General features: G+C 45.0%; 1 protein-coding gene across 1 annotated transcript; it reads left to right on the top strand.

The window, feature by feature from the left end:
* Positions 1-10,721: 10,721 nt before the first annotated feature.
* On the top strand, positions 10,722-51,420 carry LMCD1 (LIM and cysteine rich domains 1). The gene is made up of 6 exons (XM_066596971.1): positions 10,722-10,827; positions 26,886-26,974; positions 40,080-40,335; positions 41,361-41,660; positions 41,946-42,161; positions 45,608-51,420. Exons 1-6 carry the CDS (start codon positions 10,801-10,803, stop codon positions 45,767-45,769), a joined length of 1,050 nt encoding a protein of 349 aa, XP_066453068.1. The 5' UTR covers positions 10,722-10,800; the 3' UTR covers positions 45,770-51,420.
* Positions 51,421-72,089: the final 20,669 nt, after the last annotated feature.

Raw genomic sequence — 72,089 nt, forward strand, 5'->3', positions numbered from 1 at the left:
TATGGGGGTCAATATTAAAGCTCATTTATATGAGAGTAAGCGCAATTTGGTTGCGCAAATATGCCCCATACTTGCACAACCGAAAATTACTCATGCTTGTTCATAGCGTATTTGCACCGGCCCATTCACTTCAGTGGTCTACTGCAGTGTGTAATACGCACCAAAATAGGTCATGCCACAATTTTTTTCACGATTGCACATCGCGTGAAAAATGTGCTTATGTGAACAGGCCCAGTGAAATCAATGGGTTCTAGTCACTGCGTATTACGTGCGCAAACATTGCATGCTTAATACACTGCACAAATATGCTCTTGGGAATAGCCCTTAGGGCTCCCACCCACTAGCGTTTTTTTACTGCGAAATTCGCAGCGGTTTTTTTTTCTGCAGGGGTCTTTGGGCTATGGGAGTTGTAAAGCTAAAATCGCGATTGCGCAAAATCGCGATTTCGCGCGATCGCGATTTTAGCTTTACAAGTCCCGTAGACCCCCTGTAGAAAAAAAAAACGTGCGAATTTCGCAGTGAAAAAAAACGCTAGTGGGTGGGAGCCCTTACTATACAGTTGTAGGGCTCATTCACATGGACATATTTTCACCGCCTGTTATGCGCGCGCAATACACGGTGAATAGTCAATGAAAGTAAATAGATTTTCATTGATGCGTTCATACTTGGGTATAGTAATTGCGTATGTCACGTGTGTAAGAATAATCGCTGCATGCTCTATGTTATCGCATATTATGCACGTAAGAGTCCTATTTGTTCTCTATGGGTGCGTATGAAACACAAGACATACGCAATGCCAACAAAAGTATTAGCGCTGCAGTTGCGTTTTTCACGCATGTTGCTATGAAACAAAACAAAAAAAAAACACAGAAAGAACGCCATCCTAGGCTTTTATCCCTGCTTGCGGTTTTTTTGCATGTGTAACATACGTAGTACATACACAGGTATACGTGTGCAAAAACACATGCATACGCAATTATAGGCAGGGAAAATTAAAGGACTATGCAATTGTGATGCTTACGCAGCATTTTATGCATACACCATGTGAACGAGCCCTTACAATTACCATCGGGCCTTTGAAGGCAGCCATATGGCTGATGTGCCCTCGGTGGAAAGGAGTTTGACACACCTGACATAGAACAATCACGAATACTACACCATTGGCCTCCTACACTGAATGGCCCCTTTCTTTATTAACCCCTTTCAACTCTTTATTAGAACCCCTGGCCTGTTTATTAGAGCCTGCGGCGCTCCCATGATTGTCCCCTACCTATATGGAAATTATCCCGTGACCCCGGAGTGCGGCATAAAATCATTTGACAAGTTTTCCGTGGATCAGTTTCAGTGTGGATTGACATTAGATGGGAAAATCCAGCGATCTGAGCGACTTCCAATGAGGTCCGGTTATCGGTGCTAAACTAGTTGGGGCCAGGATTTCATTACCAATCACGTGGGGTTTTCTCTTGTAACGGTGTGGAAAGTATACTGAGAATTGTGTGATCGAGGAAAACATCCAGCGAAAGGGGATCCTGTGAACGGAAACAACTTGTCACTGAAAGGGGTCAGAGGAGGATGTCAGGAATCGTTCTGACCAGCAGGTGCTGCATAGTCAGCCATATACAACACTGGGGTTCCAACTAACTGCACAACTCACTGTTCCTTAACACGGATGTGCTATAACAGCAGACGACCAGTTCCAGCACCATTGTGTCCAAGAGAAACAGAAAGATGTGCAGCGGAAAACCATCACCTGGTCAGATGGATCCAGATTTCTGTTGCACCGTGCTGATGGGAGGTCAGAATTTGGCGCAAGCAGCATTAATAGATGACCCCTTCCTATCAGCTGGTCAGAACATGTCAGCACCTCCATCTTATCTGCAGCAGGCTCCTGAAATTTGGTTTTCAGTTGCTCTCCAGCATTATAGTTGATATAGCTACTGGGATACACCTACGAGGGGTTGCTGATAAGTCTTTGACTTTGTGTTCTTTTTTTGTTTCTACGGTAACGAATGTTACATCACATGAAAGCCTTATGGGTCTAATATATGTTTTCACAATTTTGTGTTTGTAGCTTATGGCAACAGTGATCTAGGCACGCGGGAAACAAAATGGTGGAGTCTAAGGCGATATTCACAGCAGATGAGAGCAGAGGAGTGATAAAATGGAAAGGCCGTGAAGGATGTTCATGGTGATATGTCGCAGACATTGGGGGATCAATGCCCTTCATATTCTACAGTTAAGAACTGGGTTGCCAAATTTAAAATGGGCCACTTCAGCACCAATGATGAGGAACGTCCTGGACGACCGAGACAGGTTGTTGTTCCGGAGATCGTCGATGCTGTGCACAACCTCATACTGGAGAATCGGCCAATTTCAGCTAAAGGAATAGCAGACATCATGGGGATTTCTGGTGAACGTGTTTGTGTCATTATCCATGAACATTTGAACATGAAGAAGCGATCTGCAAAGTGGGTCCTCAAATGTTGGACAACAGATCAGAAAAGCATGCGGGTGAAAACTTCACGGTCCATTTGTCAGCGTTTCCGGACTGATAAGAACTTCCTGGATCGACTGGTCACTATGGATGAGACCTGGATTTATTTGTATGACCCTGAAACCAAGGAGCAGTCAAAAGAATTGAGGCTCAGTGGTTCTCCTCGCCCAAAGAAGTTCAGGGTGCAAAAATCAGCCAGTAAGGTGATGGCGTCTGTGTTCTGGGATAAGGAGGGTGTGCTGCTAGTGGACTACCTTCAAAATGGTTCCACCATCAATGCAAGGTATTACATTGAACTTTTGGACCAATTGAAGGCAGCTCTGAAGGCCAAAAGGCGCGGCAAGCTGTCCAAAGGAATCTTGTTCCTGCAAGACAACGCCTCCGCTCATACTGCACAAGCGACCACGGCAAAACTGGTGGAGCTAGGCTTCCAGCTGGTTGACCACCCACCTTATTCACCAGATCTAGCTCCCTCCAACTATCATGTTTCCAAACCTGAAGAAACACCTCAAGGGCACCAAATTTCACACCATTTCTGATGCCATGGCTGCTAAGGATGACTGGTTTGAGGCACAACTGAAATCCTTCTTTTTGCAAGGCTTACAGAACTTGGAATACCGATGTAAGAAGTGTGTTGACATCAGTGGATGACATTATTTTTGTGTCACAGAACAACATTTTGTGACCAATTATATTTTTGTGACGCTGATCACTATTTTGTAACATTTTCTGATCTCATGTATTTTCTCTTCCCAGGAGAGCACGCTTACAATTGTGGGAAATCTGGCTGACCACAAATATCATACTATTGTTACAGCTTCACCCAGCTTTTCCCGACCGCTGAATGGTATGTGTGGCTCATTATATAGATATAGGGTGGATATGGGTCATGACATAACTAGGGTGATTCGCCATTCAGGTTCCGTAGAAAGTAGAGAAGACGATTCTGTATAAAGAGGCACAGATGCACATAGAAACCCGAGAACGCAGATCAGAGGACGTGGTGGAACATTTGGATTTTCCGTCTCTTTAATCAGCTGCAGCTCCGCCGGCTCGTGTAGCATTACCGCAGGACCGGATTACTTTGATTTGCAGAAGTGGCATTACGAGATGACGCGGGGAGATGAAACGCTGCTGTATATAAACATGTGGGAGATGTTGACTCTGTGCGGGCGCACAGGACACACGCGTCGTGTTTACTGCCGTCAGATGTGAAATACTATTGTCCTAAACAGGATTAAACAACACGAGATCCAGAACCGAACACAAAGCCAAAACCGCATTTACTGGAAACGCAGCGCCGCCAACTACAATGTGCCAAAACCGGAGCAAGAGGCAAATGCACAAAGAGCAATTCCCTAAACCTGTCTGGATCAGAGTGCAGGCCGCTGCATATTGCACGTGTCAGGTGGGGTAGGGGGTGAACACTTGTGGGGCCCCGTCCTTAAAGAAGGAAATAGTGTCATATCACTGCACACATAATAGTGCCATACTGTGGCTATGCAGTGCCATACAATACTCAGTGACCACATAATAGCTTCATACAGTACTGACAGTAGTAGTAGCACATAGGACCCACCTGATCGCACCACACAGTGCCCACATAATAGTACTATATGTAAACACATAATAGTGTAATATAACACTACCATACAGTGCCCACACAACACTGCCATACAGTGCTCATACAACACTACCATACAGTGCCCACACAACACTGCCATACAGTGCTCATACAACACTACCATACAGTGCCCACACAACATTACTATACAGTGCTCATACAACGGTAACACACAGTGGCCACATGACACTATCATACTGTGCCCACATAACACTACCATACAGTGGCCACATAACATTACCATACAATGCCAATATAGCACCACCATTCAGTGCCCACATTACACTATAATATAGCTCCTACATGACACTACCATACAGTGCTCCTATAACACTACCATACAGTGCCCACAAAACATTACCATACAATGCCAATAGAATACCACCATTCAGTGGCCACATAACACTCTCATATAGCTCCTACATGACTCTACCATACAGTGCCCACATGACACTATAATACTGTGCCCACATGACACTACCATACAGTGGCCACATAACATTACCACACAATGCCAATATAACACCACCATTCAGTGCCCACATAACACTATCATATAGCTACTACATGACACTACCATACAGTGCCCACATGACTCTACTATACAGTGCTCCTATAACACTACCATACAGTGCCCACAAAACATTACCATACAATGCCAATATAACACCACCATTTAATGGCCACATAACATTATCATGTTATGATACATGACACTACCATACAGTGCCCTTACGACACTACCATACAGTGCCCACATAACACTATCATACAGTGCCCACACAACACTACCATACATACCATACAGTGGCCACATAACATTACCATACAATGCCAATATAACACCACCATTCAGTGCCCACATAGCAGTACCTCACAGTGCTTATACAGATGTCGAACAATAGGAAAGGCTGAGTAAGGGCTCCTTTCCACTGGCGATAGCGATATTGCTGCGAGAAAATCGCAATGTTAAAATCGCATCGCAACGCTGCAAAATCACAAGCTTTTGCGATGCGAGAATCTGTTTTGCCATTGCACTGTATGGGCGACAGAAAATTGCTAAACGCTGAAACAATCCTCCTGCTGCGATTTTTAATCCTCAGATCGCAGCTTGCCCTTAAACATCGCTAGAGGAAAGGCTGTCATAGAACAACATGTGTGGGACTTTCCTGCGAGAAATCGCACTCTCGCATCGCACTGAAAACGTGCGATTATCTCGTCAGTGGAAAGGAGCCCTGAAAGTTTGCTTCGACTTTGTATTGTCAAGTTAAAGGGACTGTCCCCCGAAACATTTACTGGAGCGGTTAATTAGCTGACTGATGGGGGTCCGACTGCTGGGAACCCCACCTATCATGAGAATAGTGGTCTCATGTCCCTGAATGACTGAACACAACATATTTGATATGGCAACCTAGCGAGAAGCGTTGCTACAGGAGTTGCAGGGATAACAGTCGCTCCCGGCCCCCAGAGCCTTACGGGGCCCCAACACCCCTCTATCACATAAGAAGGTGGCTCTAGTATTGTAAATGGTTCACAGTAGATAGGGACCCTGATATGGATTTTGTATTAGGGCCCCCTGAGCTTCTAGGTGCGCCTCTACACCTTGACCTGAGCATCTCTTTGCAGTTTCTGGGCATCAAGCAAAAACAATGGTACCCGACCCGCATCGCCGGAGCGCTCAATACACACTTGTTTTCCATCTTGGACTTTGCTCTGGAGTTTGGCAGGGCCGCGTCTGGCCCATGTGGTTGTAACAGGAGACGAAGGGTGGAAAGCGATGGAGGGGCAGATGGGAGGAAAGATTCTGGGAGCAGACTGGAAAGTTCTGGGCAAAGACTCCAGCGTGTGCATTAACCCTTGGTGGGGGTGCCAGAACCTCGCCACCTTGTAAACCCCTCCTGGTGCACCTGGCACTGGGAGAGCGGGCGATGATAAGCGTAAATGTTGACCTAATTCATCCTGTGTTTGGCTTTAACCCCTTCCTGCCTTAGGACTTAAGTTTACGTCCCGGCTGGGAAGGGAATCCCACGAATGGATATAAACCTATGTCCTATGGAGGCCACGGGCTCAGAAGCTGACTGTGACTGACAGCCGGACTCCCACTGCAACAACTGCGATCAGTGTTCTTATCCCCACACCATTTTAACTCCTTACACACCATGATTAATGTTGATTGCAGCATGTTAAGGGTTCACAGAGGGAGGGAGCTCCATCTGTAACGTCATCGGCCCTCCGCCATGCAATCACGGTGGGCCAATGGGTTGCCATGGCCATTGTCTGGTGTCCGGATCTGCAATAGCCTGCAATTGCTTTGATTAGTAATAATGCACTGCAGAATAGAAATACTGTAATGTATTATCAGAGCGATCATAGCATTGCAGGTTCAAGTCCCTATGGGGACATAAAATATAAATTAATTAATTAATTAAACAATACACATAATTAGTAGGAAAAAAATTTTTTGGCCACTTTCCCCTTTTTGTTTAATAGAAATAAAAAATTTAAAAAAAACACGTTTGGTATTGTCAAAGTTTTCATACATTCATGTCAATGGAAACAAAGGGGTTACGGCTTTTGGAAGATGGAGATGAAAATCTCCCAAAAATCGTTATATCTTAATGTCCAAAATAGGTTGTGTCGTTAAGGGGTTAATCTGGGTGAACCCTGCAGAGACATCTCTGTTGTGCAGGAGCCTGGAACGTGTGAATCTGTGAAGCAGACCTTAAAATGTGGGCACTCTGGAGCCTCTGGTGGGATTGGCGCTGGACGCGGGTCCTTAGAAACCCTTCTATAGTCAGAAAAGTTGATGCAACCTGCCCACAGTCCTAGACTCGCCATGATAGCACCCAGCTTTCCTGGGACCCTGCATGGTGAAGCTGACAGTGGTACACCTTCTGCTATTTTGCTGCACAGGGTGTGAAAAAGCCAAATGGCTGCCCCTATGGTACCTGTGATGGCGGTTACCCAGCTGTCCCACATAGCAGAAGCTGCAGGAGGGAACATTTAAAGGGGTTTTCTGGGACTTAGGCTGGATTCAGACGAATGTATATCGGCTGGGTTTTCACGCCCAGCCGATATACGGTGTCCCTCTCTGCAGGGGGGGGGGGGGCGGGGGAGCCTGGAAGAGCCAGGAGCAGGAACTGAGCTCCTGCCCCCTCTCTACCTCCTTTCCAACCCTCTCCGCCCCTCTGCACTATTTGCAATGAGGAGAGGCGGGGGTGGGGCTAATTCTCGGAACTTATCCCCGCCGCTGTACCGCCTCCTTTTATTGCAAATAGTGCAGAGGGGCGGAGATAATTGGAGAGGGGGCGGGAGCTCAGTTCCTGCTCCTGGCTCTTCCAACCCCCCCCCCCCCCCGCGCCTGCAGATGAGGACACCGTATATCGGCTCGGCGTGAAAATCGAGCCGATATACGGTCGTCTGAATCCACCCTTAAAGAGTTGTCCACTGTTAGGAAAACACGGATGCTTTCTTCCAAACGCAGCACCACCCTTGTCTGTTGGTCGTGTGCGGTATTGCAGCTCATCTCCTATTCACCTCTATGACAGGACAAGGGTGGTGCTGTGTTTGGAAGAAGGCAGCCATGTTTTCTAACCCTGGTTGATGTCTGGACAGAAGGAACTCTGCGATCAGCTTCCTATACAGGGGGCTGCGTGACAGGAGGAAGGATTATCATCTGTAACCCTTCTCTAGTCTCGCTCCTACACATGATTATAGAAAAAAGAGATCTGCACTGTATCTAAGCCTACCTTTTGTGATACTGTCTGCTGAGCTGTGTATCTAATCCTATTGTGTGATATTGTCTGCAAAGCTCCTGTATCAAATAATATGTGTTACTGTCTGCTGAGCTCTGTATCTAATCCTATGATGTGTGATACTGTCTGCTGAGCTCTGTATCTAATCCTATGATGTGTGATACTGTCTGCTGAGCTCTGTATCTAATCCTATCATGTGTGATACTGTCTGCTGAGCTGTGTATCTAATCCTATCATGTGTGATACTGTCTGCTGAGCTCTGTATCTAATCCTATCATGTGTGATACTGTCTGCTGAGCTCTCTATCTAATCCTATCGTGTGATACTGTCTGCTGAGCTCTGTATCTAATCCTATCATGTGTGATACTGTCTGCTGAGCTCTGTATCTAATCCTATCATGTGTGATACTGTCTGCTGAGCTGCTGTATCTAATCCTATCATGAGTGATACTGTCTGCTGAGCTGTGTATCTAATCCTATCATGTGTGATACTGTCTCCTGGGCTGTGCATCTAATCTTATCATGTGTGATACTGTCTGCTGAGTTGTGTATCTAATCCTGTAATGTGTGAAACTGTCTGCTGAGCTCCTGTATCTAATCCTGTAATGTGTGATACTGTCTGCTGAGCTATGTATCTAATCCTGTAATGTGCGACACTGTCTGCTGGGCTGTGTATCTAATCCTATCATGCATGATACTGTCTGCTAAACTCCCGTATCTAATCCTATCATGTGTGATACTGTCTGCTGAGCTGCTGTATCTAATCCTGTAATGTGTGATACAGTCTGCTGAGCTGTGTATCTAATCCCATCATGTTTGATACTGTCTGTTGAGTTGTGTATCTAATCCTGTCATGTGTGATACAGTCTGCTGAGCTGTGTATCTAATCCCATCATGTTTGATACTGTCTGTTGAGTTGTGTATCTAATCCTATTATGTGTGATACTGTCTGCTGAGCTCCTGTATCTAATCCTATCATGTGTTATGCTGTATGCTGAGCTATGTATCTAAGCCTATAATGTGTGATACTATCTGCTGAACTCCTGTATCTAATCCTATCATATGTGATACTGTCTGCTGAGCTGTGTATCTAAGCTTATAATGTGTGATACTGTCTGCTGAACTTCTGTATCTAATTCTACCATGTGTGATACTGTCTGCTGAGCTGTGTATCTAATCCTATCATGTGTGATACAGTCTGCTGAGCTGTGTATCTAATCCTATCATGTAGGATACTGCCTGCTGAGCTGTGTATCTAATCCTATCAGGGAGAATACTGTCTGCTGAGCTGCTGTATCTAACCCTATCATGTGTGATATTGTCTGCTGAGCTGTGTATCTAATCCTATCATGTAGGATACTGCCTGCTGAGCTCATGTATTTAATTTTATCATGTGTGATACTGCCTGCTTAGCTGTGTATCTAATCCTATCATGCATGATACTGTCTGCTAAACTCCCGTATCTAATCCTATCGTGTGTGATACAGTCTGCTGAGCTGCTGTATCTAATCCTATCATATGTGATACAGTCTGCTGAGCCATGTAGCTAATACTATCATGTGTGATATTGTCTGCTAAGCTATGTATCTAAGCCTATAATGTGTAATATTGGCTGCTGAGCTTCTGTATCTAATCATATGTGTGATCCTGTCTGCTGAGCTCCTGTATCTAATCCTATCATATGTGATACTGTCTGCTGAGCTGTGTATCTAATCCCATCATGTGTGATATTATCTGTTGAGCTGTGTATCTAATCCTATCATGTGTGATACTGTCTGTTGAGCTGTGTATCTTTTCCTATTTTGTGATACCGTCTGCTGAGCTGTGTATCTAATCCCATCATGTGTGATACTATCTGTTGAGCTGTGTATCTAATCCTATTATGTGTGATACTGTCTGTTGAGCTGTGTATATTTTCCTATTTTGTGTGATACCGTCTGCTGAGCTGTGTATCTTATCCTATCATGTGTGCTACAGTCTGTTGAGCTGTGTATCTAATCCCATCATGTGTGATACTGTCTGTTGAGCTGTGTATCTAATCCCATCATGTGTGATACTGTCTGTTGAGCTGTGTATCTAATCCCATCATGTGTGCTACAGTCTGTTGAGCTGTGTATCTAATCCTATCATGTGTGATACTGTCTGCTATGTTTAATCCTGTTGTAGGTGTTACTGTCTGATGAGCCGTTGTATCTAATCCCATCAGTGGGGTACAGTATTAGGCCACCTGCACACGGGCGGATTTGCATTGTGGAATCCATGGTGGGCGTCTGCCTCCGCGTTCCACAGCTAATACAGTCCATAGCATGTTATGGATAAGAGATTCCGCATGGACAGCTTCGATTGAAGTCAATGGAAGCCTTCCGATCCATGGCCCTTCCGCAACTGTGCAAAGGTCGCAGATTCCGTGTCATCAGTAGGTGATGGTGCGGGAAAAGCAGGAGTTTAAAAAAAAATCTGTACTGTGCGAGCCATGTGGACCATCCACAGTACGAGAAAAGAAGGCAGGTACGCGCGGACGCCGCTGCTGCCAGGGCCGGATTCCGCATGCGGAATCTGACCGCCCATGTGCAGGTGGCCTTAGAGAACAGTACAGCACTACACCGCTCATCATATAGTGGCGCAGGTAGTAGCCCGGACTGATCGTCACTGACCACACGGCTATAATTCCCTTTAGAGGCTGATGGAGCAGACAGTGTGAATCAGGCATTCCTGGGCCGCCGCTGATCTCACACCGTCTGGATGCTCCCTGGTTAAACAGAGGGGAAAAGTAGCTGCCACCCAGCCTGGAGCCCCATTGGGTGTGAGGCGGATTCCAGGGCCGCCATTGGCTGGCAGAGTTTTACTAGAAGTTTCAGCTCTTGGTTAAAGTTGCATGAAGCAGTCTGAGTGCTGGGAACAGAGGGAGAAGAGCGAGGAACCCGGGAGATGGAGCTTAGCACCGGCAGCCAGAAGGTGAGTGCACCCCCAGCACACAATAGTAACTAACAGCTGTTGTGGGACTACAACTGCCAGCATAATGGCACATAATAATATATCACTGTTATAAGAAATCTTCGAACACGCCAGTGTGCCCTGTGGGACTACAAGCACCAGCAGAGCTTGGCATGGATGTATTTCTAGGTGTATACTGGGGCACTAGTGGTTGTGGAACTACTATTCCCAGCATAACCTGACACCATAATAATGGTATGACACCAATGTGCCCTACTGCTGTTGAACTAAAAGGACCAGCAGAGCATGTCCCTTATGTATTCCAGGGTGATACTGGGGTCCCAACTACTGTGGAACTACAAGTCTCAGCATTATTTCATCAATGATTACAATGATTGATGCAACCTGTGACTCTCCTGACATCAGTAAGTGATGCCCTGCAGCTGTCATAGTAGTACAAGTCCCAGCACTGCAGGCTCTCAGCTGCTGTGGAACTACAAATTCCAGCATAACCACATTATCCACCAGTTTATAAAACTGCAATGCAAATCGAGGTAGTCACAGATTGTGGAGGTTGTCCCCAGCATTCCCTGACCCCTGCATAGCAAATAGGCCCTGATTCAGGAGCCTGGGAAAGCTGAGTGACAAACCATATGGGAGATGAAATTCTGCCTGCATGAGTTGTCAGCAAACTTTCCCAATCGAGGAAAGAAATGATGGGAAGATTATATTTCCTGGGGGAGGGTCTGATTATAATATGGGGGGGGGGGGGGCTCTGTGCCCCCCACCCATCACCTTAGGATAGCAGTGGCAATGAAACTAAGTATGTGGTCCCCCCTCCCTGCAAGGCAGTAGCAATGAAACGATGTGCCCTGCATGATATAGAAGCATTGAAGCTAAGCACGTGCCACCTGCGAGACACCAATGTACCATATACCCCCCACCCCAAAAGATAGGAACAATGAAACCCCCCTTAAGGCCGCAGGAATGAAGTTTTGTAATTGTAACCTGAAGAGAGGAGATGCCATAAACAATGTAACAATCCACAGTCCAATGTAATAATAAGTAACTGATGAACGCCGCAGCGCTGCCACTGCCACTGCCTGTCCTAATGAAATGAATGGCGGCCGCCTGCACTGTGTCAGCGAGCACTTCACCAGTGTGAGAGCCTCTCAGCACAGCATAAATATTAACGCAGCCCTGTGTCCCCGGGAGAATGACTGCAAGCCGCAGAGGTTGTGTGTATGTGATTCCTCCAGCAGAATAGTGAGTGCAGCTCTGGAGTATAAGACAGGATGTAACTCAGGATCAGTACAGGATATGTGATGTATGTACACAGTGACTCCACTAGCAGAATAGTGAGTGCAGCTCTGGAGTATAATACTTGATGTGACTCAGGATCAGTATAGGATAAGTAATGTATGTACACAGTGACTGCACCAGCAGAATAGTGAGTGACGCTCTGGAGTATAATACATGATGTAACCCGGGATCAGTACAGGATAAGTAAGTATGTACACAGTGACTCCACCAGCAGAATAGTGAGTGCAGCTCTGGAGTATAATACATGATGGAACTCAGGATCAGTACAGGATAAGTAATGTATGTACAGAGTGACTCCACGAGCAGAATAGTGAGTGCAGCTCTGGAGTATAATGCAGGATGTAACTCAGGATCAGTACAGGATAAGTAATATAAGTACACAGTGACTCCACCAGCAGAATAGTGAATGCAGCTGTGGAGTGGAGAATAATCCAGCAGATAACTAATCCTGTATGCCTTTCATCAGGAGGGGTTTATGCAGACCACTGATTACTTGTGTCTGGTTACTGCACTTTTGCGCTGTCGGTATGTTGCACACATTAGTTCTCAGCTCCTGGATATGGATTTCCGTAGTTGTCATTGGCCTCAGGCTGGTAAATATGTAGACAAACTTGCTCTGGCAGCGGCTCGGGGTGTGATGGAGCCGCACCCAATCTGTGAATGAACCCTATTGACATAATGCTGCTCTGTGGAGCTGAGTGCAAATACAACCTCAGGCAGGAGGAGAACATGAAAACTCATGTCAGACATGGCGAAGAACAGGCAACATCTCCACAGCGACTGGAGGGCGAAAATGCATGTTGTATTAGGCAAATGTCTAAATACTGAGAGCTCTAGTTCCCTGCTATGAAGAATCACACATGATGGGTTTAGATACAGTATCACACATGATCGGATTAGGGCTCATTCACACAGGCACATGCAGATTTCGGTCAATGAATATATAGTGTATTCCTGGACTGAGACACTTCGTGTTTTTTTGTTTTTTTTTTGCTAGTCGCTCAGCATTGTGTTTGTTCACGTGTGCAAAAAAAAAATCTAATGGGCTCCATTGTCTTCCAGCATAAATACGTAGTGAATATGCACATATCATATGTATCCATTGTGCATTTACATGGGCCAATTGACTTTAATGGCCTACTTCAGGTCGGTAATATGGAGCAACATTGCGTGAAAAATGCGCAGATGTTAATAAACGCATGGATATCAATGGGTTGTCTTCACAAAAATATGGCATAAATGAGCCCCCAGATACAGCTACTGTGTATCTACATGTCTCCGGCTTCCTTCATATGACATATGTGCTGCGCTGACCACGTTTATAGTGATTGCTCAGTGTCACACTGGCGATACACCGGATAATCCGCAGCCTCGAACCGGCAACCTGCAGATAAATATCTCAATTCTGAAGGAATTTGCAGCCGGTCCAGGTACATGATTCCGGATGCAGTGCTGGAGCTGCTGCCAGGAAGGGTTGGAGGAGGATTGTCCTCCCTGCTTCAGGACTTTAAAGAAATTGCTTCCAGATGCAAATCCTGCGGTTTATTCCCAGTCTCTGCCGGCGCTGTAAGCACACAGGTCCCATTGTACAAAGCCGCAGAGTCCGGCTGGCTAGACTCCGATGTACAGAGCTGGGCAAACACAGGGTACACTTATTAATGCAATCAACTCATGCGGCAAACGGGAGCAACTGCGCCAAAGTTATATAAAACGCCTTATGCATTGTAAATTCTGCCTGGATGGGTTATTAATGTGCAACGCTCATGAGCTGTGTACGGGAAACCAATCTTATCTACTGTTATACATTAACTCCTGCCTTAAGCCTGTAGATAGCGATGCAAGACCTTGTGGAGGCCTGGAATTAAAGGGGCGGTACACATTTTAGCAGCGTTGGTCCTGGAATCCACAAATGTAAAATCCAGCATCTCTGTGCCTGCCCGTATCACATCTTGTATCCAAGCTCGAGGCAACCCAACTGGGTATTAGCGCCTCCATGCCCGCCCGTATCACTTTTTGTATGCATGCTACAGGCAACCCAATAGGGGACTAGAAGCTCTGTACCCACATAAGATATGATACAGGCGGGCATGGAGGCTCTAGTACCCTGTTGTACCACTCCTAGCTGGGATACAATATGTGATACGGATGGGCATGGAGGCTCTAGTACCCTGTTGTACCACCTGTAGCTTGGGTACAAGATGTGATACAGGGGGCATGGAGGCTCTAGCACCCTGTTGTACCACCCCTAGCTTGGATACAAGATGTGATATGGGTGGGCACAGAGGCTCTAGTACACGTAATGGGCACCATTTTCTTTAGCCAAGCACCTGGAAATGGTTTTGACAGACACAGGGGTGTATCGATGGCGCCACCTGTCTCTAGATGACAGACAACGATACAGTTGAAGCTGCCGGTGCTTGTCAGACAATTGGATGATCCTCTCTACTGGTGGTCTGTCGAGGGGGTCCTGAGCCCGGCCACCTTGTGTGCCCTCGTGTATCCAATGGTCCAAACACCACCTAACCGAACGGCCCAGGTGGCGGCAATTCATCGATACGACCATCCGGCTTCTCACATCCTGATAATGCGCCCCTCTCAGACTCTGGTAACGGGGTGACATCTCTTCTCTGCGTTTTAGAGGTGTCTAGTGGCCAACAAGCTCTACACAAGCGGAAGAAGAGGTCACTACACACAAGGAGCCTCTGAGAGCCTTTTATAGGCCAAGGGGGGAACTACTTTTAGGGCCTCAGGTGACAAGACCGTTCATCTAATCACCATAACACTTATCACTTGTATATCTGCCTGAGATGGAACTGCATGCCAAGTTTTGCAGCAAAACGACAGCTTCTTCTAGGGGCGGGATTGTTTTTTACCCCTCCCGGGCATCATGTTCTAATTACAATGCCCTGGCTCCCATGTACTGTGACAGCATGTCTACGAACCACCCCAGATTCAGTGGGACAGTCCCAGATTTTGAGGGCTGTCCCACTGTCTGGGGAGGCAGGAGAAATGTCCGAAGGGTGGCTGGGAATGGAGTAAAATACAGCTTATACCCACCGTTTTCGCCCTTCTGCTTGCTTCCGAGTTACGTAATTGCATGCCATCTAGCATATGATCACTTCTGCAAAGCGCTAGCCTGAGGGCTCATTCACATAGGCGTAAGTATGTAGCTTATTATACACAACATAGAACCCATTGATTTCACTCGGGTTATTCACATGAACATTTCAGCTGTTTGGAGGCGGGGGGACGCAACATGTCCTATTTTGGTGCAGATTATGCACCAAAAGAGCCCATATTAAAGACAAGTGCACATTGAAATGAATGAGGGCATTCTTGCTTTTTTTTTTGTTTGTTTGCGCATTAATACATGCACTAAAAAAAGCCATTTTTAGGGAATCCGTGTATTTTAGTTGTATAAATGTGCTGTATATTTACGCAATTGAAATATGCATACACTTGTGTGAATGAGCCCTGAGCCATAGCAATGCTTGGGCCAGGGATTGGCCACAGCGATCATGTGCTTGCGCTATTCAGAACTGGCGCAGTGCAGCGAGGAGAGCAAAAGAAGGAAATATAGGCCTTTTTACATTTTAATGCAGAAAAACGGGCATTTATTGAGTGGGGGCATGCAGGGGCATTATTACAGCAGGCACGCTTGGTTCTGTCGCTGTAAGAGGGTCACTAATGGCCACTACTACCGAGAGGGGATATAAAGGGCGTAGATTAGCATGAAAAGGGTGTGGCCTAATGTTAGTTTGCCATGACGGATCGCACTACAAGACTTGCCCCTCTTTTCATTGTACAGACGTTCTGCGGTGATGGCTCTGCTTTACAGCAGCTTACTTCTTGTTACCTCACCGTTGATGAAGGATGGTCGCTGTAATAACACTGAGCCTCTGCCAAACCTCAAGCTCCGCAGCCGCCCTCGCTTCTTCCATCTTAGGTAAATGCCAATGACCCCCCACAATAGAAATGATCGATGGGGAAAGCTGGGTGACAACCGCTGTGGAAGCATTGGTTACCACCCAACTTTTCCACAATGTGATGGCACTAAGAAACGGCTCTAAAACTAAGATCTCTGCTTCCCATGAGTGAATGGAAGCGTTCTTGTGCATATTCCAAGCCTAAAGTTGACCATAGACCTTGAACAATTGTCAGATGAAGAACTGTTTGTTCGGTAGCGGTCTCCTCTCCTCCCCCCCCCCCATGACTGTTGGGCTTGGCAGAGTGTTTCTATGTATAGTTAGGTAAGTTGCAATTTGGGGGGGCACATACTTAGCTTCACTGCTGTTATATTATGGGGGGCACATGGTTTCATGGTTTATATCCTAGGGAATAAAAGGATCAGGCACTGAAATCCATCATCTCCATCCTTCTTTCCTCCCATACGCATTAGAAAGTTGTCCAGCCCGCTGTTATTGGAGGGTTTGGATGACTAGACTCTGATGTGTATGGGGGTCTTTATGTGGAGGTCTGGGGAAGTAGAGCTTCGCCATGGATTTGCAGTAGCCTTTACGTTTTATGTTGTAAGGCTCCGGTCATTTTTGGCGCAGATTCTTCACCAAATTCCACCTAAGAATCTGCACCAATTAAGCATTCAATTGAATGCTCTTAAAATCCGCGTCACAATTCGCCCAGCGCAGATTTTAAAATCCATATTGCAGAAAAAAAGAATTGACTTGTCAATTCTTGACACGGAATTTGTGCAGAAACAGCGTCAGGCGGCTGCATGAAGATTTGTCCCACCGGCTTGGACCGAATCCGAGGCAGAACTCTGAGGCTAAGCCTTGATGTTCTACTGCAGACTAAGGCCTCATTCACACCGGTGTAAATACACTCTGTACTACTCATATATTTTTTAGATACCTAACCCTTTCCAATCCATTGTCTGACCTCTGAAGACGTTATGATTTAAGGCTGTACAGCTTTGATGTTGGAAGATGTCCATTGGGGTTCTCTTACTGTACAATGCCAGCCTCTCTGCTGTCGGAACCTATCCAATGTGTCACCTCATGCAGTACTAGCTTTAGCCAGCAGATAGCACCATTGTATAACGACAGAAAAAGAGTAAGCTCCCTAGGAAAACCAGGATACAAATTGGATCGGAAAGGGTTAATACGGAGCACTGAATCTCCATGGATTGGCATTGGGGCTTTCAGACCTGTGGTGGGGAATAAAACCCAGCATGTCGCATTTTGTTCCGTATTACCGAAATAGCCCATTGCAGTCAACAGAGCTGCACAAATACGCATGCTGGAGGTAGACATGTGGATTTTGGTTAGGAATTCTGCAGCCGCGGATTTGGCTGTGTCCTGCAGTGTAATTCAGTCCCATGTGAAAGGTCCCGAAGGTCACCTTCACGCGTGGCATATTCGCTGCGGGCAGATAACCTGCAGCAGATATATACCAAATCCACAGTCGCTGAATCGTGTGGATTTGAGTGGGTTTTTATTGCGCATCTGCTGCGGGATTTAGCCCTTGTATTTCAAGCATTAAATTTCACAGCATAAATGCAGATGCTGTGGATTTAGTATCTGCAGCATTTTTGAAAAACCCTGCAGACTCCTGGAGAAAATATTTCACACCACGTAAAAGAGATTCGTTTTAACCCTTTCCAATCCACTGTCAGACGTCTTTCTACATTCTGATTGAAGCTTCTACAGCTCCAATGTCAGAAGACGTCCGACAGGGTATTCTTATCGTCTATCAGCAGCCACTCCGCTGTCAGAGCCTCTCTGGCGCACACACACTGGCTTTAGCCAGCAGATGGCACTGTTGTAAAACAGCAAAAAGAGAAAGCCTTTTAGGAAACCCTGAATCTAAAATCGGATTGGAAAGGGTTAAAATCCTCTCCACACTGCTTGTACTGTAAATGCTGCAGAAAGTCCACAGCGATTCCACCAGCGGAAATTCAGCAGCATTTCTGCAGCCGTGTGAAGGCGCCAATAAGGGTGAAATCTGCAATCTTTCCAAAGCAGGATGGATGTGCAGCCAAGACGAAAATGTGGGCATGCCACACATTTTTGCTTCTAAGGGACCTTTCACACGGGACGGAATTACATCGCAGGACGCAGCCGAATCCGCAGCTGCAGAATTCCACACCAAAACCACATGTCTAACTGATGCTGAAGTGCAGGCGGGTTTTAAACCAACTTCAATTCTGCATTAAAATCAACAGGTAGCCCGCGGATTCTGGTGCAAAATCTACTGCGCTGGCAATCTCTTCCGTCCCATGCGAAAGGTCCCTAATAGGTTTGTTACAACGTATCCAGTCCATCCAATCCTCAGCAGTACAGATCTGCTGTCCTGGACTCCAACTCTTCTCTACGCTGATACATTGTAACAAATCAACTTTCCAGCGTCATTCTTGTAAATACCCATTGCAGATAATAAGTTGGATTTTCTCACCCGTGTGAATGCACCCTTACTCATGGTTGGAGGTGTCATGTCTCCGTTTTGGCTTTGATCTCTGAATCTATTGTTATTTTTAAAGGCCCTTGATCCTCCCATATTGTGAGCCACAAGCTGCTGTGTACCGAGAACGAGTGATGGTGATGACAGCAGCAGAAAGCTCACTCAGTATAAGGTCACAGCAGCGAGTGTCAGCACCGCTTGGTGTACGGGGAGGGGGTGTGATACAGTACATGAATACACATTAAAATAATGGTGTCACAGGTTTGAGGACACACATTACACAAATTATTTGTGTGTCAAATAGTCGCTATAGTGGGTCCAATGTGACGTGTATGGATCATCACATAGGTCCAAAGATAAAGCGAAGTTACTTGACACTATGACCCTTGAATTGAAACCACTCAAATTCCTTACCCAAATATAGGGAAGGTATAAGTTAGCGATAAATTATTGTGGATCAATATAAAGAGGGTTCTATCTCAGGCCGCTAATTAGTTTCTGATTAGTTGGTGGTGTTAACGCACCTAGACACCAACCGAAAGACTAAGTTATGCGGCTGTTGAATAATTCTACACTGTTGATAGTGTTTGGTTTCAACTCCTCGAGCCTTTTGATGTAAGGGTCGAAGCGTTAGACTCCAATCGACTAAGTTTGTTGAGGTCTAGTAATATTGATAGTGCAAATTTAGACTCTACTCAGACGCGTTTCACCACAATATTACGTGGATCATCAGGAGTATTACGGAGCTTAGATATTGCTTGTTAGGAGTATACGTCCATAAACTTCATTGTATAGAAGACATGGTCGTTTCGAAGTCTGAATAGACAGAATGCGAAGGAATGAGTGTCCTAACGAACAGGAGCAACTGCACTTCCAAAGATAGTTAGAGATGATCGCAATGGGTTAAAGAAAACATGTTAAAGAGATGAGAGGCTGCCTATTGTTTTCACGGATAGTGCTCTTAGAACCACTAAAGAGCTACTTTCTTTAGTGCTTAGATGTGAGATTGTATAGCCTACACAGAGTCCCTCCCAGATGATCAGTCAGCAGAGGGCCTGATTTGTCGCTAGGCTAGTGCACTGATAAGATTCTTAGCCCTAAATTTATAGCAGAAGGGACCCAGAATATGGATACCTCCTGGGTCTTTAAGGTCAATATTCCCACTTGACACCTGTCAGGTATACAAGAGGCTTATACTGAGTTAGCCCAATTGCAGTTAACTCAATGTAACTGACCATTAGCCTTGCTAGCGTTCAGATGCTTTGCCCGGACTCACAGCAGGATAGTGCAAAAGAAATAAAACTATATCCAAATTCATTGGAATATAGTTGGAGATAATACTCCAAAGTGGCACTTTGCTGTTCCGAGGAAAGCTATTCTATCTGCAGCTTCATCTCTCTAGTACACCCAGAGGTTCCCCCTTAGTAGGTATATAATAGCAGCAAGAGATAAGTAGATGGAAAATAAAAAAGATGGTGTCCGTAGCCCAGATGGTAGGCTAGGGAATGTAGCCCAGATGGTAGGCTAGGGAATGTAGCCCAGATGGTAGGCTAGGGAAGCGTCATTTTGCCGCAGAGAAGGTGCGTTAAAAAAAATCCCATCTAAATGGATTTCTATCGGTTCCTTCAGATGGACGCTCAAAAAACGCAAGTGTGAAGGACTCCTGGCACTCGGTTAACTAATAAGTTATTCAATGATGGCAATCAATGAATGGCTGTAATTGGTTAATCGAGCACTGGCTCTCATTGGCTGACATGGTGCTCGATTAACCAATCGCAGCATTAGCTTGCTGGAGGGGGGTATTCACTCCCTGCTACCAGGAAGAACTGCTCTGTTGCGTCCCGTAGGACAGGGCAGCCTGCAGTAGCAACGGAGACCAGTGGGAGGGACCCGAACGCCGGCTGCTAGGTAAGTATTATAAGACGCCCCCTGAAAATAAGACACTGCCTCTTTTGAGGCAAAAATAAATATAAGACAGTGTCTTATTTTGGGGAAAACACGGTAATAGTGCCCTAACTTGCGGCCATCAGTATCGCTAGCTCATCACAGCAACGGAAGGGAAGGTATGTAGTATTTGCTTTGCTCTGTTAGTGCATTATTCATCCTAGAGATACTATTTATTAGGTGACTGTGATTTATGCAATGTCCTGATTTACTTTTATATACAAGGTTTCATGAAATGAGAGAACAGCGCCACTTGTGTCCATAGGCTGAGTGTGGTATTGCAGCCTCAAGTGAATACGGGACACCCACGATGGCCTGAGTAAATATATGTCTAGAAACAGGCAGCCATGTTTTTTTCTAATAGCAGACACCCCTATCCTTCTGAAAAATTATTGTTGTAATATGTTTTTTTAGATTGCAAGCTCTTGTGCTCAGAGCCGTCATATGTTCTGTTGTACTGCCAGGAGGCACAACTCTGAGGTTGTTCTATCCATTAGGTAAACGACAAAGAAATATAATACTAATTCTCCTAGCTCGGGCGAGGGGGCACATACTTTCCTCTGGGAATTAACATGTAATACCTAACAAATGGGACAAAATTAATTGTAACTGGAACTAATCCTGTTATTGGAGGAAGTGAAGCCGCGCGGTTGGTATTTTCTACCTGTCTCCAGCGTTTCAAAGGGGCTGTATTTAACAATGTCACCGCAATTTCTAACGGTGCATTTACAGGGGCGAGAACAATATTAGGAAGGGGGCTCACATTTGAGCCGATTTGAATTGTGGATTTGGCTATTGCTGTCCGCGCGGACGATGCATGGTAATACACGGGCATTGAAATGCATGGACTTTCCTTGATTCACTCACACTTGTTGGTAGGAATTGCAGGTTGTAAGCGGAAGATAAATTGCAGCGTGCTCTAATTTACTGCGGATTCCACTCGTATGGGCTCCATTGATCCTTATGGATGTGTTCGATATGCAAAATCTCGTCCACTTTGCTGGCTAATTCTGGGATTAGGAGCTGTGGGCGGAATTGCCTTGCGGACTTTCCGCCAGAAATTCTGCCCCGTGTGAACCTAGCCTAAGGCCTCCTTCCCACGAGCGTGACGGGGTCCGCCGCGTAATATTACGCAGTGAAGCCCGTCACGGCGCCCCCCAGAGCCCCTATACTTACCTGCGGGAGATAGCGTGAAATCGCTTCCCCGCCCACCACCGCCGCGTCACCGCCCGTCACCGCCCACCACCGCCGCGTCACCGAGCGTGTCACGTGACGCGGCCGGCCGTGTCACGTGACGCGGCCGGCCGCGTCATTTGGCGTCAGATGACGCGCGGCGGTGGGCGGGAAAGCGTTTTTTTCACGCTATCTCCCGCTGGTTACAGCGGGAGATAGCGTGAACGGACGGCTTCCATTGACTGCAATGGAAGCCGTCAGTGCGTACAGCCCGTCCTCACCCGCAGAAAATAGAGCATGCTGCGGGTGAGGACGGGAGAAATCGCGGTGCGTAATTCCGCGCTGGAATTACGCATCGTGAGCATTGTGCTATTAGGTTCAATAGAACCTAATAGCTGCGGGCAACGCAGCGGATTTTCGCCGCGAATTACGCGGCGGAAATCCGTTCGTGGGAAGGAGGCCTAAGTGTTTAGTGTTTTTGTTTGTTTGTATTTTTTCTTTTAAAGTGGTTTATACTGCTTCCAAAATAAGTAGTAAAAACCAGCCAAGCTATTCTGAAGGCTCCCAGAGCAGCTCTCACCACAACAGTACAAGGGTATGTAACCAGGATGGTCGCCAGAGCGATAGAGGGGTGTTTACAGGGGGTTGAGCTACTTTCTGATGTCGTTCTTCGCGGATGATACGCTGTCCAAACGCATACATCCGCGTGGCAAACCGCACTTATACGTGACTATTTGCAATTCATTTCCACGATCATTCGCAGGTCTTCCACTGTGGATATCCGCACACGGAATCCGACCCATTCATATGAGCCCGACCTTGGTCCAAGAAAATCGGACCAATACCGAACTTTCAAATCTAGGATTTTCTATGCAAGTGTGATACGTTTGGCAAGAAAAATGCATCGTATCGCTACACTTGGGGTTTTAACACTTGGGAAAAATGCTCATAAAATCGCCCATTATTCCCTATAGGAGAAAAAAATAATTTTATCACACTCACATGTACATGCAAGTGTGATGCAATATTTTTTATTCTTGCTCCCATAGGGAAGAATAGGCGAATCTTAAACAGAATTGACCAAATATAAAGGCCCATTTACACACACAGATAGTTTTTCAAAAGATCAAAAGATCAGCGGTCGTTCTGCATAAAGTACTAATAGGGATTAATTATTAGTAGTACTTTATCAGCTTCATTTGCATGCAAATGAGCTTCTGGGAGCTGTTGCAGAACTTAGCAGGAGGTCTGACCTCTGTAATTAGCTCCATTGTTCACCCATGGGTTGCTAAGAGAAAACAATGTAATCTCTAGCTCCCCATTGAGAATTTAGCACCATGGACAGCAGACATAGTGTGTAGTCCTGCTTATCAGCTGTTCTGCTGGCAGGGCTGACAGCTAAAGGCTGGTTTACAGGGGCAGATGATTGGTCAAAGATCGCTCAAACAATGAAGTATTAAGTAGCTACTCAGCTACTTAAATACCAATTAAGTGTGCAAATGAAGCCTTCACTGAATGTAGTTAATATCCCAAGGCTATTATCTGCGCTCAGATCCTTTGTTTTCCAAGGGGAAACAATGCTATCAGTATTCCCATTCCCCCCCCCCCCCTCACGCGGAGAACTACTGATAAAAGTGAACCATGATTTTTAGGTTGGACTGAATTTAACAATCAGTCAGCAGTGCCCGAAAAGCGGACGATGGGCGCACATTTACATGCACCGATTATCACTAAAACAATTGCCGATTAGCGTTTGTTTTTGTTTTTTCTTTAAGCGATCATCGGCTGGTGTAAATGGGCCTTGCAATCAGCTGTAATCTGAACACTATGCGGTCCTGCTTGTCAGCTGTTCTGCCAAACGATGGTTTTCAAGCAGAACTAAGAAACCATGGTACGTCAGAAAACTGAAAGATGGACACCTTTAGACACGATTGTTGAATTTTGAGCGATAATCTTTGTGTCTAAATGGGCCTTAAGACATACTGTAAGAGAAAAATCACCCATGTAAACAGACCCATTGAAAATAAAGGGTTCTTTTCCCGTCCGATTTCTGTCCATCCCACAACACACACAAATCGAGTGAGGAAAGTTGACTGTGTGAATGTGCCATAAGGCCGTATGCATAAAACCCTGCGTGCCTCAGACTGGATGTCAATTACAGGCCCCTCTCATCTTTTTAAGTGGGAGAACTTGTACAATTGGTATCTGACTAAATACTTTTTTTCCCACTGTATACGCCACCTATACACCATGTTCTTTTTTTGTGCTCGCGTATTACGCAACGATCGCATTACGTTGTTTCGGTCACATTCACATATAATGTGCTTGAAACTGGTTTTCCGGGACATGGGAAAAAAAAGTTAAAAGGGCTTAACATGAAGAAAAATTGAATACTTGCCTATCCCGGGGCTCCCCGTCCAGCGCTGCAGCCCCAGTGCCTGCTTCACATGTGCTGTACATCGTGTGTGTGCCTGCTCAGCCAGTCATAGGCTTCAGCAGCCATGAAAGAATCATGCATGCAATGAACGGCACGTGGCCGACCACTGCTTAACTAGCTACAGATATATAACCATCATTAACAGTAGATCCGGTATACAGATCTATATATATACAACCATAGGCGCACCTTGAAGCTCCTGGGTGCCAATGCAAAACCTTTAACAGGGCACCCAACTATACTGCTTTATTCATAGCACTGGGTTCCCTATATGGAGAAGAGAGGCCTTATGGGCCCCCTAAGGCTCCTCGGCCCAGGTGCAACTGCCTCCCCTGCATATAGTTATGCCAGTGTATACAGCCACCACTTAGGGGAGCTCATTATATACAGATTTATACAGCTACCACTAGGGGGAGCTCACTATACAAGGCTATATACAGCCACCGATAGGAAGAGCCCACTGCACACAGCTATGTACAGCCACCACTAGAGAGAGCTTACTATGCACAGCTATATAAAGCCACCACTAGGGAGAGCTTACTATGCACAGCTATATAAAGCCACCACTAGGGGGAGTTCACTATGCAGAGCTATATACAGCCACCACTAGGGGGAGTTCCCTATGCAGAGCTATATACAGCCACCACTAGGGGGAGTTCCCTATGCAGAGCTATATACAGCCACCACTAGGGGGAGTTCCCTATGCAGAGCTATATACAGCCACCACTAGGGGGAGCTCACTATGCACAGCTATATACAGCCACCACTAGGGGGAGCTCACTATGCACAGCTATATACAGCCACCACTAGGGGCAGCTCACTATGCACAGCCATATACAGCCACCACTCGGGGCAGCTCACTATGCACAGCTATATACAGCCACCATGATATTAATGTATCTTGACGCCACTGGAACCTAGGGGTTTGACAGGGCTTCCATGGAGAAATGCCCGTCACACCCCTAGCTCCTGATTGGCTCAAGAATACCGTCGCTGCTGGCAGTGTAGTGTCTCCATTGCTGTTTCCCCACCCCTCCTGCCGCTGTCAGACTGCACGCCGGAACCCAGGTCAGTCACTCCTGCGCTGAGGCTTCTGGCGGTGCTGCTGCTGACGCTCCCCACCGCTGATCAGTGACTCCTCTGCTGGGCCTTGTGATGGTTGGTGCTGCTGACACTCACCGACGCTGTGTCCCACTGCTCCTGCTGTGGCACTTGCATGCCCTCAGCTGTCAGTGGGCCCGCAGCTCTGCCTTCATCCGCCCTGCTCAGCCACTGTCTCCTTGCCAGCCTCCAATGATGGTAAGCGGAAAGTGATAGTGCAAGAGCCAGCAAGGGAACAATGGTGAGTGGCGGAGGGATATTTCACGGGAGCCAACAGGGGAGAAAATGGCCACGGGAGATGATGGCCACCCATTGTCCTGAGCAGCCAATCCTGGTGGGGGCGTTGCCTCAGGGCGTGTACCTTATCTCCACCCATTCTGCTGGTGGTGTCAAGATACACTAATACCAGCGACCACTAGGGGGAGCTCACTATGCACAGCTATATACAGTCACCACTAGGGAGAGCTCACTATGCACAGCTATATACAGTCACCACTAGGGGGAGCTCACTATGCAGAGCTATATACAGCCACCACTAGGCACAGCTTACTATACACAGCTATATACAGCCACCACTAGGGGGAGCTCACTGTGCACAGCTATATACAGCCACCACTAGGGGGAGCTTACTGTGCACAGATCCCATTGAACTCAATTATAAGCTAGTTTACAGTAAAATCCTAAGCTCCGCCTAGTGACAGCTACAAGGAGTCAGAATTAAACCATTTAACTCTAACTGTGCGAAAGAAATTAGAGGTGTACTGCATGATAAAAGGGAAGCTCTGATGTGTCTCCTGCAAGGAAGCATCTGTTGTAACAATTGGAGCATTGCTGCATCTGCCATATTCCAGCCTGTAAGTGACACTATCAATCCATTTCCCTTCAGCCTGCTTATACTGTAGTTATCACCCGCTCCCTTCCTTCCATTCTCCCGAGTAGTGATAAGCAAGGAATGTGCAGAGTACAAGTGGAGGAATTTTCTTTCTATAAGAGAAGAAAGTTCTCTGCGTTCATTTTCCTGGTTTGGTGAAGTATTGCGAGGTCTCGGAAAAGCTGCCAGGTTTATTTCTGTCTGCTGTGACAGAGGTGACGGCTGCAATGAATTCATGTGACACGACGTATCTCAGCTAAGCAGCCTGAGCCCCTGGGACTGGAGGACTGTGCTGTTTGAGCTTCCAGCCGGCTGCGTTTGGATGATCTCCTCCAGGAGCTGAATACCTTCCATAAAACACAATATAGTCTGACATTAGAGACTCGATGCTGAGGGGAACAGGTGAGGTAGAGTGACACATGCCTATCTGGTTATCTCGCACCAATTTAATCTTCTCATGTTTAAAATAGACTTAAAGGGATGTTGGTCCCATGCATTACGGATGATGGGTGGAACATTCCCATCCTCTTCCATCACTGTTATTCCACAAGGCACCGTTGGAGTGATTGGTGATTACAAAGTATCACCATAAATCATTGTCAATGATATGAGAGGTAAACTCAAGGGCACTGCCATGGGGTCTGTGGATAGGCCTCATCTCGCCTTCTACTTTGCGCTGTGCACGTCTCCTCCTTTCCACGGATGAGATGGAAAAGGGGGTTAGAAGTGCACAATGCTATAATGGATGATCATGTAATGTAAATTTAGCAGTCACCTGCACAGTTCTTACAGATGTGTCTTCTTATTTTCTAGATGGCAGTGGGACAGCAGGGTGCAGAAAGGGCCCCACCCTGCGTGAAGTGTAAGGGGACGTGCACGGGATTCCAGCTGCATTCCTGGAGGTAATGTTATTCTAGAGGGAACATCTGCACACTTGAGAATGGACTGCTATAGATCACACACGGGGAATAATCACAAAATGCGTCTGGGTTCTGATGAGGGACTTCATCTGTCTTCAATTGTTCAGCTGTTTCCTGGTAAGCTGGGTGACAACCAACATGGCCACTATGGCTGTTACCACATAGCTGTCACCCTTGCTGAGATATACAGTGACACATTGCCAGCACATTTATAGTCCTAGGTAAGGTCAGATCCAACTGATTGTAGACATACATCCCAACTATTCCATTTTTTTCTGTGAGACCATCCCTCGAAATGAGTCATAAAGTGGGTGGTAAAGGTGCTGTTCTTCATAAAAGTGGGCGTTTCAGGTCGGATCAGAACAGGATCCCCCAAATGTTGGAAGGTATGATTGAAGGTAGAGCTCTGATTCCTATTCCACACCATTCAACATATAGATCCACCAATGTCCTGAAAATGCACAGGGCAAGGCATCATTTCAAGTAATCCTATTACTTACTATAAGGCATTCACCCTTACTATCCAGGTGGATCTATATGTTGAAAGGCTTAGAATAGGAATCAGAGCTATACTCTCTTGATACTGTATATTTTTGTCTCTTTAAGCTGTCAGTATAGATAGCAGCACCCGGATAATTGACAAGATTTAGGTATGATAAATCTTTCTTAGGGGGTATAGGTACATTATACTACCCCCTTATAAGTATTTCACCAACCGGTTCCTGAAGAGTCGGAGGTCCAACTGAAATGCATAGAACCTTCCTTGTTAGTCAACTTACAATCTATATCTTAGAACATATTCTGGTGGGGATTCCTCCATCTGGGCGCAATCCATAACTAGACACTGACCTTCCACCAGGTTACCATCACCTGACCCCTCTTAACTAAAGAGCAGCAATCTATATTGCTTATTAGCCCATATAGATTGATAGGACAAACGCATGAGACACCTAATATCATAGGCTTCATTGACAGCCGGGACTGATTAGTTCAAATGGTCCTGAAATTTGGGGTCTCGGAGTTTAGGGTATTACTAGATGGTCGCATATCCACACATCTATTATACTGAGTGACCCATGATCAGAGGTTTCTTGGTTGAAGCCAACTGCACTCATGAGTGAGAAGAGTGTGGATACTAACTTGTGAACACTTAGTTTTGTTTATTTGTCTTATTGATATATAGTTCAAGAATTTTAATCATATTATTAACTAGCTGATATACCCGGTTTCGCCCCAGTTAATTTGGTACTGGTGTTTATCTGGTGTTCACACGGAAAATCTTATGAAGTCGTGGTTACTTTAGAGATACCGAGGAAAAACATATGTTCACCATTTTGCATGGTTCTTTGCGTTACCGAGGAAACACCACGTGGAGGTAACAATGTGATGTTTCCTTTATATAAAATGGTATCAGGAAGTGAGAGAATTAGATTCTATACGTAAAATTTGGACGCTAATTCTTTTGCACTTAGAATTAAATAATTGAGTTGGGACCCATTAGCTTTTCGTATTTATGACATTATCAATGCTCGTGCCAAATTTCAAGTTTTTATGACATTGGGAAGTGAAAGAATTAGATTACGTACGTACAATTTGGACGCTAATTCTTTTGTGCTTAGAATTGAATAATCGAGTTGGGACCCATTAACTTTTCCTATTTTGGAGATAATCTATGCTTGTGCCAAATTTCATGTTTCTACGACATCGGGAAGTTGGAGAATTAGTGGCGAGTGAGTCAGTGAGAGCTTTCATCTTTGTGTGTGTGTGTGTGTGTGTGTGTGTATAGATAGATAGATATTAGAGATGAGCGAACGTACTCGGATAAGCACTACTCGTCCGAGTAATGTGCTTTATCCGAGTATCTCTCCGCTCGTCCTGAAAGATTCGGGGCGCTCCGCTGCTGACAGGTGAGTCGCAGCGGGGAGCGGGGCAGAGCGGGCGGGAGAGAAGGAGAGAAAGATCTCAACTCCGTTCCTCCCCGCTCTCCCCTGCAGCTCCCCGCTCCGCAGCGCGTCCCGAATCTTTCAGGACGAGCACAGCGGTACTCGGATAAGGCACATTACTCGGACGAGTAGTGCTTATCCGAGTACGTTCGCTCATCTCTAATAGATATAGATAAAGTTGATTTTAGGGTACTTTGCCTGTGATTTTAGAATAAGAATATTCGAGTTCCCTCTGCCGCAGTGAAATTACAAATTAGTTCGAACCAAACCAGAACTTCATAATAGCCCCTAAAAGTGTTGAAGAACACCTCTAAAGCCCCGTATAACACTTTGAGATCACCTAGCAGGGTATCTGAGGCCTTCTGAGAGGTTTCTAAGGCAAATATAATAAAAGAAAAAAAAAGTAGGAAAAGAAATTATTTTTCCTCCTCCTCCTTCCAGCGCCATCAAAGTCTTCCACCTTGGTCAACATCTTCCGCCCTTGTCATCATTTCTTTTCTTTTTTCCTTCTTTTTTTTTAAAAGAAAGGGGAAAGAATTTTAGCGGGTTTGGCTGAGACAAATTGCCTTTTAGCAAAGTTCAATCTAAAATAGTGTTCTACTGTTTGGATTCACTCAACACTACTGCAGAGGTTGGGAGACTTTTCTGTACGGAATGCTTATGTGTATGCTTTATGTATGACCGTACACCAGATGGAGGTACCGATACAGGCTAACATCCAGCATAATGATGGACCATTCTGATAAGTGTAGAACATGACCATCTAGATCAACAGGGACGGACATAACGCCGGCGCAGTCTGCTCAGACTGGGACACTCTTCTATTCTGCAATGTGCACAAAATGACCCTAATTTTACAGTTAGACAAACTACTGGGAGGACAGAAGGTCCTTCGCAGTGCAGGGGAAAAGGACCTGTGAAGGTAGAGTCGTTGCTGTATAATGAGGTGGAAGGTAATGAGGGGCCCTGGGGAGCAGGCTGTGCGTGCGAAAGAAGGGGGGGGGGCGTGAGGAGCAGGCTGTGTGTGCCATGGGGAGGGGGGGGGGCTGGGGAGCAGGCTTTGCATGTGAGGGGGGGGGGGGGCTGGGGAGCAGGCTGTGTGTGCGAGGGGGTCTGGGGAGCAGGCTGTGCGTGCGAGGGGAGGGGGTGGGGTCTGGGGAGCAGGCTGTGCGTGCGAGGGGAGGGGGTGGGGTCTGGGGAGCAGGCTGCGTGCGAGGGGAGGGGGTGAGGTCTGGGGAGCAGGCTGTGCGTGCGAGGGGAGGGGGTGGGGTCTGGGGAGCAGGCTGTGCGTGCGAGGGGAGGGGGTGGGGTCTGGGGAGCAGGCTGTGCGTGCGAGGGGAGGGGGTGGGGTCTGGGGAGCAGGCTGTGCGTGCGAGGGGAGGGGGTGGGGTCTGGGGAGCAGGCTGTGCGTGCGAGGGGAGGAGGAGGGGCTGGGGAGCAGGCTGTGCGTGCGAGGGGAGCAGGCTGTGTGTGCGAGGGGAGGGGCTGGGGAGCAGGCTGTGCGTGCGAGGGGAGGGGAGCAGGCTGTGCGTGCGGGGGGGGGGGGGCCTAGGGAGCAGGCTGTGCGTGCGAGGGGGGGGGGCCCTGGGGAGCAGGCTGTGCATGCGAGGGGGGGGGGGCCTGGGGGAGCAGGCTGTGCGTGCGAGGAGACCTGGGAGAGCAGTTTACACTTATGCTCACATGCAGTGAAATTTGCTGCAGAGGTTCTGCAGAAAATCCACCATGCAAAATTACTGTCAACATCTGTACCATTTATTGTGGATTTTGACACAAAATTTACTCCCCTCATTTGAAGGTGGAATCCGTAGCATAAATCTGCTGCTATAATTGGCATGCTGCTTTTTAAAATGGGGTGGGGTCTGGGGAGCAGGCTGTGCGTGCGAGGGGAGGGGGTGGGTTCTGGGGAGCAGGCTGTGCGTGCGAGGGGAGGGGGTGAGGTCTGGGGAGCAGGCTGTGCGTGCGAGGGGAGGGGGTGGGGTCTAGGGAGCAGGCTGTGCGTGCGAGGGGAGGGGGTGGGGTCTGGGGAGCAGGCTGTGCGTGCGAGGGGAGGGGGTGGGGTCTGGGGAGCAGGCTGTGCGTGCGAGGGGAGGGGGTGGGGTCTGGGGAGCAGGCTGTGCGTGCGAGGGGAGGAGGAGGGGCTGGGGAGCAGGCTGTGCGTGCGAGGGGAGCAGGCTGTGTGTGCGAGGGGAGGGGCTGGGGAGCAGGCTGTGCGTGCGAGGGGAGGGGAGCAGGCTGTGCGTGCGAGGGGGGGGGGGGGGCCCTGGGGAGCAGGCTGTGCGTGCGAGGGGGGGGGGGGGGCCCTGGGGAGCAGGCTGTGCATGCGAGGGGGGGGGGGCCTGGGGGAGCAGGCTGTGCGTGCGAGGGGACCTGGGAGAGCAGTTTACGCTTATGCTCACATGCAGTGAAATTTGCTGCAGAGGTTCTGCAGAAAATCCACCATGCAAAATTACTGTCAACATCTGTACCATTTATTGTGGATTTTGACACAAAATTTACTCCCCTCATTTGAAGGTGGAATCCGTAGCATAAATCTGCTGCTATAATTGGCATGCTGCTTTTTAAAATTCCATACGACCTGTAAATTTCCGCATGGATTTTGGGCAGATTTGTTTTCGGCCATGTTGGAAATACATTTTTAAAAATCTCATCCACTTTATAGCTACTGTAAATTTTGCAGACTTTTCGTGTGGAAAGTCCACCACAAAACTCCCTTGTGTGAACATTGCCTTAGGCAGCATCCATACTGCATTTAGCACTATATTTCAGGTTTCCATAGCAGACTGGGCATTCTTGTATGTGAAACTAAGGACTCTCTTGGGCGTTTGTCGCCCACATATTGTGTGTATTTAACATGTGAGTAATACCTGGCGCTAAAATCCCATTCATTTCTATTGGGCCATTTGTACTTCCACTTTTTTTTCTTTTTCACGTGCGCATTACATATGTGAAAAATGATACAGCATTGCAAATTTTGGTGCATATTATGTACTAATATAGGCTATGAAGATTGAACATACGCGGTAAATACACATGAACATATATATTTGCAGTGTAATGCGTGTCTTAGTGGGATTGTTCTCAGTAAGAGAAACCAAGTAATCTTGTACATATAATACCTTTTTAATTGCTAACAAAAAGACATGATGTTATAGCAAACTTTCAAATGTACTTAGGGTTTTTCTTCAGGCTTAAATGGAATAGATCCGAGGAGAGAGATCGATATTATACATACATATGGCAAGGCACAGACATGGTGTGATTAATTTGCACTTCAAACAATACCAGAACAGGATGAGCAGAAGAGTAAATACTTAATTAGTCCACTGCTAGGAATTTGACAGTTTTATGGTCTCTTAATTAGTGTTAGGGGGTCACCAGACCAATGTGTTATCTCTGCTCTAGATTTATCATACTCTCCACCAATGCAAGAAGCCTGTCCGAGGTTCATTTCAGGTCTTTAAAAGTGTCAAAGGTTGTTATAAATTTGTAATCCCAAATTCTTCTGTGATGTTGGGATTTAAAATAGCCTTTTAATAGAATAACTTTCAGATTTTCCATGTTACGTGAAAAGTGCTTGGCCACAGGTAATTCTGTCTTTCTTTATTTGTGTGGCCTCCAACATGACATTTACTGTATAGGATCAGGTTCACAACATTGGACATGGAACATATGAATGTCCCGGGAATCTTATAGTCCTGCTGTGTGAGGGGAAAACATTGGATGTGGAGCATGTCAGAGACCATAAGGCCTTAGTCACACGGGCATTTTTTCGCACGATTTGCGCATCGCATGACGGATGCGCATGCGCAAATCGCGTGACCGGCACCGAAAAATCGGCCGAAAAAACGCCCGAAAATCTGCTCCTAGCTGCGTTTCATTAGAAATGGGCCGGAGCTGTCCAGCGCATTGCATTCAATGGAGCCGGCAATACAGCCGGCTCCATTGAAAGCAATGTGCTGCGGGCGAGCCCGGGATGAATTGTCGGGTAGGGCTTAAATATATAAGCTCTTCCCTGCAATTCATCCTAAAATGTGTTAAAATAAAAAAAAATTGTATACTCACCTTTCCGCTGCAGCCGGAGTTCCGGCGCGGCCGCTGTCAGTTCTCCTGAACTGCTTCTCGGCACTATTCAGCCGGCGGGGCTTTAAAATCCCCGCCTGCTGAATGAGTTGCCTCTGATTGGTCAGGCTGTGACCAATCAGAGGAAGGTTTCACTCACACACCCATTCATGAATTCATGAATGGGTGAGTGACTGCTACCTCTCATTGGCTCAGCGGGAGCTGCCCCTGATTGGTCCCGCTGAGCCAATGAGAGGCAGCAGTCACTCACCCATTCATGAATTCATGAATGGGTGTGTGAGTGAAACCTGCCTCTGATTGGTCAGGCTGTGACCAATCAGAGGCAGATCATTCAGTAGGCAGGGATTTTAAAGCCCCGCCGGCTGAATAGTGCCGAGAAGCAGTTCAGGAGAACTGACAGCGGCCGCGGCAGAGCTCCGGCTGCAGCGGAAAGGTGAGTATACAATTTTTTTTTATTTTAACACATTTTAGGATGAATTGCAGGGAAGGGCTTATATATTTAAGCCCTTCCCGACAATTCATCCAGCGCTCGCCGGCAGCCCATTGCTTTCAATGGAGACGATTGTATTGCCGGCTCCATTGAATTCAATGGGCAAACATCGTTCTTCTCTGTTACAGCTGTGGCAGAGAAGAATGATTTGTATTCTATATGTTCTCAATGGGGTCGGCGCTGCTGCCGCCGGCCCCATTGAGCGCATATAGAGAAGAGAACAGAGATCGCAGATAGGTGCGATCTGCGATTTCTGTTCTATAATTTATCGGACGAGCGCATAAAAAGCGCTCATGTGTCCGATACCATTGCAAAGCAATGGTTTTATAAAATCGCCGGACGCATGCGCATGCGCAAATTGCGCAAAAAAACGCCCGTCTGACTAAGGCCTAAAACTGTCAAATTTCTATCTGTAGACTAAGTATTTACTGCTATGCTCATTCTGTTCTGGTATTGTTTTAAGTGCAAATTAATCACACTATGTCGGTGCCTTGCTGTATTTGTGTGTGTAATAAATATATATATATTATATAAATAAATATATCTCCTAAAATACCTTTTATACCATTGTTAAAGGGAACCTGTCACGTTCCCCCTACAGAAAAAGAGCTACACTACACACAAGGAGCCTCTGAGAGATATATATTTTTTTATAGGCAAAGGATGAAACCACTTTTAGGGCCTCAGGTGGCAAGACCGTTCATCTAATCACCACAACTCTCATCATTTACATATCTGCCTGAGATGTAACTGCATGCCCAGTTTTGCAGCAGAATAACAACTTCTTCTAGAGGCGTGATTGTTTTGACAGACTGTATTTTTTTTTTTTCTATTTTGGTGTGGGCGGCTCTTTAAGGGCTGTCAGAAAAGTTATAGAAAGTGGAGAACAAATGACACTAGACAGTGATGAGTCTACGCAGCGAGCGGGAGACATAATCACAGATAGACGACGCCATAACCGTGAAGACTAAGTACAAAATTAAACTGAAATAAACAAACACTATAACAAACGTATTGCGAGATGACAAATGAAAGCGAGCGATCGTGGTGCTATTTCAGCAGACTCTTTGTGAATTATTAATGATGATCATCTGTAGCAGACGCGGGAACAAGCTCCTATTCATGTCGATTATAAACCTTCTGGAGAGGAATCCGCACGACGAATGAATATTCCGTATCAATCACGCGGCTCAATAATGAAGCAATTTATGGAGCGTATCTGGCTCTATAAGTAATTCTCAAAATGAGGGAAACATATTGACTTGTTATCCCGCCCGGTCCGTTTAATCCGCAGCTTTAAGTACTCAGCCAGCTGTCTAGAAGGTCTCGTGCACGCTCGGCTGATCACTGACGCAAAGCGAGCGATAAACTCACAAAACTGCAAACTAATGAGCGAGCCGTCGGAAAAAAGTACCGCCAGGTTCTTCACATTCAGCTAATTGCAACATGTAAAAGCCTCAATTAACTCCAAGGTTTTCATTCTTTTGATATGGTGTGGGCCTGAAGGGGTTGTTCAAGGTTCAGGTCTATGTGTGCTTGACGGGCTGTGACCAGCGTGGACTGTAATGACGTGACAGGGGCGACGTCTGGATAACGAGGGGTGACAGACTGAAATGCCCTTGGTCTTGAAAAATTGTTAAAGGAATCTTCCAGATTTAGATGAATAAAGCTTAGTCACTGGGTAGACTTTATATTCCAATTTCTCACCATTTCCAGACCGGTTTGCTGTCAGTGAATGAGAACATTCTTGTTTATATGCAGATGCTGCAAACCCTGTACATGACTGTCAGCTGAGAGCTAGATACAACTGTATCCAGTGTAGACAATATTCTTATATGGACTCCAGACTGATACATTGCAGCAGACTATCAGACTTGTGGCTCCATTCCTGGAGTAGAGCTTCAGATAGTGATGCGGGTGATGGTGGGTGTGTTGGGTGTGCACGGATACCTCATTCTAATTAGTCCTGCTCAATAGTATTGACATCCGGACTTTGGGCTGGCCAATGAGGTCTGCAGACATTCTGCTCCTCTACACTGCGTGCTGTATGACATGGTGCTCATCATGTTGGTAAAGACATGGAGCTGTACCCAAGTATAGGTGATACCACATTGTCCGGAGTGTCTCTGTACCCATTGGCATTGATGGTGAACTTCACTATAACCAATGGTCCTAGTCCTAGAAGATGCTGTACTGTGATTCAGCCGTCCACAACATTTGCTTCCACTTACTTACAGTCCGACGCTCCAAGCACCATCGCAGGCGCCGCTGTGCAGTCACTGCTGTGATGTTGTGTGCTGCTGCTCGTCCATGGTGACCCTTCACATGCAGTTCTCTACGGATGGTTCTGGTGCTAATTGATGGTCCAATAGCCTATGAGACCTCCCGATGAGGGCAGCGCGTGTGTGCGTGTGTGTGTGTGTGTGTGTGTGTGTATATGTATATATGTATGTGTGTGTATATATATATATATATAATGTTGTCCACATTCTGTCAGTCTCACTGACGAAGTCTCACTGAACGTGGCTGCCCCGCACACACCAGATGACGTCCATCTCCCAATAACATGGCCAACAGTAGACTCTGGAAGGTCCAAAAGTGCTGCGATGTTCCGTAGTGATTGGTCGGTGACATCCCACCACCATCCCCGTCTGATGGTTTCTATACTGGCATATACCTGTGTGATCCTTTCCTTTATACCTAATGCTCACACATCACCGGACAGCACAGGATTGGTGGTGGTGGGGGGGTCAATACTTTGGTCAGCATAGTGGATTTCCTAGCTAGTCCTGCTTTCAGCTAAGAAGAGGATACAATTGTATCAAATTTTGACAATAAGCGGTGAGCTCAAAACATCAGCAGCAGCTGCAGAAATCTTTCTAGTAGTTGCTACTATGTATCCAGGCTGATTAGCTCACAGAGCATTGCCTAGACTGGATATAATTGTATCTACTTCTCAGCTGAGAGCAGGACTTGATATGTACTGGTTTCCATTTTCTGGATGTTCTTAGTCCCTGTCAGCAAACAAAGATCTTGAGAGACTGAAACCATAAAGTTTCTGAGTTCGTTGTAGAGCAGTGATTTGATGAGGACTAGAACTTGGCAATCCCTGGTATCCACATTTGAAATGAAAGGAGTGGCAGCACAGGTACATAACCGCCACTCCACTGATCTAAGAATCTTTGGTACCCCACTTCTCCCCGTTCTTGGGATGCATAGAGGTCCCAGCGGTCAGACCCTAGCCATTCAGAAAGTAACCCCCCTGTCATGTGGCTAGGGGATTACTTTCTATCTTGGTACAACCCTTTAAGTTACACCTAAGGCTCTATGCTCTGGAGGCCTCAAAGGGAATTCTGGAATTTAAAGGGTTTGTCTAGTTGTAAACTATTGATGGCTTATCATCAGGATAGGTCATTGATACTAGATCAGTGAGGACCTGCCACCTGGGAATCCCTGCTGATCTGTCGTTCACAGGGCCGCTGTGTTTGTGCACGAAGCTGATTTCTGCAGGAAGCAATTGGCTCCATTCCCACTGCAATGGCCAGGCTTGGTAGAGTTTCCATTTATTTCAATGCCTGCAGTACCAAGCCTGGCTACTGCAGTGGGAACAGAGCTGTCTGCTTCCTGCAGAAATCGACTTGGTGAACAACGAAACCAGATCTCTGGTTAGCAAACCCCCACATATTTATTATTGACTACTTATCCTAGGTGAACAATAATTTAGAACTAGACAACCCCTTTAAGAATATACAAGTGCTATAAATTAGCCTTCACACTTCTCCATTAAAGAGGTTCTCCCACTAGAAGACAACCCACTGATCACGGGATAGGAGATAACTTTCTGATCTGTGGGTGTCTGACCACTGGGACTCCCTTTTTGAGAACGGAGTTCCAAATAGAGTGGTGGCCTATGGCAGTCCCGATACGATGACATTCATATGGAGACCTTCAGGACCTCCATTCTCAAAATCAGCAGAGGGGGTTCCTGCAATTTGACCCCCACTGATCAGCAAGTTAAAGAGGTTGGTCAGTTGTAGACTATTGATGGCCCATCCTAAGGAGAGGCCATCAATAAGAGTACATCGGCAGGATTCCCCTTCCCAGGACACCCACTGATCAGCTGTTTTCTTGGGCTGGTGTGTTTATGCACTGAGCATAAGCCAACAGTTCCATTTTCAATGCAGTGGCCAGGCTTGATATTGCAGGTCATTCACATCAATAGGAATTTTGCCTGCAGTACCAAGCCTGGCCATTGCAGTGGGAACAGAGCTGTCTGCTTCATGCTGAAATATACTGAGTGCACAAGCACACTGGCTTTGGGAACAGCTGATCAGCAGGGGGTGGCAGAGACTCCTGTTGATCTACTATCTTACGGATGGGCCATCAATAGTTTAAAACTGGACAACCCCTTTAACACCTATGCACAGAATAAGGGTAACTTCTTTTGGTGGAACATCCCCCTTTAAGTATTGATGCAGCATTGGCAATTATATATCTTGGCACAGATTCTAGGCATTTCCGTTGCTGCAGATGAAGACAGTGGGGTACAGTGGTGTATAATGGGTACAGGTAGGGAAGATGCTGGGATATGTGTCAGTTGGGAGCCAGAAAGCTACTGTGCCTTGGGAATGGTATTCAGATACAGGGCTAAAATAGTGAATCTTTGTCACAGGTGGCAGAAAGCCAAGCTCCGTTCTCATGTATAAGCCACATAGACCTTATACAAGATGTTCTCTATAGTTTTGCCATTACAAGCTTTACCTGGCACATTAACGAAAGCTGCACACATGACACGTCCTTCTACCAGCAGCGTGGAACTAAAGCCCGGGCATTAATCAGGACGGTCCTGGCAGAAAGTGAGGGGGATAGAATGAGTGTCTGGTCTGGGGTCTGGGATTTTTGGATAAGAATAAAGGTCAGGACTGGCATCTCCTCGGTGGTGGGCGGCTACAGGAATGTGGCGCACAAAGCTTCTGTGTCACCCCCAGATATCTGCACTGTCTGCAGGAGATCAGAGTTCTTATTATGAAGCCTGGAAAAGTAATTCCTGCTAGGAAACATACGGTATAGTCATTGCAGACCCTACAAAGACACCTGATATGGCCGTCTCCGGGACTCCACACTCTGCTTATTATTGAAGTAGGGGCTGAATTGGGACACAGGGGCAGTTAGTCATTAGTCCTTCACGATCTTGGGGTCCCCTACCAGTCTGCTCTCCATATGTGTACCTAGATGCCGCAAAACATTTGGGTACTTAATGGTGAAATGATTTGAGCACTGTATGGTGGTTTAATTTGCACTTAATACCGGTGTTCTACAGCAATATATGGCGGTATTATATGAGAACTCTATAGTGGTATTGTGGTGGTAATAATATAAGCACTCTGTAGTGGTAATATTTGAGCACTGTATGGTGGTAATATACACATGCAGCACTGCAGACCTTGACTTTTGTGGTAAGATATGTTATTAACAAAGCTGACTATGGTATTTGCGCAGCCCAACAGTCATTAATGTTAATGGTTACAAATCATGTAAAGGCCTATTTAGACACAACGATTATCCCTCAAAATTTGCTCAAAAGCCATCTTTTGATCGATAACAGTTGCGTCTAAATGCGCTGCCATCGTGCACTATTCATTCATCACTGATTTTTTTTGAAAACTAGACATCAGTGATGAGCCTTATCAGCGGCGCGCACTGAGTTCTCAGCGGGATACCAGCTGAAAGCTCCGAGAACAAAGCAGCTGATTGCATATATAAAGCAGCTGCTGTTCTTAAAGCTGTCAGTGGCGTCCCGCTCCGCCTTTATTTAATTCTTAAGTAGCTAATTAGATACTTAACAGTTTATGCAAAGATGATCCCTCAAATCTGTCCCTCAGGGTGCATTCACACGAACGTATATCGGCTCGGTTTTCACGCCGAGCCGATATACGTTGTCCTCGGGTGCAGGGGGGGGGGGGGGGGGGGATGGAAGAGCCAGAAGCAGTACTAATATACAAGCCGTGTATGGTGGTATTATTTGAGCACGATCTGGTGGTAACGTATAAGCACTCTATATTGCTATTGTTTAAGTACTACTTGGTTAGAATAAGTGGATTCGCATTGCTAAACCTTATCCCCTCCATAGACCTTAACATGTTTTTATCAACCCCTTTGAAGCCAGTGATTTAGAACTGCTAACCAATCACATCTTTTATGTATTTAGCTTGCCATTTTATTTTATCTTCCTGCCCAAAAGATTCCATTCTTTGAAATGCTAAAGCTTTGTATAAGCTTACATACATGAATAGAATACCATCATTAGCGTTACAACCCACAATTAGACTAGTAGGAAAGACTGAGCAGTGAAAGGAAGGTCATTCTATGGAACACTGCAGATTTAAAAGTCACAAGTGCCTGTGGGGATTTGGGTGGCATTCCCTATGGGCCCTATTATAGCAGTCAGCATTTATCACAGTTTCTCAAGGAGTAAATGTCCATTCGCAGGTGTCAGTTCTGCATCTTATAACAAGTGACTTGCATTCATAAGTATTCTTAGATTACAGCATGCACTCCAATCATGTTCTTGCAGGAAGTTGTGTGACCTCTGCCGGTGCCCTCGTGAAGACCACGCTCTACCTACCGAAGTAGAAGAAGACTATCGGATTGGGCATCTGCTCTCAGATACCAGTTACTCAGGACTGACTGCACGTATGAAAGGCAGTGACGGGGCGCGGGTCTACAAGAGGAATCGCATGATCATCACTAACCCCATTACCTCCCGAAAAGATCCCACCTTCCTCACCGTTACCTATGAGTGGGCACCTCCTGGACTTAACCAAAAACTGGTACGCCCATTTAGTAATGGACTTCCTGTCTTCTGGTCAACAATAAGTCACTATTACGAGTTTTATAAGCCCCAGAGGGTTCTGCAGACGGATCAGGACATGGCTGTGTGGCTTCTCCTTGCTGCACAGTGATATATGTCGTTATAATGTCGCAAGGTTCAGATCTCACATTGAGAGTCTGTGCAGAATAAAGTGTGTCCAGTTCATTGTATGAGTAGTTACAGATGTGATGATACCAAAAGGGTAAAAGGCTCATAAACATTTTTTTTAATGTCCCTGTAGGGAATTTGAACCTGTGATGCTATGCTCACACTGATAATACACTGCAATAGTTCTGTACTGCAATGCATTATCACTTATCGTAGTGATCACAGACCATGGCAGACCTGCATGCCATTGACTGGCATCTGGTTGCCATGGCCCTTCACGATTACATGGCAGAGTTCCAATGATATCATAGAGGGAAAGCCCTCCCTGTGTAACTTTTTACATGTCATGTCCAACATTGATCACAGCATGTAAGGGGTTAAAAGTGGCAATCAGGGTTCTCACTGATCCCCATTGTTGCAATGGGAGGCCGGCTAACGGTCACAGCCAGCAGATGGCACAGGCTTAGCTTCTGAGCCTTACCATCCATAAGATATAACTGTAAGCCCATTTGTAGGAACTGCTTCCAAACAAGACATACATAAAAGCCCTTGAGAGGGAAGGGGTTAAATGGTGCTTATAGTTCTAAGTTCTTGCAGCCACCAGTTCCTTTATTCTTCACTGCAGGATTTCTATAAAATGTTAACAAACTCAACAAAACAAATCCTAGATGGGGGGTGGGAGGGAGAGGAGGGGGATGTAGCTGCAGGTTCTCATCCTGGTTGTGTGTTAAGCTGCATGCTGTGAGAGAGAAGAGAAAGCAGCAGGAGGGAGACATCTGATTGGCTCAGAGCACACATGACATGAGGAAGACCCCACCCATTTATAATTAAGCATGAATGATATCATAATGGTAGTTATGGTGTTTATTTCTCCAGGCCATGCGGTACATGGAACTAATCCCTAAGAAGCTTCAGCCCGTAGCTGGCACAGAAGGGGCACATTATCGACGACTGCAGCTATTGAAGCAGTTACCTGCCTATGACTATGACCCCCAATATTGCAAAGGGCTCTCTGAGGGTGAGAAGTCTGTCATGGAAGCCTTTGTGAAGGAGTACAAAGAGAATGTGATGGGGGTGGCAGAGGTGGCATTACCATGTAGTGCCAAACAAGATGAAAAGGAAGCCAACACTACTGCAAACAACACAGCCGAGGAACCCGCTGAGAAAAAGGACTATGTGAGTAGAGCGGTCCTTAGTGAATAAGGTCTAGTTGTTCTGCAGCCACCGCACAGGTTATCACGTGCAACCTGAATGCTGTCTGCATGTAATGCAGTGACGGATCTCTCCCCTCCATAACACTATGTAACTGGACAAATTAGCTGGCGGGTGATAAGATGAAGGTTCTGTAATGGCTGCGATAATGTTCACCCAACTTTCCCAGAAAAAAAAAGGCATAAGAAATTCTGCTTCTCAGCTTTAACAGGAGAATGATGTTAAACTGTTTGTGTTTTCCTCTTCCAGTTGTGCGATCTGTGCCAAAATCTAATGCCTGCTGATGCTCCAGCTGTATATGCCGACCGGGCAGGGTACAAGAGACAATGGCACCCAGCCTGCTTTGTGTGTTGCCAGTGCAGAGAGCCCTTAGTGAACCTCATCTACTTCTGGAAGGGAAATCGCCTGTGGTGTGGGAGACATTATTGTGATAGTGAGAGGCCACGTTGCAATGGATGTGATGAGGTGAGAATAATAAACCCAGAATTGAGATGACACTCACATAACCACTATAATACATAACTACTATAATACTGCCCCTAATGTATAAGAATATAACTATTATAATACTGCTCCCTATGTACAAGAATATAACTACTATAATACTGCCCCCTATGTACAAGAACATAACTACTATAATACTGCTCCTATGTACAAGAATATAACTACTATAATACTGCCCCCTATGTACAAGAATACAACTACAATAATACTACTCCTATGTACAAGAATATAACTACTATAATACTGCCCCCTATGTACAGGAATATAACTACTATAATACTGCTCCTATGTACAAGAATATAACTACTATAATATGGCTCCTATGTACAGGAATATAACGACTAGAATACTGCCGCTATGTACAAGAATATAACTACTATAATACTGCCCCCTATATACAAGAATATAACTACTATAATACTGCCCCTATGTACAAGAATATAACTACTATAATACTGCCCCCTATGTACAAGAATATAACTACTATAATACTGCCTCCTTTGTACAAGAATATAACTACTATAATACTGCCCCCTATGTACAAGAATATAACTACTGTAATACTGCCCCTATGTACAAGAATATAACTACTATAATACGGCTCCTATGTACAGGACTATAACTACTAGAATACTGCCGCTATGTACAAGAATATAACTACTATAATACTGCCCCCTATGTACAAGAATATAACTACTATAATACTGCCCTCTACGTACAAGAATGTAACTACTATAATACTGTCACTCTATGTACAAGAATGTAACTACTATAATACTGCTCCTATGTACAAGAATATAACTACTATAATACTGCCCCCTATGTACAAGAATATAACTACTATAATACTGCCCCCTATGTACAAGAATATAACTACTATAATACTGCCCTCTACGTACAAGAATGGAACTACTATAATACTGCCCCCTATGTACAAGAATATAACTACTATAATACTGTCACTCTATGTACAAGAATATAACTACTATAGTACTGCTCCTATGTACAAGAATATAACTACTATAATACTGCTCCTATGTACAAGAATATAACTACTATAATACTGCCTCCTATGTACAAGAATATAACTACTATAATACTGCCCCCTATGTACAAGAATATAACTACTATAATACTGCTCCTATGTACAAGAATATAACTACTATAATACTGCCTCCTATGTACAAGAATATAACTACTATAATACTGCCCCCTATGTACAAGAATATAACTACTATAATACTGCCCCCTATGTACAAGAATATAACTACTATAATACTGCTCCTATGTACAAGAATATAACTACTATAATACTGCCTCCTATGTACAAGAATATAACTACTATAATACTGTCACTCTACGTACAAGAATGTAACTACTATAGTCCTGCTCCTATGTACAAGAATATAACTACTATAATACTGCCCCCTATGTACAAGAATATAACTACTATAATACTGCCCCCTATGTACAAGAATATAACTACTATAATACTGCCCCCTATGTACAAGAATATAACTACTATAATACTGCTCCTATGTACAAGAATATAACTACTATAATACTGCCTCCTATGTACAAGAATATAACTACTATAATACTGCCCCCTATGTACAAGAATATAACTACTATAATACTGCCCTCTATGTACAAGAATATAACTACTATAGTACTGCTCCTATGTACAAGAATATAACTACTATAATACTGCTCCTATGTACAAGAATATAACTACTATAATACTGCCCCCTATGTACAAGAATATAACTACTATAATACTGCCCCCTATGTACAAGAATATAACTACTATAATACTGCCCCCTATGTACAAGAATATAACTACTATAATACTGCTCCTATGTACAAGAATATAACTACTATAATACTGCCCCCTATGTACAAGAATATAACTACTATAATACTGCCCTCTATGTACAAGAATATAACTACTATAGTACTGCCTCCTATGTACAAGAATATAACTACTATAATACTGCCCTCTACGTACAAGAATGTAACTACTATAATACTGTCACTCTACGTACAAGAATGTAACTACTATAGTACTGCTCCTATGTACAAGAATATAACTAGTATAATACTGCCTCCTATGTACAAGAATATAACTACTATAATACTGCCTCCTATGTACAAGAATATAACTACTATAATGCTGCCCCCTATGTACAAGAATATAACTACTATAATACTGCCCTCTATGTACAAGAATATAACTACTATAATACTGCCTCCTATGTACAAGAATATAACTACTATAATACTGTCACTCTACGTACAAGAATGTAACTACTATAGTACTGCTCCTATGTACAAGAATATAACTACTATAATACTGCCCCCTATGTACAAGAATATAACTACTATAATACTGCCCCCTATGTACAAGAATATAACTACTATAATACTGCCCCCTATGTACAAGAATATAACTAGTATAATACTGCCCCCTATGTACAAGAATATAACTACTATAATACTGCTCCTATGTACAAGAATATAACTACTATAATACTGCTCCTATGTACAAGAATATAACTATTATAATACTGCCCTCTATGTACAAGAATATAACTAGTATAATACTGCCCCCTATGTACAAGAATATAACTACTATAATACTGCTCCTATGTACAAGAATATAACTACTATGATACTGCTCCTATGTACAAGAATATAACTACTATAATACTGCCCCCTATGTACAAGAATATAACTAGTATAATACTGCCCCCTATGTACAAGAATATAACTACTATAATACTGCTCCTATGTACAAGAATATAACTATTATAATACTGCCCTCTATGTACAAGAATATAACTACTATAATACTGTCCTCTATGTACAAGAATGCAACTACTATAATACTGTCACTCTACGTACAAGAATATAACTACTATAATACTGCTCCCTATGTACAAGAATATAACTACTATAATACTGCCCCCTATGTACAAGAATATAACTACTATAATACTGCTCCCTATGTACAAGAATATAACTACTATAAGGGCGCCCACCCACTGGCGTTTTTTTTTCCTTTGCGTTTTGCGTTTTTTCTCAAGAGCAATTAGTTTTGAATGTACTCCTGTCCACTGGCGGTTTTTTTTTCAGTCCGTTGCAATTTTTAACATAGGAACTGTCAGTTGCATATGTGTCCTTATTTTTCTCTTAATGCACCCATGAATGTCAATGTAAATTAACGGAAAAAGCCGCGAAAATGCCGCGAAAAACGCGCCAAAAACGCTGCGTTTTTCACGCACGAAAATCGCAAACGCCAGTGGGTGGGCGCCCTAATACTGCTCCCTATGTACAAGAATATGAATCTGAGGAAGAAAATTTTTGTCTGCTTGCTTTATATATTCCCTGTATTTTTCCTCCTGCAGATGATCTTCTCGGAGCGCTTTCAGCAGTATGAAGGGAAGTCGTGGCACGTGGAGCATTTTACCTGCACCAGCTGCGAGCAGTCCCTTATCGATAAGCCTTTTGTTCTGGACGGCGCTCTGCTCCTCTGTACCACCTGCAGCAGTAACCGAGCCGCTTATTAGGTCGAGGCTTCCTGTGCTCACGTCCTGGGGTGTCTGAAATAGTTCCTGGTGTTCCTGCACAACCATCAGCTCTGGATGTTCCAGGTGTCTCCAGCAGCGATAGAAGTGACAAGTTCTAGGGCTGTGGTGTCACTGTAGGTGCAGTCATCAGTGACTGACCATTGTACATCTCAGCATGTCTCTACTGGCAGATCGTGACCGGAAGTCTCATTGCCGAATACTGGAATAGTAATGGATACTGTATTTATTTTTCCATGCTCTTACTGTTATATTTGTTACTAGTGAGGCTGCTGCGCAATGAAGTGTCAGCTCCAGAACAGCATCTCAAGGCCAACAATAAGTAACCACTGGACATATGTTGCATGTCCAGAACTGGGGACTATGCTGGCCAGAAACAAAGAAACTTTTCATCTTATCAGGACAATTGTTGCAAGACTGGGATTTTTTTCTCATGTCCCAAGAATTTTCCAACTCATAAAGGATGTGTATACTTTTGCAGTCAAGTAAGTCTTTGAGGTAAAATAAATGCTGCCATTTTCTGTATACAGTTATGCATCCCTATATGTCTCTATGGTAACAGACCACAAACAAAGCCTGTGTAGTCTGATCCTATGATTGTGTGCTACTCCACTTCCCTCCCCTTTTCTTGATAATCTGGAGAGAAGAGGAGGCAGATGGAAGGGAATTAAGGTCCTTTTACCCACTGCGATTATTGCCTGGATAACTGCTGGTAACAACCAATTTGGCCAATAGTCTTCCCATATACAAGACAGGGCACTCAGCGATTAATTGCTCCATTTGTTGGAGTCACTTGGTTTTTAGCAGAACTAAAAACCAAGCGACTGTCAACCCGTGTAAACAGGAGCTACTCAATCTTTTAGGGACTGCCCATTTGCAGTGACTGGAGATCTCCAATGCACTCCACTTCCATTCACAGAACGACTTCCACTTCTGAAGCGATAGTCAATAGGATGGGTAGCAAGAGCTAATGCTAGTTGTCCCGTGTAAAGCTACTTTAACCCTTTGCAATCCAATTTTGGATTCAGGGTTTCCATACAATGGCACCATCTGCTGGCTAGAGCCAGTACAGCGATATGTGACATGCTGGAGAGGCCCACGGCCAGTAATATGCAGTAAGAATACCGTGCCAGACATATTCCAACATCGGAGCTGTACAGCCTTCAATCGGAATGTCTTTAGACGTCAGACAGTGGATTGGAAAGGGTTAATGCAGGATCAGACTGCACAGGGTTTGTTTGTAGTCTGTAACCCTGGAAACGCATAGTTCTGCAGAGAAGCTGTAGACACAAAACTATAGAAAGTGTTTGCAACATTGTTTAAAGCGGTTGTGCCAACACTAACTACTGGATGGAGGATAGCTTAAAGTGGTTGTGCCAACACTAACTACTGGATGGAGGATAGCTATCTGGAACACCCACCTATCACGAGAAAGGGAGTTCTGAAGGTCCCTGAATTTATGATGGTCGAGCATCTGTCCTGTTGCCCCATTTATTTCAGTAGGACTTGCAGAGATATCGCAGCGCATGGCTATTTCTGATAGTCCCACTGAAATGAATGGAGTAGTAGTGAGTTTGACATTGTCGGGTGCAATTTGCATAGCACAGGACATGGACACTCCATTCGTGTGCTGTGTGATATGAGTGAGACCACATATTGCATGTTCTAGTCTCGTACGAGACTTGGAAGAATCGAAGCATGTTCTATTTTCATTCATCTCACAGCATTGTTACAAGAGAAAAATCATGCATGTACGTAGACCCATTGAAAAAAATGGGCTCTATTTTAGTGCATGTATGCAATGGACAAATTCTCACACGATTTTTATCGCCTGTGTGAATGCACCCTTAAAGGGGTTTTCCGGGGCATGAAAAAAAAATTCAATTCAATTCTATAGGGGCATTACCTTACATAAAAATATCATAATAGTGATTCTATACAGGAGGCGCATCCAGTGTATAACAACCTGAACCATTAATGTGACTTTATCATTCTTCGTGTTTTGAATTCTTCATTTTCAAGATCTCTGATTGATTGGATTCAGTGCATGAGGACACCTATTTACATTCACAGGCATAAAGTCTTTACATAGCTAGCCCAGCTTGGAGCTGAGAACTGAATACAACTGTGTCCAATCCAGACAATTCTCTCAGCTCAGAGCAAGAGCAGCTAAGGGGAACAACTGTATCCAGTCAAAACAATGCTCTGTGAACGAAGCAGCTGGGACTCCATATTGATATAGTCATTGTAAAAAGCAATTCCTTCCCTAGAAGCTGATTGCAGGAGTGAAACTTTCTCTGTGATTGTAACGTTGATATAGGAAAGTGATTACAATATCAGAGCAAAAGGATCATTTATAGCGGAAAACCGACCACTTGATGGGAGGCTCTAATACCCTGCTGTACCGCCTCTAGCTTGGATACACGATGTGATACAGGCAGGCATGGAGGCTCTAGTACCCTGCTGTACCACCTCTAGCTTGGATACAAGATGTGATACAGGGGGGGGGGGGCATGGAGGCTCTAGTACCCTGTTGTACCGCCTCTAGCTTGGATACAAGATGTGATACAGGCGGGCATGGAGGCTCTAGCACCCTGTTGTACCGCCTCTAGCTTGGATACAAGATGTGATACAAACGGGCATAGAGGCTCTAGTACCCTGTTGTACCACCTCTACCTTGGATACACGATGTGATACAGGCGGGCATGGAGGCTCTAGTACCCTGTTGTACCACCTCTAGCTTGGATACAAGATGTGATAGGGGGGGGGGCATGGAGGCTCTAGTACCCTGTTGTACCGCCTATAGCTTTGATACAAGATGTAATATGCACTGGCTTAACTATAGGGGATGCGGTTGCACCCTGGCCCAGGAGCCTTAGGGGGCCCTTAAGGCCTCTCTTCTCCATATAGGGAACCCAGTACTATGACTAAAGCATTATAGTTGGGGGCTCTGTTTACAAGTTTTGAAATTAGGGCCCAGGAGCTTCAAGTTATGCCTCTGTGTTAAGGGGTTAAGAGAAGTTAGGGGGCCCCAAGTTAAACTTTTTCACCCGGGCCCATGAGACTTTAGCTACGCCCCTGGTAATATGAGAAGGCATGGAGGTTCTAGTATCCTGTTGTCCTGCCTCTAACTTAGATACAAGATGTGATACGGCAGGCGTGGAGGCTCTAGTACCCTGTTGTACCGGCTCTAGCTTGGAGGTTCTAGTACCCTGTTGTACCACCTCTAGCTTAGATAGAAGATGTGATACGGATGGGCATGGAGACTCTAGAACCCTGTTGGGCTGTCTCTAGCTTTGATACAAGATGTGATACGGGCGGGCATGGAGGAATACAGGTTCCATATGTTATCCTGCAGCATATCGCTCCACATTTGCTGTAAATGAGAGTCTAGATCGTACTAACTCATAGGCTATCGAAGTTGTCATCCCAGATGGTTCCCTAAATGTTCCATTGGTGAGCAAACTGGTGACTGGGCAGCCACAGAAGTGTGACAATGTTGTGGAGATATTCATGTGACCCCCTTGTGTGTGCGGCTGAGCATTATCCTGCTGGAAAATGCCTCTTGGAAGCCCTGCCAAAGGGTCCTGAGCCCGGTTGCCATATATGCGTACTGTGACACATCCACTGGGCACAACACCTCCTAACAGTCTGGTCAGAATGGCCCCAGGGGGGGACAATTCATCGATACAACCATCCAGCTTCTCACATCCCAATAATGTGCCCCTCTCAGACTCTGGTAACGGGGTGACATCTCTTCTCTGCGTTGTAGAGGCGTCTAGTGGCCAACAAGCTCCACACAAGCGGAAGAAGAGGTCACTACACACAAGGAGCCTCTGAGAGCCTTTTATAGGCCGGGGGGGGGGAACCACTTTTAGGGTCTCCGGTGACTAAACCGTTTATCTAATCACCACAACTCTCATAATTTGCATATCTGTCTGAGATGTAACTGCATGCCGAGTTTTGCAGAAAAACAACAACTTTTTGTAGGTGCGGGGAGTGTTTTTGAAAAAGGGTGTACATTGTAGCAAATACTGGAAAGATTTGTGCAGCTGCTACTGATGTGTTCAATTTATGGAGCATTGTTTAGACAAGATACAATGTATCCACTTCCTAGCTGAAAGGAGGAGGAGCTATGTACAGCATTACTGCCTTTCAATGGCACGGATAAGTGCTTGAGTTGTAAAAACGCACTGGCACAGCAGCTGGCAGACGGAGAAAATATTTTATTTTCTGAACTATTTTGATAGGAGGGCATTTGTTAATTTAACATTGTTGAGTTTTCTGAACCTAAATTCGCCTTTCTCTTGCAACTATCTATCAACATACTGCATACTATATTTTTAAAAGCCAGTGGCCTCGCACACCATAGGTGCAGAAAAGGACATCTCCAATATGTCGCTATTGTCTCAAGTACGCTCTCACTGGCACAGAACGCCACTACTATAAAGTGCTTTGTCCCTTTTCACATAGCCTTTTAGATATTATAAACACCATTACACAGTGTTTTACATATCACTTCATTTACTAATAGTAAACTTTCTCACAACCGGTACAACATATGTACACATAACATTCCTGACTAATTTATTAACCATTACATTGCATCAACAGTTCATTAATGTCCCTATAGTGCGCACACACTAACATCTGACACCAGTCCCACGTATTCAGCAGCTCTTTCGTCATCCCAAGTCCACAATACCATTGGTATCGACAGAGGCCTATACGGGAAGGAAGCCATCTTCTCCTTCACTGCGTAGTTGTCATCTTCAGCCCCCAAGTCATCAGGGCCCTTATGTAGCAATCATTTAACCCTCCTGGCCACTCCCCACCTTGAGGACACAACCTGCTGTGCTATTCTTCTGAAAATGGCCTAGTTACTTTTGCTGATGCTTCTGCTTGCTCTTCCCCTCTCTTTTTCTGTGCTCCCTCCTATGCTGCTGCCTGGCTCAACCAGCTGTGATGTAGCTGAACATTCTTTTATATGGCACTTGGCTGAACCGAGAAAGTCCAGATGGTGGAAGGGACTTTCCATTCATTTCTCTGCCTAGGGGGCCAGGTTTTTACAGTGGTGACATGCTAGTGGCATCACTGCTAACGTTAGGAAGGGAGTGGTGCCTCCCCAGCACTTCACAGGAGTTCTACTCCCCATCACCCTCTTAAAGTGTACACCAGACACTTCACTGACAGCAAACATATTTTGAAAATGATGAAGAGTTATGGCAAGAAGGTCTATTAGAAAGTTGTAGAACTTTTTCTTTATTAGGTTTTATTTATAGAAAACTAAAAACCTCAATAAAATTGGTGGAACCCAACCTGTTGTATCCCAGAGCTACCCGTCCATCCTCCGCTTCCTGTGCAGCGACCGCACACATAGATATGTGACACTTCCCAATGGCTTTCTTTCACTTCTCGGTTTTTCTAATCAGAGCATTGTGTGCGGTGATGCAGATGTCGCACATCTCCAGCCTGAGTTTTAACCTATTGATGTTTTTTAAGGATATTTCCCCAGAACTGCTTGTAAGAAGTGTGACTTTTGTCATGTCCTACTCTGCTATTAACATGGCTTTGTGTTTTCTGACAAGGCATTGACTGACATGATGCTTCTGGAATAAAACCTTGTATACCGACTCGTCTCTGAGCATCTTCAATGATCGTATCCAAATACACCTGACACAAAGCTCCTGGACTGCAGACTGGTACACTGTAACAAACTAGCAGGACAGGAGGCAGATTTGTGCTTCTTATGGGTTTAACTTCCAGCAGCGACGACCTTAGGTTATGGCCCATTTACACGTAACGATTATAGCTCAAAAATCGAATTTGAGAAATAATCGATCAGTGTAAATGCAAAAAAATGCTCACTATTTGTTCGCTTCTCGTTATCGTTGACTTTCATAAAAACTATTGCTGGATCACTTCTCTTTACATGTAAATGCTCCCCACTCGTTGCTTCACATAGAAAAGGAAGTGCTGCACAAGAATCCGATGAGAAGGCCACGATCAACCGGTAAGTCTTTTCAGTGTAAACACTCTGCACGAGTGCTGACGACCTTAGCAGTGACATCAGCATTCGTATAGTCATTAAAACAACTGTCTGCCTGTGTAAGAGGACCATTAGATGGCACTCTCTGGAATTTTTTTATCCTGAAAAAAGTAATCTATTTTGCACTGATAGGTAGTGTACCACAAAAGTGGCAGATGAGGTTTAATAAATATAAGGGTCCGCACATGGGCAGAGGAAATACATGTCACCATTACACACTAAATGGAAAACCGCTGGGTAACACGGATATGGAAAAGGACTTGGGGATTTTAGTTAACTGTAAGCTTCACTGGAGCAACCAGTGTCAGGCAGCTGCTGCCAAGGCAAATAGAATCATGGGGTGCATCAAAAGAGGTATAGGGGCGCATGACAAGAACATTGTTCTCTCTCTTTACAAGTCACTTGTCAGACCACACATGGAATATTGTGTACAGTTTTGGGCATCGGTACTCAAAAAGGACAAATCCGAGCTCGAGCGGTACAAAGGCGGGCAACTAAAGAAATAAAAGGGAATGGGCGGACTACAATACCCAGAGAGGTTAGTAAAATTTGGGTGATTTATTTAAGAAAAAAGACGACCGAGGGGCGCCCTAATAACTGCCTAAATATATCAGGAAACAATACAGAGATCTCTTCCATCATCCATTTATACCCAGGACTGTAACAAGGGGGCGCTTTAATAACTATATATAAATATATCGGGGGGAGTACAGAGTTTTCACCCATCATCTATTTATACCCAGGACTGAAACAAGAGGGCGCTCTAATAACTATGTGTGTGCGTGTATGTATGTACGTACATACATACATACATACATGCATGTGTTTGTGATATATATATATATGATATATATAACTCATGGAACCATACCAAGATCTTTCCCATCATCTATTTGTACCCAGGACTGTAACAATGGGACACTAATAATTATGTATAGATAAATGAGGGTCGGTACAGAGATCTCTCCCATGGTCTATTTATACCCAGTACTGTGACTGTAACAAGGGGGCACCCTTTATGTCTAGAGGAAAGAAGGATTCTACACCGACATGGAAGGAGGTTCTTTACTATAAAAGCAGTGAGACTATGGAACGCTCTGCCTGAGGACGTGGTGATGGCAAACTCACTAGAAGAGTATAAGAGGGGCCTGGATGCTTTTCTTGAGGGGTACAATATTGCATGTTATATCACTGATTATTTCAGAAGGATTGGTGACCCGGGGATTTTTCTGGTTGCCAGATTGGGAAAACTGGCTTTTACCTCATTGTGTTTTTTTTACCTTCCTCTGAATCAACATTGGGTGTAATAGGCTGAACTGGATGAAGATATGGCTTTTTTCAGCCTATCATACTATGTGAAACTATGTTAAACACAGCTCCGGAACCAAGCTCAGTGCGTAAATACAACACCAGAACCAAGGTCAGTACATATATTCAATACCAAAACCAACATGAATACAGTAGCAGAACTAAGCAGTTGTGTGACTGCTGATGGACTGACAGCGGCACCTTGCAACACCAGGGGGGAGGAGACAGAGTCAGGAGGATGATTCATTTAGTTCCACATGACCCTGTCGCATGGGAGAAGAGCATTTGGCTGGTGCCTCACCCATCCCCTAAAAGCTGGTGTCCGGTGTCCTGTGCTACCACATAGGTCAAGTGCGGACAGTGCTTCAAGAAGGATAGTTTAGACTGGACACCAATGTAACAAACCCTCAGCTGTGAGAAATATTAGTGATGTTAAGCCTCTGTGGGTACATAACGAGAGAGAGAACACATCTGTTCTTTTTGGTGCAAATCAATATTAAATATGTCTACAATGATGTGCATAAAAAAAACTTTGGCCAGAATTCTATTCACTGAAAAGGAAGCCAGTAATGCAACACCTGATAGACTGCAGGCCAGGCACAATCGCCGTAGCCCCTAGTAGAATGCAGCGGGCCATACGATAATTTGGAGGAGCTCCTTGTTCAATGCAAGACTAATAATTCTAGCCACTTACTCAACCCAACCCAGATTGGGGAGGAGTGACTGCAGACGCACATAGTCTGCACATGTGAACGGATACCAAAAACACCAACTGCAATAGGTGCACCACACTATACAGGAGTGCGACCCCTACTGGCAAAGCAGTGGATCGCCCTGTATCTCCACAGTGGGTCACACTGGCTGACATCTTGGGCTCCCCCAAATGTATAGCAAATTGCACGCAAAAACTACTGATAAATGCGGGTGTTAGTTCTGCATTTTGGCCAAGACACATAAGCTGATGGGCCAACGGCAAGGCCACCACGCATCTGTCAGAACCTGCGCTATCTCACTGTTAGATACAATAAAATCACAGAGGTGAGAAAAAAATACGGACATTATTCACTGAAAAGGAAGCCAGTAATTATTAGTCTGCATTGAACAAGTAGTTCTTCCAAATTATCGTATGGCCCACTGCATTCTACTAGGGGCTACGGCGATTGTGCCTGGCCTGCAGTCTATCAGGTGTTGCATTACTGGCTTCCTTTTCAGTGAATAATGTCTTTATTTCTTCTCACCTCTGTGATTTTATTTTGGACAGAATTCTGGTGCAACACCAGTAATCAATGTGCCCCACTGATCCGATTCATTGACAGCAAGCAGAGATCATAAAAAGGCAAAGAGCTAATGCACAAAGTACATTACAAAAATATTTGTTAGGTCACTACCACAGACTGTAAGCTCAGATACAGTGACATAGCTCAGCAGTATCACACATAATAGGATTGGATACAGGAGCTGAGCAGAGACTATCACATATGATAGGATTAGATAAAGGAGCTCAGCAGACAGTATCACACATGGTAGGATTAGATACACAGCTCAGCAGACAGTATCACACATGATAGGATTAGATACAGTGACACAGCAGACAGTATCACACAAGATAGGATTAGATACAGCAGCTCAGCAGACAACATTACTCATAATAGGATTAGATACAGCAGCTGAGCAGATGGTATCACACATCATAGGAGTAGATACAGTGATTCAGCAGACTGTTTCACGTATTACAGGATTAGATACACAGTTCAGGAGATGGTATTATACATAATACAATTAGATACACAGCTCAGCTGACAGTATCACACAGGATAGAATTAGATACAGGAGCTCAGCAGACAGTATCACACAGGATAGGATTAGATACAGGAGCTCAGCAGACAGTATCACACAGGATAGGATTAGATACAGGAGCTCAGCAGGCAGTGTCACACTTGATAACATTAGATACACAGCTCAGCAGACAGTATCACACATGATAACATTAGATACAGTAGCTCAATGGACAGCTTGGATAGAACAGGTCAACAGACAGTATTGCACATGATAGGATTAGATACAGTGACGCAGCCGACAGTACCACACATGATAGGATTAGATACCGCAGCTGAGCAAACGGTATAACACATCATAGGAGTCGATACACCAGCTCAGCAGAGTGTATCACCCATAACAGGATGGGATACACAGTTCAGGATACACATGATAGGATTAGATACAGTGGTATCACACATGATAGGTTTGGATAGAGCAGGTCAACAGACAGTATCACACTTGATAGGATTAGATACAGCGGCTCCTCTGCATGGAGCTCCTGGATATTATTTTATAACGTGGCACCCTATTAAGTTCTATTACCAATTAACCCTGCGTGTGCTGTGCCCCTCTACTAGATACACTTCAGAGGATTCTCGTTGCGTTTTGTTCCGGCCCCTCCTGGAGTCAGGAAGACTTATGACGCCAGAGGCTTCTATTTAGTAAAGCCATTTCTCTTATCTCTCCTAATTCTGCTCGCTTGCAGCATCGCAGCGCGTTCAAACGCAGACCCGTCCTCAGGAGAATACATGTTTGTACACAATGTAACTATATTAATTAATTTCTGCTACTAAGTAGGACAACAAGTTCCTAGAATTTAGGGCTGGTGATTAAAAAAACAGGCCATGCGCGAGTAAATTAAAAATAAAAGCCGCATTCCGCCATGCTTATTTACTGCGCCATTCTATAACAGGTTCAATTACTGACTATTTCCTGCAGAATTTGTGAGCTGAAGCACAAATGAAACATAAAACACTTCTATGTAGGTGTAAACCAGGGGAATAAATAAGGACTTTATTACATTCCGCCATGCGACGTGTGATACGTTTATCTGTACACGGTAAAGACTGAACAGGACGACGCAAGAATCTGCTAATTCAGTACGAGAATCTCAACAAAACTGGAAACAGTGATCTGCTTTTCCATTGTGTGCAGTCTATTGCTTTCTGTTATCAGCCATTTTATGTGTATTAAGTGCTCAAGGCTGTTAATGGTGGAGAGAGACTTGTTAATTGTTGTGTCATGCTTTATTGCTTGACTGCTAGTTTCATAGAGCTCAATATTTTAATCTGCATTTACGGGATACTATAAGCCCGATCCTCAACCAGAAACACTCATTTTGGGCACATTCGCCTAAACCCCACTAAATCCATGTAGCCAAACTCCCCCCTGCTCTAAAGAGATGGCAGCTAGTTTGTCACCTTGTAAGGATGGAGCATCTTTATGCCAATTCAAGTGTGGGGTACAGACGGAGAACTCTGAGAGGGGAGAAGTCTACATACCTCCCAAAGTTTCTATAACGGAAGGACAATTCTTGTGGAGCACTGTGGCAACTGTTTTCTACACCAGGCTATGCCCCATTACACCATTATTGTACCCTACACAAGTTTCGGCTGCAAATTTTCGCAAATATTGACACGCTGCAATTGTTTTTCTATTAAGCCCCACCCATGTATGCTAAGCCACACCCATTAGTGATACCTTCTCAGTAATAATGTCCTTTAATGCCCCCCAGTAATAGTAACCCTACATGCACCTAATAATAATGCCTTTCATGTCCCTCAGTAATAATGCCCCCATATGCCACTTTCAAATATAATGCCCCTATAACCCCCCCAATAATACTAACCCTATGTCATCACCCAATAATAATACCTTATATGTCCCCTCAGTAATGATGCCTCCAACATGCCACCCTCAGTAATAATGACCCTGAATGCTGCCCTCAGTAGTAATGTCCCCCTCTATGTTAATGCCCCCCACACACCGCCCCTCAGTAATAATACCCCAATATGCCCCCTCAGTAAAAGCATCCCTTTATGCCCCACCCTCACTAGTAATGCCCCTGCAGGACGCTCTCAGTAATAATGCTCCCACATGCTCCCCCGCCCCCCAGTAGAAACGTCCTGCATGTCCCACTCCATAATAATGGCCCTCATAATAATGTCCCTATATATATCTGCATTTCCCATTCAGTAATAATGCCTCCTGCATTTCCCATTCAGTAATAATGCCTCCTGCATGCCACTGCTCAGTAATAATGCCTCCTGCGTGCCACCTCTCAGTAATAATGCTTTGCATGCCCCTTCATAAATAGCATTGTAATGACTTCCACATGCCCCACTCAATAATAGTGTCCCCATATGTCCCCTCTGTAATAGTGTCCCTGCATGCCCCCTCACTAGTAATGCCCCCCAGGCCCCTACATTAATAATACCCCACAAAAGCCCCCCCTCCCTCTCAGTAATAATGTCCCCAAGTAATAATTTCCTTCAGTGATCCCCCCTCCCCACAAATAAAAATGTCCTACATGCCATCCTAATAATAATACCCCCTCAAAAATAATGCCTTCTACATGCCCCACTCAGCAATAATGCCTCCCTCATGCCCTTCCTAGTAATAATGCCTCCTCATTCCCCCATTCAGTAATAATACCCCCTATTTATAAAGTGAAAATTAAAAAAACAGCCTATTCTCCCTCCTTTCGCTCTTCCTGCCATTTCAGTCCTGTGCTGCTCTGTGCTCTACTCACTTCCGAGTAGTGCAATCATGTGATCACTGCAGCCAATCCACAGCCCCAGCATTGATGAGACCAGTGATTGGTCAGAGTATTCATTTGCTGGATGGCACATGATTGTGTAGTGGGGGAGCTCCACTCCATTACTACCCTGTTTCCCTGAAAATAAGACATACCCAGAAAATAAGATATAGCATGATTTTCCAGAATTTTTGAGGATGCAAAATGATTTTTCAGGCTTTTTGAGGATGCTTGAAATATAAGCCCTACTCCAAAATTAAGCCCTGCTAACAGTTCATTAAAAAAGTCAATTTAAATAGTGTCCAGGCAGCTATACATGTAAAAAAGCTAAACCTTTTTGAACAAAAAATAATATAAGACACTGTCTTATTTTCAGGGAAACACGGTAGTTAGTTCATTTAAGACAGAAAACAATTTTCTTTTGTGTGCATCATGTTCTTTTTCTGTTAATTGTCCCTTTAACCCTTTGCAATCCAATTTTAGATTCAGGGTTTCCTAGGGAGCTTTCTCTTTCTGCCATTATACAATGGCGCCATCTGCTGACTAGAGCCAGTACTTAAGTATTGAACATGCTAGAGAGGCCCCCGACAACAGAGCAGCCAGTAATATACAGTAAGAATACTCTGCCGGACGTCTTCTGGCATTGGAGCTGTACAGCCTTCAATCAGAATGTCTTCAGACGTCAGACAGTGGATTGGAAAGGGTTAAGGCATGCTTATAGTGACGAAACACAGGAATCAAGTCTCACGAAAAACAAAGTTGTTGTAAGAAGTTGTGACATCCGTGCTTCAGGCAGAGGAAAGTTGGAGAGATGCGAGGGGAAACTCCCACCAGTTGGTGGCCGCAGTCTACGCCTGTTATAAGAGGTGGACTAAATTGCTGTAAGTGATACTTACCTTCTGGGTTCTGCCTGCACAGTCTTGCTGAAAGGAGTCACAGGAGAACAAACGCCATTGTTGGTTAACACAGGAATTATTGCTGTACTTGTGCTCCATCACTTGCTCGCTGCACAGAGAGATTGGGAAGTGAATAAAAGTTTTCTTCTCATCTGCATCTTGGAGTCACGGGTCAGCATGTATGGGGTGGCCACCCATTGCCCAATCACTACACCACTAGTAATGCCCTATCTGGTCGGTGACCTTCCCTACACTCTCTGCCGAATCCAGGACAGTTGAAAGACATGGGAAACAGTAGTTACTGGTTGATTCAGCAGGCCCCAATTTTCCTTGAGATTAGCCTTGCTGAAGCGCTCTCTAGTCATCTCCTTCTCAGTGTGCAAGTTGACTACGGACAGCATTTTGTTTTCGGGTACAAACTTCTGGGCTCCATTTTTGATATAATGTTCTAATTTTTCTGCATAGTCTATAAAGTTAAATGATTACTGTACAATAGAATTGCTCATAGCCACATCTAGATGGAGCTCAGGAGCTTAATAAAAACAGATTACTAAATTCATTGGAAGCTGTAGAAATCCATATCCAGGGAGCTCCCCCTAGTGGTGGCTGCAGGCAGACAGAATGTAATCATGTAACTTGATGATTGAGGGCAGAAAAGCAGAGAAGTTATCAGTATTACATTTCCAAGCTCTCTAAAGATATATTCTCTAGAGACTAATCAGGATCGGATTTTTGGACGCTCATATTTGGAGTTTCACATTAAATAAACCCAGAGTGGCGGAGTGCATCGTCTGGTCTCAGATCAAACACATGGATTTCCTCCAGTCTGATCAGAATGAAGCCAAACTGCTGACAGGCCCGTTCACAGGATCGTCTGTTTCTCATTTTCTCGAAAGTGAGAAGGAAAACAACAAACCTCGAAAACAAATCCAAGACTTATCATGTCAAGAACAGACGGCGGGAAAGAGCCACAAGTGTGGGAGAAAAGAAGTTCTGCCATCAGAGTTCTACAAAACTGTCCGCCTAAATATCTTATGGGAACAGCGATGGATTCTCCTCAGTGTCACCAGTGAAAACTTTATATGACCCGTTTTAATGCAACTGTAACAGACAGTCATAGATGTCATACAGAAATGTTCTATTCTTCTATATCAGGGGCAGTATTATTATAGTTATATTCTTGTACATAAGAGACAGTATTATAGTAGTTATATTCTTGTACATAGGGGGCAGTATTATAGTAGTTATATTCCTGTACATAGGGGGCAGTATTATAGTAGTTATATTCTTGTACATAGGGGGCAGTATTATAGTAGTTATATTCTTATACATAGGGGCAGTATTATATTAGTTATATTCTTGTACATGGGAGGCAGTATTATAGTAGCTATATTCTTGTACAAGAAGGGGGGCACATGTGTTCCTCTCATGGCTTCCAAGAGGCATTTCCCAGCAGGATAATGCTCGGCCGCACACACAAGGGGGTCACAGGAATGTCTCCACCACATTGTCACACTTCCGTGGCTGCCCAGTCACCACATTCATCACAAAATGAACATGTATGCAACATCTGGGATGTCAAATCCCACAGCCTATGAGTTTGCACGATCTAGAGACTCAGTTACAACAAATGTGAAGCGATATGTGGCAGGATACAATACGTAATTTGTATGCTTCCATGCCACTCTTTTCACATCTTTTATCTAAGCTAGAGGTGGTCAAACAGGGCATTAGAGCCTCCATGCCCACCTGTATCACATCTTCTGTCAAAGCTAGAAGCAGCCTAACAGGGTGCTAGAGCCTCTATGCCCACCCATATCACATCTTCCTTCCAAGCTAGAGGTGGTACAACAGGGTACTAGAGCCTCCATGCCCACCCGCATCACATCTTGCAACCATGCTAGTGGCGGTACAACATGGTACTAGAGCTTCCATGTCCACCTGTATCACATCTTGTTGACTGGATAAAGACTGTGTGATGCAGTCGAAACGTTGTCAGTTTATGTTTACTCAATAAAGAAAAAACATTTCTAATATGTGAGTATTGTGTTTTTCGGTACCCCTGATGCGGCTTGTTTCATGAAGGACTGTGTTAGATAGTATGGACCACGTATCCAGATCCATTTTTTGAGCCTGCATCTCTTACCTGATATAAGAAGCCTCCCCTCAGATCCTCAGGTACGTTTAAGTGCTGCTACCATTGTTTGCTTCATCTTGTTGTTAGGTACCTGTATCCCCAGAGGCCCCTCTTTAAGGGAGAGGTACTGTTAGGGTTGCTTCTGGGATATGTTGTACTACATAGGTTTTCAGCAGCATACCCTCACAGGTGTGGAATGATTGAGATGGCTGGGTGTGTCTTCCTCCAGCCAGCCAATGCCTAAGGTCTATTGCTTATATATACCAGCTCCTCTGCAAGAGGCTGCTGGTCTTTCTCCTATTTGTTCTGGTCTGTTCTAGTGTAAGCAGTCTTGTGTTGCTTCTTGTCTGTGCAGCGTTCAGGATGTTCAGTGTGAACAGTGTCATGCTCCTGCATGTCTGTGCAGCTTTCGGTATGTGTAGTGTGGACTGTCTTGCGGTGGGTCCTTTATCATGTAGAATGAGGTAGGTCCCTAGGTTCCAGTGTGGGGTCATCCTGAATTGCAGGCAGGTTTCCTGGGGTTTGTTGTCCCGTTAGTGTAGAGAGGCAATGAGGACCCTTAAAGTCGGGCTTGCAGACCTAAGTATCTTGTCCAAAATATGAACTAATACCTCGGACATTCTATAGTTATGCCATCTGGCTATGTGTGCAGGTATGCAGATGCATGCTTTCAGCACTTGTCAGTCATTCATTAATATCTGTCCGTGAGTATGAAGTCTGTTTTGCAGTTCTGCTGTTTTGTCTGGTTTCCCCGGTTCCTGTGTGTGAGTGGCGTGGCGTTTATGTCTGCTGCTCAGTTATGTCCACTGCTTCCAAGTCCAGTTCGCAGTTCTGCAGTTCATGTGCCGGTATGACTCTTCATGTCCCCATTTGATGTTACATTTGTATCTAAGCTAGAGGGGGTACAACAGGGTAAAAGAGCCTCCATGCCTGCCTGTATTACATCTTGTATCCAAGCTATAGGCGGTACGACAGGGTACTAGAGCCTCCATGCCTGCCTGTATTACATCTTGTATTCAAGCTACAGGCGGTACAACAGGGTACTAGAGTCTACATGCCCACCTGTATCACATATTGTATCCACGCTAGAGGTGGTACAACAGGGTACTAGAGCCTTCATGCACGCCCATAGCACATCTTGTTTTTAAACTAGAGGCAGTACAACAGACTACTATAGCCTTCATAATTGCCTGTATCACATCTTGTATCCACGTTAGAGGTGGTACAACAGGGTACTAGAGCCTCTATGCCCTCCTCTATCACATCTTGTATCGAAATCAGAGGCGGTACAACAGGGTTCTATACCCTCCATGCCTGCCTGTATCACATCTTGTATCCAAGCTAGAGCTGGTACAACAGGATACTAGAGCCTCCATAATCAGCTGTATCACATCTTGTATCCAAGGTAGGGATGGTACAACAAGGTACTAGAGCCTCCATTCCTGTCCATATCACATCTTCCATCCAAGCTAGTGGCTTTACAACAAGGTACTATAGCCTCCATAATTGCCTGCATAACATCTTGTGTTCAAGCTAGAGGTGGTACAACAGGGTACTAGAGCCTCTATGCTCTCTGTATCACATCTTGTATCCAAATCAGAGGCGGTTCAACAGGGTACTAGAGCCTCCAAGCCAGCCCGTATCACCTCTTTTATGCTAGCTAGAGGCGATACAACAGGGTACTAGGGCCTCTATGCCCGCCAGTATCACATCTTGTATCCAAGCTAGAGGTGTTACAACTGGGTACTAGAGCCTCCATGCCCGCTTGTATCACATCTTGTATCCAAGCTAGAGGCGGTACAACAGGGTACTAGAGCCTCCATGCCCACCTGTATCACATCTTGTATCAAAGCTAGAGGTGGTACAACAGGGTACTAGAGCCTCCATGCCCACCTGTATCACATCTTGTATCAAAGCTAGAGGCGGTACAACAGGATACTAGAGCCTCCATGCCTGCCTGTATCACATATTGTATCCAAGCTAGAGGCGGTACAACAGGATACTAGAGCCTCCATGCCCGTCTGTATCACATCATGTATCCAAGCTAGAGGCAGTACAACAGGATACTAGAGCCTCCATGCCTGCCTATATCACATATTGTATCCAAGCTATCTACCTGTAAAATAGTTTTGTAGTCATAAAAATAAACAACAGTTTATGCTCAATATACATTATGTGTCAACATCCCATATATTTACATAGAATTCCCGTAAATCTTCTTGATAAACTACATCGTTTTTTTTTGCCAAGATTCCAATATTCACATTATATTCCAAAACATATGATAAATATTCTGTTATATTCCAATTCTTTTCCATTTATAGCTAAACCTACAATTGGCCCCAACTCAAATTAGTTTGAACATAATAATCAAATTAGTTTCCTAACCAAGTTTCATACAACCCTAGACAGGAAGATAGATAGATAGATAGATAGATAGATAGATAGATAGATAGATAGATAGATAGATAGATAGATAGATAGATAGATAGATATGGGATAGATAGATATGAGATAGATAGATAGATAGATAGATGATATTCTACAGATCTACATCTGCTGTACAATATCTTCTTTTGTAGCATTGATATTGGATATGATTGTGTCCGGTGTTTTGCGCTCCCCAGATAATGGTAATAATGTTATTACGGTGTCTGAGCCAATCTCGCTACAGCTTGCCATGTGACTCCCATGAGGTCTCGGTGTAGAATTAGTGCAGACTTGGCTTTGGGCCTATGTGATTGCATTTTCCAAGAGAAAAGGAAAGCTGAATTTGCAGATCTATTAAATCATGAGATGGGAACGGAAAAAAAGAGCGCTATTATTTTTAAAACGATCTCTTCCCGTCAGCTTTGATATGGAGGAATCTTAGAAAAGCATCTCAGTTGTTATAAAAATGTCAATTTTCCTTCTAGCTTCAAGGAAATAAGTGACAACTGAAAAAGCGTAAATACAGTTGGTAATTAGCGAGCAGAGCAGCAGCACAACATATCAGAGCTCTCACCAAGCATGCACCAGAGCAATGTGGGGAAACTGTGGATGGTGGACACTATTTATGGGGAGCTCTGGATGGTGGACAGGACACTCATTTTGGTGGAACTGTGGATGATGAAGACTTTTTGTGGGGTGGTTTGGATTATTGACAGAGCATATGAGGGAGCTCTGGTTGGTGGACTATGTTTATGGAGGTCGTCTGGATGGTAGACGCTGTTTGTGGAGGAGCTCTGGATGGTGGACGTTTGTGGAAGAGCTCTGGATAGTGGACACTATTTGTGGGGAGCCCCAGGATTGTGGACATTGAGGGGCAGATCTGTATGTTTGATACTGTTTGTGGGAGAAATCTGGATGGTTGATACTGTTTCTAGAGGAGCTCTAGATGGTGGACGCTGTTTGTAGAGGAGTTCTGGATGGTGGACACTGTTTGTAGAGGAGCTCTGGATGGTGGACACTGTTTGTAGAGGAGCTCTAGATGGTGGACGCTGTTTGTGGGGGAGCTCTGGATGGTGGATGCTGTGTGTGGAGGAGCTCTGGACGGTGGACGCTGTTTGTGGGGGAGCTCTGGATTGTTGACACAATATATAGGGGTGGTCTGGATAGCTACAGTATATGAGGGAGCTCTGGTTGGTGGACTCTTTTTGGGGGTTGTCTGGCACTAAATATAAGAGCACTGTATACGACGGACCTCTGGCTAGTTCTGTCTACAAGGGTTAAATATTTGCTATTTCCTTGATACACCTTGTTAAATTTTGCCCAAGATGTGTATAAGACGTCTGTCCATTATCTGCAAGTCGAGAATCGACAACCTTTAATGGACAATATCTAGAATGTAAGAAGGTGTTTTTACGGTGCTGAAATATTTTTATGGGCTGTAATTGACCCCGGAGACATTTGTTCGCACATCTCAGACTAGTTGGCTTCACATAAAAGATCTGTGGAGATATTTGTAGTTGTAACACCATAAAATGTGATATTCTCCTGGAGAACGACGACTGGTAAAGTGATAATAACTCTCATCGGCTGATTTCAGTGTTCAGACAGAAACAAAAAAACTTTTCATAACAAGGAGCACAGCTGGAGTCCTGCAAAGCCAAGCACGGATGACTGCAAACACAATACACACCGGCGCAGAACGCACAGCGTGCACAAAATGAAGCCATCTATCCCTGCAGAGGAACACTGGGAAGAGAACCAAGGAAAATATCACAACATCTCCACAAGGAGTAAGAGCCCCCAGAGAAATAGTAGTTGTCCTCAGCTAATACTTTATAACTGATGTGGTGGCCATTACTATTACCCAGCTTGCCCAGTCTCCTGTACAGCAGATCTTCTACATATACTGCTGTATTACACTCACAACCATGTTGGTGGGTCCTATGGAGTGGAAGCTTCTCTTTCCAGCTGTTCTCATTTCTGGCACCATACACTACCCGATCACCATATGATGCAATAGGAAAGATACTGCATGAAAACTCAAGCAACATAAGGTACAAAGTACAAGCTTGTAAACCACCAGAATAATTGGTCCCTGAATGGACGTTTTCTGAAATCTGTATATAATTTAAATTAAAGGACCACTTTGCAGGACTCTATTATGGGGATACTGTGGAGGGCTCTATTATAGGGATACTGTGGATGACTATATTATAGGGATACTGTGGAGGGTTCTATTATGGGGCCACTGTGGAGATCTATATTATAGGGACCCTGTGAAGGGCTATGTTATAGGGATACTGTGGAGGGCTCTATTATGGGGGCACTGTGGAGGGTTATATTAAAGGGGATGCTGCGGAGGATTCTATTATTGGGGCACTGTGGAGGGCTCTATTATGGGGATACTGTGGAGGGCTCTATTACAGGGGTATTGTGGAGAGCTCTATTATAGGGATACTGTGGAGGACTATATTATAGGGATACCGTGGATGGCTCTATTATGGGGCACCGTGGAGGGCTCTATTATGGGGGCACTGTGGAGGTCTATATTGTAGGTATACTGTGGAGTGCTATATTATAGGGATACTGTGGAAGGCTGTATTATGGGGGCACTGTGGAGGGCTTTATTATAGGGATACTGTGGAGGATTCTATTATGGGGGCACTGTGGAAGGCTTTATTCCCTGTGAAGGGTTCTATTATAGGGATAATGTGGAGGTCTCTATTATAAGGATAATATGGAGAGCTCCATTATAGGGGCGCTGTGAAGGGCTCTCTTATAGGGATACTGTGGAGGGCTCTATTATAGGGGCGCTGTGGAAAGCTCTATTATAGGAATAATGTGGCAAACTCTATTATACATCCATTGTAGCAGGCTCTTTTATAAATGCACTCTACTATGGGGACACTTTGGTTGGCTCTATTGTAGGGTACTGTGATTGGATCTATTATAGGGGTGCAGTGATGAGCTTTTATAGGTGTACTGTGGCAAGCTCTATTATATGGGCACTGTGACCTGTGACAGACTATTATACATGTACTGCGCTGACTATATTTTATGGACACTGTGGCAGGTTCTATTATAGGGGCACTGCGGATCTCTATTATGGGAGCATCATGGCTGGTCTATTATAGGGGCACTGTGGTAGGCTGTTTTATAGATGGAAGCACTGTGACTGGCTCTATAATAGGGAGAATGTGGCCGGCTCTATTATAGGGCAGTTTGGCTGGCTCTATTATAAGGACACTGCAGCAGACTATTAGACATACATTATGGCAGGCTCTATTATAAGGGCGCTGCAGCAGGCTCTATTGTGCTATGGTGGGCTCTATTATAAATAGGAGCACTGTGGCAGACTCTGTAATAGGGACAGTGTGGTGGGCTCTTTTATAGGGACACTGTTGCTGACACTCTCATAGGAGTCCTGAGGCTGGTTGAGGGCTTCTAGAAAATCAGGAAAATCCGAAGCATATATTTATTTTCCTCGCCCACAAAAGTTGCGGATGGGGCAACATTTCAGCATTGTCTTTGCATTGAAAACAACATTTCTCTGATTCGCTGTAGACAAGTCGCAGCAGAGGTGGACCCGGCAGCTCCGGGGTCCTGATACAGAATGGCCACATTTTATGAGGCTGTATTTACACTGGCGAGTTTCCTGTGTGAGTTTTATGCCTTGTGAAAAATATAAAATTCACAGAGGAACAGACCCTTTATGTAAAATGGGTCTATTTACATGTCCGATTTTTTTTTACCTCGCAGTAATGCTGCAAGACAGAAAAATCGCAAGATGTTCTACTTTTCTACGATTGCACTTGCGATATTCACGCGCATGAAAAAAACACGTGTGAAAGTCGTCCATTACTCCCTATGGGAGCTAAACCGCATCATACTTTTTTTTTAGGGAAGAATGCACCCTTTATCCTAATATTGTAATCTCAAATTCTGGGAAATGTTAAGCTCCTCCCTTCTTCTGTCAGATAGCACCCGAAAACTGAATTGCTCACTGCTCCCCCCCCATTGGCTGGTACTGTATGCGTAGCAATAGGGCCCCGGGCCCTTGTACCCTTTATGGTTGCGCCCCTAAAAGCCAAGCACAAACCTTCTGACCAAATATGTTTTTAATGAATGTGATTAGCGCGGCCGACTTCATTTAAAGTAAATCCCGCAGACCTGTATTTCCAGGTTACGCCCCCCCCCCTCCCCCCCATCCTTGCAGGCAGGGAGTGGGGTTAACGTGAGCATCTGTCAGCACGCGTGTGGAGGGTGAGCGGGCGTTTCTTGAGGTTGGGACGCTTGGCACGTGTTCAGCTGCTTTCAGGGTGATGTCATTAACATTTGCTTAAGTAAAAACAACAACAAGCGGTTCTCTCCGACCATTTATGGAGTTTTTCTTCATTGACTTGATCCTAAAATGAGTCTTTTCTGCAGATGTTTGATTGATGACTCCCCAGGACCAGATACATGAGCCGGGGGTTGGCACCGGCCGCACTTCCCTGATTTTCATTCACGTCCTCACCTTGTCGGAGGAACCGCAGGCAGAAGAGGGAAAGCAGTTACACATTGTATCCAGATGTCTCTTACATATGTCTGCTTCTGGGAAAGCTGGGTGACAACCAATATGGTCGCCATTACAATTCAAGGCCTTCTCAGGGTATAACAAGCCCCCCAACTGTCCCGGATTCTGTGGGATGCTCCCGGGTGGCAGGAAGCATGTCCCGTCTCACTTGTACTCCCGGTCTGGCGGCAGCGGACCTGCTGTAATTAGGTTGGCTCCTGACCTCTCCGCAGGCATATGCGTTCCTGCATGCAGACACCGGTGGAGAGGTCAGAGGTCACACTGGTTATAGCAGCAACGCTACTGCTACCGGACCGGGACTACAAGCGCATAAAATGCTTGTTGGGTGGCTGAAGGTTCACTTTTGGGGGCCACTATTATTAGTCGGGCAACTAACTGGGGTCACTATTACTACTGGGGACACTAAGGGGGTCACTGCTACTACTGGAGCCACTATTACTACTAGGGCAACTATGGGGGTCACAATTACTATTGGGGCTACTATGGTGGACACTATTACTGCTGGGGCCACTAAGGGGGTCACTGTTAACACTGGAGCCACTTTTACCACTGGGGCAACTATGAGGGTCACTATTATTACTGAGGAAACTATGGGGGTCCCTGTTACTACTGGAGCAACTAACTGGGGTCACTATTACTACTGGGGTCATTAGGGGGACACTATTACTGTGTAACAGTCACTGAAGGACAGTATTATGATATACAGACGGCATGGCTTCGTGTAAAAGGGGCAGGGGCTGTCGTAAAAATTTGCCACTACAGTTGTCCCTTTTTTCGCTGTTCAACAGCTGGGAGTATGATATACAATACTGTATAACTTCACAGATCTGCCACTCAAGCATCTAGAAAAGCTGGGTGGTTTGGATATTTAATGGCCTTCTGTTGAACACATTGTTATTTTTTAACCCATCCTTCCTACACAGCAGATTTTGCTGTCTGGCTTTGACCAATATGGCTGTTTATCCTGGGCTTCTTGATTCAAGAATAGAATGTTAGGGCTGCAGTGAAGACTGACACGTAATCCATAGCTCCTAGTGGTGTTGGATTCAATGGGAAAGTCCAGGATTTTGGGGTCTGTCCTGTTGTTCCACAAGGCATGCTGTATGCTTGTAGACTGTAATGGCATCCTCAGGCTGCAGATGCAGTTGAATATAATGTTAGCACCACACTCCACTATTCAGTTTGTAACCGCTGCGAATGGCAGTTTGTGGAGGGGGATGTCTACTTACCCCTTCTCATGAGCCGGGCTGGGTGGCGTCAAGAAGGACGAGTGACTCGGCAGTTCTTCGCCAATGGCAGAAGTCAAAGACCAGCCGAGTATCACACTGTGGGAAGGAGCCAGGAGGTGGGGATTGCTGGGCACAGGATGGACTGTCAGGGAGAAGATAAAGGCAATATCATGACTGTGAGGGGGCACAATAAGCATATGGAGCACTACAGGGCACTATTAGCATGTGGGGTACTAAGAGAATAAACATATTTGGGGTACTAAGAGGGTACTGTTTATGTTGCACTAACATAAAAAAATTGGGAGGCGTAACTGTGAGGGGACATCATGACTGAGGGGGCAATATCGGCATGTGAGGCACTAAGGAGGCAGCAAGAGAATGTGGGGCACTATGTGGCACTGACATAAAAAATGGGGGTATCATGACTGTGTGGGGGCTCTATCAACATGTGGAGTATTAAGGATACTAAAAGCATGTGGGATACTAAGGGGACACTGAAAGAGTGTGAGTCACAGAGAGTACACTATCAGAATGTGGAGCACTAATTAGGTAGCAAGAGAATTTGGGGCACTGAGGGGGCACTATTTATATGGCACCAACATAAAAAATTGGGGGGGGGGGGGGTATCATGACTGTGAGGGGTACTATCAACATTTGGGGTATTAAGGGGACAATAAAAAAATGTGGGATAGTAAGGGGACACTGAAAGAGTGTGAGTCACGGAGAATGCATGTGGGGCACTAAGGGGGCACTATCTGTGAGGTATTAGCATCAAAAATGTGGGTCGCCATCATAAATATGAAGGGGAACGTAGAGGAATCATGACTGTGAGGGTGCATTATTAACATGTGGGGCACTAAGGGGCACTGTCTATATAGCACTAACAAGCTTTGGAGAGGCATTATAGCTGTGAGAGGAAAGACTGACAGGTCATCATGGCTGTGCGGCGGAGTATTCAGCATGTGGATTATTAAGGATGCACTGAAAGTGTGTGGGGCAGTATTGGGGCACGATCTGTGTGGCACTGACATAAAAAACTTGCTCTGCCATGCTACTACATGGGTTGTCCGTCTGTACGTGTTTTGATAGGGGTCTGCTTATCCAGAGACATCTTTAGGGTAATGAGAGAAGATATGAGCCCAGCACTGTAGAGTTCTGTGCCATGCAGGATCTGTGGAGAGCCGAGTGATCCTGGGTTTGCACTCACGATAGACATCAGTCCTAAATTACAGAATACGATGCTGAATGACTTTGCTGCAGTCTTACAAGAGAACATGGCTGGTCCAGCTGACCTCCAGAACTTCCCTGGTGTCCCATCAGGCCCTTGGCCTCCTGCCCCAAACAGGAACCGCCCTGGAATAAATATTTATTGGTAGTCAGAGCGTCGTACACAAAATGCGCAGTTAAGTCAGCGGAGTGATGGTCGAGGGATGGGAGTGTTGTGCTCGTCATCACCATGAAGAACATGTAAACCAAATGTGTCATCAATAATAATCTGGAGGCTCCGGGGAACAATGGTCTCACAACGGAGAGAGGGCGAATGAGGTCACATGGGAGCGCTGTCCTGAGGCATTGCACCTCTCTGCCTCACTCACATTGCAGCTAAGCAAGACTAACCTGGTATACAAGGCTCTAGAAGTAGCTGAGGGGTATTACACCCCTCTGATACCCTCCACCGTGCTACCACTTCACTTAAAGCTCCACGTTTGGTGAATATGGACTCTATAGGGACCCTTCACACGAGACGGAATAAGTCAGAGCGGACATTTCTGCGCCACAATGTTATCCCTATGGGGCTTGGATTCCGCACCTGTTATAATCTGTGCGTCTTTACTTCAAAACCGCAGCGGAAAAGCTTTCTGCTCTGGAATTAAGGACGTCTTGCGGATTTCTAACATATAGGGGGCGTGATTCAAAAACTAAACTCTGCGGAAAAAACGCAAAAAATTCTGCAATACGTTCCACAGAATGCATTCCGCAATAGAAAATGCAACAAAACCTGCAATAATTGACAAAATCTGCATCTGCGCTGCGTTCTTGCGACAAGTCCGTCCTCTGTGAAGGGTCCAATAATCAGTAAATGTAAAATGCAGCGATACCAAATATGCTTGTGACTTTTCCTGTTTTGACTTTTCCCGCTGATTGCAGCTGTGTGGGCGGGTATCAGCTTCAAAGACAGCTGGCACTGCCATGTATGGAGCGGAATCAGGTGCTCATTCTGCGCCATACAAACCCTGCTTGCGCAACACGTAAATGTTTGTTCTGGAGTGTGACAGGGTTAATCAATCTGCTATTCCGACCTGGAAATGATCAACAAGTTTTACATTATTGATAAAACTCTTTGCCTATAGCAGATTGGTGACCCTGTCGATCAGCTGATGTGAAGAAGCCGCAGTGCACCAGAAGAAACACAACATCCTTAAGGCTGGGTTCACACGGTGCGGATTTGCTGCGGTTTGTGGTTGCATATCCACACCATGGCAAAACCGCTGCGTTTGCAGCGCAAAAAAGCTGTTCTCACAGGGCGGAATTTTTCCGCACTGCTGCAGTGCAGAAATGAAGCTGCGGCGCGGTTTTAGAATATGTGTGGTTTGGGATTTTCCGCAGCACTTTTTTGCCCATAGCCTCCATGTATGCTGCAAATTCCGCCCCATGCAAACCTAGCCTAACTGTACAGCAACCTGGAATGGTCTTACAGCTCCGTGCCATTGAAGTGAATGGGAGAGGACTGCAGTACATTCCTGGCTGCTGCACAGTGGACAATGTTGTGATTCTTCTGGGACGCCACTGGTCTGGCAAACTGCTGATCTGCAGGGGTAGCAAGTGTGACCCCCCCCCCCCCCCCCACAACCACCACCAATCTGCTATTGATAATCTATCCTGAGGACTGCAAAATAACATTTGTAGTGCAGAACAAAAAATGTGTGCAATTTATTGTCTGCGTTGTTACGGATGTGGTGTAGTGTACAGAACTTGAGATGCAGAACTTTCTAGACGTTTCTGAATGGTTTATGTTTGTCTTGTGCTTTTGTGTTGTCAGTGTCTTCCTTGTAAGTGAGTATGATGTGTATAGCATAGCTGCAGCACTGAGTGAGTTACTG

Source organism: Eleutherodactylus coqui, chromosome 3, assembly GCF_035609145.1.
Source record: "Eleutherodactylus coqui strain aEleCoq1 chromosome 3, aEleCoq1.hap1, whole genome shotgun sequence".
In the NCBI taxonomy this organism is placed as follows: domain Eukaryota; kingdom Metazoa; phylum Chordata; class Amphibia; order Anura; family Eleutherodactylidae; genus Eleutherodactylus; species Eleutherodactylus coqui.

Excerpts from the sequence above, each read along its gene's own strand:
- LMCD1 (XM_066596971.1), top strand. The coding sequence starts at position 10,801 with ATGGAGCTTAGCACCGGCAGCCAGAAG. Across the intron at positions 26,975-40,079 it reads TTCCAGCTGCATTCCTGGAG|GAAGTTGTGTGACCTCTGCC; the intron begins GTAATGTTATTC and ends ATGTTCTTGCAG. Across the intron at positions 40,336-41,360 it reads CTGGACTTAACCAAAAACTG|GCCATGCGGTACATGGAACT; the intron begins GTACGCCCATTT and ends TTATTTCTCCAG.